We start from the raw sequence: 72,089 nt of genomic DNA, 5'->3' as shown, positions 1-72,089 counted from the left end.
CAACAATTAAAATTTGATTAATATAGGGTCGCAGAACTCAAATTTGACGCTAAAAACAAAAAAAAGAAACTTTTTTTTTCGAATATTCGAAGTCCCATGCATAAGTCCCATAACAAAAACCAAAAAAAAACTCCGTGCATTATTTTTACTATGAAAGAGGTTTCAATCTTGTCGTGCTATCTTGACACACCCTGAAAATTGTTGTAAGCGCGACAACTGGTCAAAGGGGTCGAAATGCTAATTAACCTCAAATAAAAAGTTAAATAGAGAACTGTTCTGCATAATAATGTACATTTTTTAATCAAACGCAGCGAAAGGTCGTTCAAGCAACACACAATTTGAAACAGATACCTCAAAATGTTTAACCATCTTTTGTTTCAGATTGGCATGGCCGGATTCGGTGGGTTTTCCCGGCTTAATTGTATAATTTATCGGGTCGTCTCTCTTGTGATAATTTGTAAATTACAAGTGCACAGGTGATACGCCCCATCAGTCGCGGTGTATCGCGATTCGAAGACCTCGATATTGAAAAGAAAGAAAGAAGCAAAAAAAAAACTTCAAAGAGACAGAGAAAATGTAGTAATGACAACATTATACCAATACAAGAAGCAAAAAATCCCACAAAAGGTGTTGCAATCGGGGAGATTTACCCATGTGTTAACAAATTTCGTTCGAGATTGATCACCAACCCAGACAGATCAAATATTTCCCCTTCGCGTATGGAGCACACACACACACGTGACAGCAACACAACCACTAATGAGACGATTGTCTGCCAGAGATGTATGGCTGTGAGCGGCTTTGTGTGATTTGATCGATCATTGATCTTTGGGGCCGGCCGGCCGACAAGTGCAACTGGAAAATCTCCTGTCTAACCACCGAAAATTGGTTCGTTTCACTGACAATTACTGCTCATGTAGGCTATTTGAAGCAATTCCGAGGTAAAACTGGCTTAGTTTGTGTTTCAATTATTATTTTACAACTGTAGAAAGACTAATCAAAATATTTATTGACAATTTCGCTTGCAAATAGAAAAGTAAAATTATATCGAGTTATAATTACAAATGTTTACCGTAGTCTGGTTAACTAAAAAAATGCACGTGTGACAAGTTAGCATGACAGCAACAAAAAGAGCTTCAAACTTAAATTTAAAGGAAAAAATTCAAAATAATATTTTCCAAATTCAAATGAATTATTATTAATGTAAAAAACACTTTAAAAACAAAAGTGGAGAAGTTGCAAATATTTTTCAACAGTGTTGGTATTATCGCGCTCTCGCGAGAAAAATTTCTCTCTCTCGAGTTCTCGCCGCGAGTCTCGAGCTGCCGAGAAAAACTCACCGATTGCCCGTGCTCTCCTCCGCTCGCGAACGGGCTTTCTCGCGAGCCAGAATTGCCCGTTCGCGAGAAGTTGAACGAACAAAAAACAACACAGCGATTGAAGTTACACCTTTATACCATCGCCTGGTCCGTATTCATAAGCCTGATAAACAAATTGCTAGCTTGGGACGAACGGATAGCCAGAGGCGCTCGCGAGCGCTCGCGTCGAGAGCGAGAACGCGAACGAAAATGCGAGCGCGAGCGAGAAGAGAAAAGTACTACAAGTTCTCTCCCTCGTTCGCGAGCGAGAAATGCTTTCCTTCTTCTCGCTCGAATTCCAACACTGTTTTTCAAAGTTTATTTGCCACATATTCAACTCGGAAAATCAGATGGCCATTAAAAGATGTTTAAAAAAAAAAAAAAATACAGCGATTCCCCACGAAAACAGCATGATTCGAAAAAAAAGTTCTCCGATCGGGCTCAAAAATTTTCTGGGGGTTTCTTGGCCAAAATAAATAAACCCGTATTTTTGTGTTTGCCCATTAGGGTAGCCATGTAATGTGGTTGATAAATTGTCACAAAAGTGTTCCGAATTTGTGGGTGTTTCGAATATGTGGGATGACTGTAAGTACAGTACCGCAAAATGTTTTTTTTTTGCGAAAACAAATATTTTGTCAATGCATTCCAGACTCGATTATCCGAAGTTTCGATTATCCGAAGGTTTGTATGGGACTTCGGATATTCAAATCTCGAACAAATTTGTATTTTTCTTTTTCTTGTTTTGCCTTCCTCACTGAGGTAAGGCTATAATCCTGCTCTAAAAATGAACTTTTTGTTAAAAGCTCGAAGACCCACCTTCATATATACATATCGACTCAGAATCGAAAACTGAACAAATGTCTGTGTGTGTGTATGTGTGTGTGTGTGTATGTATGTATGTGTTCAAAAATCTTGCCAAGTTTTCTCAGCACTGGCTGAACCGATTTTGATCGAACCAGATGCATTCGACTTGGTTTAGGGTCCCATACATCGCTATTGAATTGTTTGAAGTTTCGATAAGTAGTTCAAAAGTTATGTATAAAAATGTGTTTTCACATATATCCGGATCTCAATTATATGCATGTAAACGATGTCCGGATCCATCATCCGACCCATCGTTGGTTAGGTAATCAAGAGACCTTTCCAACGAGTCCACAATATTGAAGATCTGGCAACCCTGTCTCGAGTTATGACCACTTAAGAGATATTTATGTACTTTTTTGAAGCCGGATCTCACTTAAATGTATGTAAACGATGTCCGGATCCATCATCCGACCCATCGTTGGTTAGGTAATCAAGAGACCTTTCCAACGAGTCCACAATATTGAAGATCTGGCAACCCTGTCTCGAGTTATGACCACTTAAGTGATATTTATGTACTTTTTTGAAGCCGGATCTCACTTAAATGTATGTAAACGATGTCCGGAACCATCATCAGACCCATCGTTGGTTAGGTAATCAAGATATCTTTCCAACGAGTCCACAACATCGAAGATTTGGCAACCCTGTCTCGAGTTATGACCACTTAAGTGATATTTATGTACTTTTTTGAAGCCAGATCTCACTTAAATGTATGTAAACGATGTTCGGAACCATCATCCGACCCATCGTTGGTTAGGTAATCAAGATACCTTTCCAACGAGTCCACAACATCGAAGATCTGGCAACCCTGTCTCGAGTTATGACCACTTAAGTGATATTTATGTACTTTTTTGAAGCCGGATCTCACTTAAATGCATGTAAACGATGTCCGGAACCATCATCCGACCCATCGTTGGTTAGGTAATCAAGAGACCTTTCCAACGAGTCCACAATATTGAAGATCTGGCAACCCTGTCTCGAGTTATGACCACTTAAGAGATATTTATGTACTTTTTTGAAGCCGGATCTCACTTAAATGCATGTAAACGATGTCCGGATCCATCATCCGACCCATCGTTGGTTAGGTAATCAAGAGACCTTTCCAACGAGTCCACAATATTGAAGATCTGGCAACCCTGTCTCGAGTTATGACCACTTAAGTGATATTTATGTACTTTTTTGAAGCCGGATCTCACTTAAATGTATGTAAACGATGTCCGGAACCATCATCAGACCCATCGTTGGTTAGGTAATCAAGATACCTTTCCAACGAGTCCACAACATCGAAGATCTGGCAACCCTGTCTCGAGTTATGACCACTTAAGTGATATTTATGTACTTTTTTGAAGCCGGATCTCACTTAAATGTATGTAAACGATGTTCGGAACCATCATCCGACCCATCGTTGGTTAGGTAATCAAGATACCTTTCCAACGAGTCCACAACATCGAAGATCTGGCAACCCTGTCTCGAGTTATGACCACTTAAGTGATATTTATGTACTTTTTTGAAGCCGGATCTCACTTAAATGCATGTAAACGATGTCCGGAACCATCATCCGACCCATCGTTGGTTAGGTAATCAAGAGACCTTTCCAACGAGTCCACAATATCGAAGATCTGGCAACCCTGTCTCGAGTTATGACCACTTAAGTGATATTTATGTACTTTTTTGAAGCTGGATCTCACTTAAATGTATGTAAACGATGTCCGGATCCATCATCCGACCCATCGTTGGTTAGGTAATCAAGAGACCTTTCCAACGAGTCCACAATATTGAAGATCTGGCAACCCTGTCTCGAGTTATGACCACTTAAGTGATATTTATGTACTTTTTTGAAGCCGGATCTCACTTAAATGTATGTAAACGATGTCCGGAACCATCATCAGACCCATCGTTGGTTAGGTAATAAAGATACCTTTCCAACGAGTCTACAACATCGAAGATCTGGCAACCCTGTCTCGAGTTATGACCACTTAAGTGATATTTATGTACTTTTTTGAAGCCGGATCTCACTTAAATGCATGTAAACGATGTCCGGATCCATCATCCGACCCATCTTTGGTTAGGTAATCAAGATACCTTTCCAACGAGTCCACAACATCGAAGATCTGGCAACCCTGTCTCGAGTTAGGACCACTTAAGTGATATTTATGTACTTTTTTGAAGCCGGATCTCACTTAAATGCATGTAAACGATGTCCGGAACCATCATCCGACCCATCGTTGGTTAGGTAATCAAGAGACCTTTCCAACGAGTCCACAATATTGAAGATCTGGCAACCCTGTCTCGAGTTATGACCACTTAAGTGATATTTATGTACTTTTTTGAAGCCGGATCTCACTAAAATGTATGTAAACGATGTCTGGAACCATCATCCGACCCATCGTTGGTTAGATAATCAAGAGACCTTTCCAACGAGTCCACATAATTGAAAATCTGGCAACCCTGTCTCGATGACAACTTAAGTTATATCTGTGTACTTATTTTTCTGGACCTAAAAACATAGCTGAAATATGTGTCCAAACCAATATTACCCATTGTTGGTATAAAGTGAGGAAGGTATCAACCACATAGGTGGATTAGGTTAGTTTTTAATATTAAATTCGAGTTTTGCGACCTAAATCACTTCAGTGTAGTTAGGGGTCATACTTAAGCTGGACAATAAAAAATAAGACGAAGAATTTTTTTTTCGTGATTCGATTATCCGAAGTTAAATTTTTCTGAGGCCTTCGGATAATCGAGTCTGGACTATCGAGAAATTAAAAGTGAGAGTGTGTGCAACATGGAGTTAAACTTTCTGTGCAGTTGCTGTGAAGGTTCCCATGGCACTTTGAAAAATTTAACTCCATGTTGCACGCACACACTCTCACTTTTAATTTCTCGATACGATACGATACGATGGACGATTTACCAAACCTAACTCCAAATTCAAATTGCTGCTGTTCGCTCTTGTTCCGACCAAACCTCATGAAATTTTCAGCATAAGTATTGCGGAATGTCTACTTTTAGATGCTTTTTGAAAAATCTTAGCTACCTATACGGGAGCGAATGACCCATAGGGTTAAAGTTCCCCCAATAAAATCAACAACAACAACTTAGCTACCTATTATCATTTCTAAGTTATTGACATTTTCGTAAAACATACGATTTTGGCCGACACTCACTATTTTAACACTATCTCCAAAAATATTGATCGGACCAACTTCATATTTTCGGAACTTAATCTTGAGATAGTTTCTTAATATTACCCAAATTTCAAGTTTCAGTGGTTTCAATTTTGGAGAAGTGGCGCCAAAAGCGCGATGTCATATACTTTTGGCCAAAAAAAACGAACGAACTGGCCAAAAGTATATGACATTCGAGAATTTACGAGCAATGTCTCGGATGTCATATACTTTTGGCCAGTTCGTTCGGATTTTTCTGACCAAAAGTATATGACATCGCGCATTTGGCAATATTAAGAAACTATCTCAAGATTAAGTGCTCAAAATAAGTTGGTCCGATCAATATTTTTGGCGATATCGTTAAAATAGTGAGTGTCGGTCAATAACGCATTTTTACGAAAATTCAAATATATTTGAACTGATAATGGGTAGCTAGAAGAACAGCATCTAATTCCAGCGTACCTTTAATGATGGCAGGTCAGAACTTTGACATTCAATTTAAGCTAATTAAACGCGTTTTCAGCTAAAATCTAGTGATACATAGCTCAATAAGAAGTGAGCAACCAAGTGTCTATCAAAAGTTTTGCAAAATTAGATGTTTATATAGTGAAAATCAGCAAATTGGATGGAGTTAGGAGCGAGTGCTTAACGTGCCAAACATACGAGAATTTTCCCTAAGTTTTCATAAAGCAACTGAGAGTAGACATTCCGCAATACTTATGCTGAAAATTTCATGAGGTTTGGTCAAAACACGAGCGAACACCAGCAATTTGGAGTTAGATTCGACAAATCGTCCAATATCATGTACTTTTGACCAGTACTGTAGATTTATTGGAAACACAATTGCCGTTCAAGAGCCAAACGACATGCGACACCTAGTGTTGAGTAGCAGAACAGAGCGAAGAATGTCGATTGAAATTTCCGCCCTTTGAGGTTATGTATGCGAATTCTGTTTTGTTAAATTCCAGCGTTGAAAACAACTTTTGAGCAAAAATTCGAGCTGATACTTTGTTAACTTTTGATGCTCTATCATTTTAAACAATATTATTTTTTCAAAATTATTTTTTTTTCAATTTTTTTTATTGCGTTAATTTATAGAGGGCAAAGAGTTAACAATCGTACTACTTGAATTTTTTCTCAAAAGTTGTTCTATGAGCTGTAAATTCAATTTTAAGTTTGCATTCCTATGTAACCGAACAGCGAAAATTTGAATCGTCATTCTTCGATGCTTTGCGCCATCTGTCGGAATTTTTGAGCTTTTGATCGCGAATAGAGAATTTGCAGCAAAGCTAAAAGACACGTGTCGCCACCTATGAACAAATAGCGTAAACCTATGATTGTTTGAAAAAAAAATATTTTTCCTTCATAATCAACATTTTGCCTTCCTCACTGAGGTAAGGCTATAATCCTGCTCTAAAAATGAACTTCGTATAAAAACGTCGTAGACCCACCTTCATGTATACATATCGACTCAGAATCGAAAACTGAACAAATGTATGTGTGTATGTGTGTGTGTATGTGTGTGTGTATGTGTGTGTGTGTGTGTGTGTGTGTGTGTGTGTATGTATGTATGTGACCAACAAACTAGCTCATGTTTCTCGGCACTGGCTGAACCGATTTGACCCGAACTTGTTGCATTCGACTTGGTTTAGGGTCCCATAGATCGAGTTTTATACAGATTGAAGTTTCGATAAGTAGTTCAAAAGTTATGTATAAAAATGTGTTTTCACATATATTTGGATTTCACTTAACTGTATGTAAACTATGTCCGGGTCCATCATCCGACCCATCGTTGGTTAGGTTAGCAAAAGACCTTTCCAACGAGTCCAAAACATTGAAAATCTGGCAACCCTGTCTCGAGATATGGCCACTTAAGTGATATTGATGTACTTTTTTGAAGCCGGATCTCACTTAAATGTATGTGTACTATGTCCGGATCCACCATCCGACCCATTGTTGGTTAGGTTATCAAAAGACCTTTCCAACGAGTGCAAAACATTGAAGATCTGGCAACCCTGTCTCGAGATATGGCCACTTAAGTGATATTGATGTACTTTTTTGAAGCCGGATCTCACTTAAATGTATGTAAACTATGTCCAGGTCCATCATCCGACCCAACGTTGGTTAGGTTAGCAAAAGACTTTTCCAACGAGTCCAAAACATTGAAGATCTGGCAACCCTGTCTCGAGATATGGCCACTTAAGTGATATTGATGTACTTTTTTGAAGCCGGATCTCACTTAAATGTATGTGTACTATGTCCGGATCCACCATCCGACCCATTGTTGGTTAGGTTATCAAAAGACCTTTCCAACGAGTGCAAAACATTGAAGATCTGGCAACCCTGTCTCGAGATATGGCCACTTAAGTGATATTGATGTACTTTTTTGAAGCCGGATCTCACTTAAATGTATGTAAACTATGTCCGGATCCATCATCCGACCCATCGTTGGTTAGGTTATCAAAAGACCTTTCCAATGAGTCCAAAACATTTAAGATCTGGCAACCCTGTCTCGAGATATGGTCACTTAAGTGATATTGATGTACTTTTTTGAAGCCGGATCTCTCTTAAATGTATGTAAACTATGTCTGGATCCACCATCCGACCCATTGTTGGTTAGGTTATCAAAAGACCTTTCCAACGAGTGCAAAACATTGAAGATCTGGCAACCCTGTCTCGAGATATGGCCACGTAAGTGATATTGATGTACTTTTTTGAAGCCGGATCTCACTTAAATGTATGTAAACTATGTCCGGATCCATCATCCGACCCATCGTTGGTTAGGTTATCAAAAGACCTTTCCAATGAGTCCAAAACATTGAAGATCTGGCAACCCTGTCTCGAGATATGGCCACTTAAGTGATATTGATGTACTTTTTTGAAGCCGGATCTCACTTAAATGTATGTAAACTATGTCCGGATCCACCATCCGACCCATCGTTGGTTAGGTTATCAAAAGACCTTTCCAACGAGTGCAAAACATTGAAGATCTGGCAACCCTGTCTCCAGATATGGCCACTTAAGTGATATTGATGTACTTTTTTGAAGCCGGATCTCACTTAAATGTATGTAAACTATGTCCGGATCCATCATCCGACCCATCGTTGGTTAGGTTATCAAAAAACCTTTCCAATGAGTCCAAAACATTGAAGATCTGGCAACCCTGTCTCGAGATATGGTCACTTAAGTGATATTGATATACTTTTTTGAATCCGGATCTCACTTAAATGTATGTAAACTATGTCCGGGTCCATCATCCGACCCATTGTTGGTAAGATTATCAAAAGACCTTTCCAACGAGTCTAAAACATTGAAGATCCGGCAACCCTGTCTCGAGATATGGCCACTTAAGTGATATCGATGTACTTTTTGGAAGCCGGATCTAAAAAATAGATGAAACTTGTGTACAGCCATTGTTGTGAGGAAGGCTCCAACCACATAGGTGGATTAAGTTAGTTTTTATAAAACCTATGCCGGATTCGGATGAGAAAAATTATTTCCAACAATTTGGTGTGGGACCATCCATAAACCACGTGGACACTTTAGGGGGGGGGGGGTATGGCGATTGTCCACGCTCCATACAAAAAAGATTTTTTTTTGTATGGACAATTGTCCACGAGGGGGGGGGGGTTGAGATTTCCAAAAATGTGTCCACGTGGTTTGTGGATGTTCCCTGTATAACTTTCTAATATTTGTTTGATTTTTCTATGAGAAAACTTTAAATTTAGAAAGAGATAGTAATTTGGACTATTAGGCAAGAAAGTCTGTCAAAAATCAATAAAAATTATTGAATATACGTTAACACATCTGTTATCAACTATATAACTGTTTATTTCCTTGATATATACAGGGAAACTCATTTTATCGTGTTCCAAAACATGTTTTTTAAAGAAAAAGGTTACAAATTTTTGCGCGCCCAAAAGTTGATGTTCATTATTTTAAAGCAAAAAATTTTTCTCGTCTTTTGCAACCAGTTTCATTAATATTGGTGCAGGGAATCATGAGAAATAAGCGATTTTGTTCTTCAATCTAGCAGAAAGGAATACGATTTTTGGCAAGTAACCTCATTTTGGCGCCACCTACATTTGAAACACAGTCGCGCTGCAAAACCTCAATTCCAAGATTTTCAAGACTAAATTCAAAATAATCATTAAAGTGAATAACATAGAGAATTTGCAGCAAAGCTAAAAGACACATGTCGCCACCTATGAACAAATAGCGTAAACCTATGATTTTTCGAAAAAATGTGTTTTTACCTTCAAAATCAACATTTTTATTAAACTTATGCCGGATTCGGATGAGAAAAATTATTTCCAACAATTTGGTGTACAACTTTCCAATATTTGTTTGATTTTTCTATGAGAAAATTGTAAATTTAGTAAAAGATAGTAATTTGAACTATTTGGCAACAAAGTCTGTCAAAAATCAATAAAAATTGTTGAATATACGTTAACACATCTGTTATAACCTATATCACTATTTATTTCATTGATATATATGGGGAAACTAATTTTTTCGTGTTCTTAAAACATATTTTTTAAAGAAAAAGTTCACAAATTTTTGCGCGCCCAAAAATTGATGTTCATTATTCTAAAGCAAAAAAATTTTCTCGTCTTTTGCAACCAGTTTCATTAAGATTGATGCAGGGAATCATGAGAAATAAGCGATTTTGTTCTTCAATCCAGCAGAAAGGAATACGATTTTTGGCAAGTAACCTCATTTTGGCGCCACCTACATTTGAAACACAGTCGCGCTGCAAAACCTCAATACCTCAGTCAATGACAAAACTCTTTCAACGTCGGTGTATTTGGCAATAGTTGAGTTATGTTAAGTATGTATTTTTAAATATTAAATTTTAATTTTTTCAAATATTTGTGTGCAAAACTTTTTTTAAGTCAGCCGACATTTTTTTATCTTTGTTTTAAAATAAAAGTAAATAACCCCGAGTCTACTTTTATAAGACAACACTGGGGTTAAAACAAAATATTTTTCCTACGAGTTCTTGCAAGCCGTTGAGTATGCACTCCGAAATTGTCAATTTCATATCAAATTTAATGCTTTTTCGTCGTGATATATTTTTTGCGATGTCATTTCACCCACGATGTTGGGTTCAACCGTTTAAATGAAAATCGCCTAAATCAAACATTCACATTCTGCCTACGTTTTCACAGTGCTTCCAATAGAAAAAAACTGCTCCAAACTTTAAGCAAAACTATTCACTTGAAAAAATAGTCCCAAAGCATACAATTTACTCCAATTAGTTTGTTGAATATTCATTTGAAAGGCTTGGAAAAGGAATGTTAATGTTAGGCTGGTGCAAATTTCATTTAAATATTTTCCTAAAAAACTTCAAAATTTCTATGGAAATTAAAGTAAAACCCTGCGTAAAACATCTTTTTTTTTGCATTTTGGGTTGATTTTACAATTATTTTAATTTTAGAAAATGTTGTACATCGCAAAACGTTTTATTTCACTAAAATTTTTGTATTCGTCAAATCTAACATTTTTTGAAAACCACAATGATTGCAAAACAACTGAACTAATGTAAAATGCATTTTAAAACACTTTTTGCATTCGAATGTTGAAATGCCACCTCCCCCCCCCCCCATCGACCCCGGCCAGAGCCAGGACTTATTTAAAAAAAATAGCTAAATAAAAAAATGTGTTCAAAAAAGCTGTTCTAATTTTCGTGTTTACATTTAAAGACTCTAATTTGCATATTAGTTTGATGTAGTAGAACTTCTAAATTTTAATAAACACAAGTTGAATTAAATTGCAGATAAAACTTTAAAAAAAACTTGAAAATACATAAAAATCGTAAACCATTTTGCAGATTGCTGATTTTCTATAGCATTGATCTTCTCTTCGTAATGGCGAGACATCACCAAAAAGCCAGCACCCACGATACCAGGCCGTTTGATGGTCACCGGAAAATGTTCATCAAAAAAAATGTGAGGCCAGATTGTCATAACAATGTGGCGTACTTTTTGATCGTTTTGTTTGAGTCAGTCAAAAACATAGCAAGAGACAAGGCTAAATTCTTCATAAATGATCGCTCGTGAACATGGCCGGATGCGGAAGTGAAAATTTTCACACTCGGAAGAAGACTCCATTAAGGCTAAAGTTTCGTCTTAAGCATGCAAGTTTTGAAAGTAATTGTAGATACTAATTACATTTCACGAAACAAAAACTTAAAAATTATCATAATTTACACCACAATACTGAAACAATCCAATTGTTCAATCAATTTGGAAATGTTGATTCAACTTCAACACCCTTCAATTTGAGTTCGACACGCGCGTCCGAGAGTACACTGTAAATTGCCCCTAAAGCGATGATGTCCTTCGATTTTGGCCGGCTTGCAATCACGTTGAAGGGGCACCAAAAATCGTTGTTATTGCAGATAAGTGGCGGATGAAGCAAAAGCAAAAGCCAAAACAAAATAAAGGGGCAGCAGCTGATGTTCATCAATCTCGTGTGTTGCTTGCCGTTTATGTTGCGCCAGCATGAACTTTTAACCCCCTCGAGGAGGAGACGTGCAACATCCATATTGAAGCGAAGGGGAAATTGGGATGGTCAGGAGAAAATGCTTTCTAACGGAGGGGAAATATGTAGCAAGGGGAAGCGCTGTGCGATATGAGTGAATTTTTGTTGCGCAACAAAAGTGGTTCAATCGAGGGTGCAATTAATTTATCGTGAAATGTCTCCATACAATTTTGCGGACCGGTCATTCAAGGTGGGTAAGTAAATTTATGATTGATTGACTGAAAGTTTTCGGAAAAATGGGTACAAGGATTTTTTTAAATTTTTTTTTGACTTTTTCTTCAATGTTGAATTCCTAAAATGAATCATTTCTCGACTTTTTTTGATGAGGTCCTATAAACAAATGTAAACATTGTGTGTATCCATATCACACGTTATGTCAATGTAAGCGGGATACACTCAATGTTAACATTTTGTCAGCTGTGTGCTATCTTGTGACATAGACCATTTTGGTCGAAAATTAGTTAATGATGACGTTTTGCTATACTTAACAAACTCTACAAGATGCTGTAACCCGATTTTGGAAACTCGCTTCCGTTTCCCGGATATCGCAATACACACTTGTGACATAGACCAATTTATCATCAAAATGATCGTGCACACTTGTGACACGTCTTACATGTTGTTGGAAAATGTGAAAAAAATTCTTGTTTTTCACAAATTTATGTACACACATACTTTCTAAAGGCAATGCAACCTTTTGTTTATAAAAATATACTGATTAAGTCGATTAAACCATTGATTTGAGCTTATTTTAGTTTGTATGGGAATTCTGTGCACACTTGTGACACGTAGTACAATTTTACTATCGAAACACTTTTGTGACACGTGCTTTTCATTTTTTTACATTATTTACTGTATCTTTTAACTGGTGTAACCAAATTAGTTGAAACTTGGAGCGTTTGTTAAGTGATAGTATACGAACCGATTGCTTCAAAAAGTTTGATTCTACCATTCATAGTTTTGAAAATATTTATCATCAAACTTTAAAAATCGATTTTCTCGAAAAGTACTAAATGGTCGTTGTCACAAGATAGCACACAGCAGCCGATTTGTTTATAGGACCTAATAAAAATGTCTAGATTTGTAGTTTTCGAAAATCATTGATAAGAGCCTAAAAAAAAAGGAAATATTGCGATAGAGTTAGGCTGGTACAAATATTTTTAAAAGTTTTTGTCACCCCCCGCCCCTTCAAAATTGGCCTGAAAAATCAGGGGGCAAAAAAAAAATTACAGTAAACTTCAAAATTTCAATGAAAATTCAAGTGCAACCAGCTGAAATCAAATTAAAATACATTCTTCTGCGTTTAAAATTATTTTTAGCATGTTTGGGCTTATTAAAAAATCTTAAATTTTTTTGAAAATTTTCGATGCAAAATCTTTTTTTTCGATACAATTTTTAGTTTTGTCAGATCTTAGATTTTTTGAAAACAAGAGATTGCAAAACAACTGACTAGTGTAAAATGCATTTTAAAACACTTTTTTCATTTAAATGTGAAGACTATGGCTTGTTATTTAAATTTTTATATTTTTTTATTTTTTTGCCCCCCCCCCCCCCCTTGACCTCGGCCAGGGCCGAGGGACAAAAACTTTTTTAAATATTTGCATCGGCCTTAAGGATAAAACAAAATCTAGTACCAGAGTAACACATTTCTGATTTTGATAATGTTCATCGTCTTCAAGTTAGAAGCGTATTATGGTGAAATTTGCCAATAAGTTTGGTTTTTTGCATTTAAAATAAGCATCCCTGCAAAATAAAAATTAAAAAAAAAACAAAGAGCTGAGAAAATTTCCTAAATTTTTTCCTTCTTTGACTTTGTTGATCGGACTGCAGCCTCTTGAAATTTAAATTATTTTTGCTTTGTGTTTAATCATTCCTCTTTTTTAACACGTGATATCTCGGAAACAAATGGTCAAAAACTTGAAATGAAATTTTGCATTGGAGCAATTCTCTACGGTATCGGTCTTTTTTTTAATTTTAATTTTTTGTATTTTTAATCCGGCTGGAACGTTTTTGGTGCTTTCGGTACACGGCGTCTTTTTCAGGGGGGTAGTTTTTTTTGAGAAATAGCAAGAAAACTGTCATATAGATATGAAAGTGTGGAACATCCCCGTTCATTTGCGGGGCGAACGAAAATCTTTGGTCGGGAAAAATCAAAGTTATCCTCATTTTAAGTTTTTGAACTTTTTTCCTATGGGGCCAAATTTCGTCTATTTCAATTTAGTATTGTTATAAGTCTACATGGGCATGATTTATGGTTCAGATCATATGATTTCTTATGGGAAATGATGCAAGGAACATTTTTCCTGAAGCACGCAAAGTGATTGAAAATAAGGGAAAAAAGTTATAAAGGTTTTATTGAAAATTTGGAAGATTTTCTGATAAAATTGCACACCCCTTTCCCAAAAACCACAATGTTTTTGATATTCAGATCATTATTTCAATGAATTCTTTTTTTGAGAAATGTTTCTGGACCCATTGAGTATATAAATCACTACAGAAAAGTGTAATTGGTTGGGTTTAAGCTCAACTGTATGTCACAGTTATGAATTTTGGATTTCACCGAATCAACATATTTTTGTGTGTTTTGGTTATAAAATGTACCGTTTACATTAAATTTTCACTTTTTTTTGTGAGTACATGGTGCACATGATATGTTTTGTATCTTATTGAGTAATGCAGTGTAAATACAATCACAGAGTTTCTATTTCTATGCCTTTTGTTAATTTGTATTTCCATTTGGGCTATATTATTTGTATTGAAACTACAGAGTTGAACTTGCAATTATTGGTAATAACATAAATATTGCGTAAAAATCATTAAAATGTTTAAATGTATGTAAATCTATTAATTTAATCTCAAATAATTGAGCTTAACATACTAAACAAGTCTGGCATCCAAATTTGAAACAACGAACAATACAACAATTAAATTGTTTTGCTATAAAACACACAAATAATTGATCACAGTGGCAGTACGTGGCCGAATGGTTACGCTGTCCGCTTTGTAAGCGGATGATCCTGGGTTCGATTCCCATCTGCTCCAACCTTCCATCGGATGAGGAAGTAAAACGTCGGTCCCGGCCTTGGTTGTTGTTAGGCCGTTAAGTTATTCCAGGTGTAGGAGTCGTCTCCATGCCATAAGTAAAAACAACACACCAAACCAAGCCTACTCGGGTGAAATCGCTGGCGGCGGTTGGACTCGCAATCCAAAGGTCGTCAGTTCAAACACTGGGGTGGAAGGTTCTTTGGAGTAGAAAGAGGTTTGGGTGCTCTCTCTATTCAAGCCTTCGGATGGGGTCGTTAATGTGGATGGTTTGATTTGATTTTGATTTACAATATAATCACCTGACCTCAAAATAAGTACGAGATCTCTTGTGAGGTTTAACAAGACTAATACAAATGTGAAAATCTAATGGAAACGGTACATTTTATAACAAAAACATACAAAAATATGTTGATTCGGTTGAAATCCAAAATTCATAAAAGTGGCTTACAGTTGAGCATAAACCCAACCAATTACACTTTTCTGTAGTGATTTAAATACTCAATGGGCCCAGAAGTTTCTCAAAAAAGAATTAATCAAAATAATGATCTGAATATCAAAAACATTGCGGTTTTTGGGAAAGAGGTGTGCAATTTTATCAGAAAATCTCCCAAATTTCCAACAAAACCATTAAAACTTTTTTCCCTTATTTTCAATCACTTTGCGTGCTTCAGGAAAAATGTTCCTTGCATCATTTCCCATAAGAAATCATATGATCTGAACCATAAATCATGCCCATGTAGACTTATAACAATACTAAATTGAAATAGACGAAATTTGGCCCCATAGGAAAAAAGTTCAAAAACTTCAAATGAGGATAACTTTGATTTTTCCCGACCAAAGATTTTCGTTCGCCCCGCAAATGAACGGGGAAGTTTCACACTTTCATATGTATATGACAGTTTTCTTGCTATTTCTCAAAAAATACTACCCCCCTGAAAAAGACGCCGTGGGTATCTATACAAATTTGGCAGCTGTCTACAAAAATGATTTATCAAAATTCAAAAATCTGTATCTTTTAATTATACTTCTTGATCGATTTGGTGTCTTCGGCAAAGTTGTAGGTATAGATAAGGACTACAGTGAAAAAAATGATACATGGTAAAAAAAAATGGTGATTTTTAATTTAACTTTTTGTCGCTAAAACTTGATTTACAAAAAAACACTATTTTTTTTATTTTTTGATATGTTTTAGGGGACATTAAATGACAACTTTTCAGAAATTTCCTAAATGTGCAAAAATCCTTTGACCGAGTTATGAATTTTTGAATCAATACTGATTTAAAAAAAAAATCAAAATACTTTTTTGCATTTCCGTGAAACTGTCAACTTTTCCTGTCCTTCTGGAGAAACGAAACGGCCTACTTTTCCCTACCTATAATAACTGAATGGAAATTCAATACCTTTCAATACCAGTGCTGAAAAGGTCTACTTTCCAGCACTGAAATGGGTGCTGAAAAGATGAACTTTTCAACACTAGAATCGAAAAGAAACATTTTTCAATATTTTTTTTGGTATTGAACGGTGAATTTACTCAACACATGAATGTTGACATAAAATTTCATTCAAGATGCGTTTTTCGGAATTGCAAAAAAATTTGTAAGCAACTCGTTGCAAAACTTGATTTTTTCAGCAAAATGATGCACTTTATCAAAATTTCACTAAAGTACTTTTTGATTGCAAAAACGATTTTACATCGAAAAATGAAGTTGAAAAATGTTTGCGACCAATATTTTGATTTTTTGAAAAAAGTTACTTAATCCACCCTAAGGTGGTTGGTGCCTTCCTCACATTTAGATCTGGACAACGTTCTCATCAAAATATGTGAGATCCGGCCTCCAAAAAGTGCATAAATAAAACCTAAGTGCTTCTAACATTTGATAGGGTTATCAGATCTGCAATCTATTGAACTCGTTGGATTGGTCTTTGGATTACCTATCCAACTACAGGTCGCATTATAGATCCAAACAACGTTTTCATCCAAATATATTAGATCCGGCCTCTGAAAAGTTCATAAATAACACTTAAGTGCTTATAACTTTTGATAGGTTCAACAGATCTTCAATCGTTTGAACTCGTTAGAAAGGTCTTTTGAATACATGAATAACATGACGAGATTTCTTACAAAAACCACCCTTTTTACAATCTTCCGGACTTTTGTTAAAATCGCTTTTTTAGCATAACTTTTGAAGTACTTTACTAAATTTTATAATTTTCAATAGCGACTTATGGGACCCCAAGACGGATCAAATGAGACTAAAACGGTCCAAATCGGTTCAGCCAGTGCTGAGATAACCCAGTGCAAATTTTTTGATCAACATCCCACCACACACACAGACATTTGCTCAGAATTTGATTCTGAGTCGATATGTATACATGGAGGTGGGTCAAGGAGGTCAAATTAAGAATTTCGTATTTTGAGTGATTTTATAGCCTTTCCTCAGTAAGGTGAGGAAGGTAAAAACAGTATTAATTCAAAAATTCATAACTCGGCCAATGTTTTTTGCACAATCTGGAAAATCCTGGAAAATTGGCATTTGATGTCCCCTAAACCATATAAAAAAATAAAAAAACAGGGTTTTTTTGTTTTAATGACAAAAAGTGAAATTAATCACCATGTATAATTTTTTTTCAGTGTAGTCCTTATACATACTCTGACCTCCCCTAACTGCGTTACGTTATAATATAACGAACACACCCTTAACAACCACACTCAAACCCCGGTGGTTTGGCACCAACTGTTGTCAAACGAACGGGGTCACTTTTTAGTTTGACACCCCTTTTACACGGAGTTCACACACACTATCAAACGTTTGTTTTGATAGTGTGCGTGAGCGCCGTGTAAAAAGCGTAAAAAGTGACAGTTCGACACTTTTTAGTTTGACTTTGATCAACCAACGGGGTACAAACTAAAAAAGTGTCAAACGAAAAAGTGACCAACCACCGGGGATTGTGTGTATACCAAATGTGAGCTTGATCAGAACATTTTCCAAATTTTTGGATACGATTGAGGACGAATAGCCAAAATTTGAACGATCGTAGAAGTAGACGAATTCTAGAGTTCTTTTTTAAGAAAGGACCTATAAGCTATTGTCTTTCATATGTTTATAGGACCTATTCAAAAAGAGCTCTAGAATTTATCAAACTAAGTTTTAAAATTCTACAATGTTATAGATATTACCTAGGTTGGTTTGGTTGATTTATGATCGATAACTGTAGCGAGCTGAAATTGCCGTTCAAACTGATGTGGGGTTTAAGGTTTTAAAGTGTTAATTGTTAACGACCATATTTTGAGCAAAACTTAATGATTTTTCTTAGTTCAAAAACATTGAACTTAAACAGAATAACAATATTATTCTTGAGACTCATCAACTGACCCAACCCAATTAATTAACTTAAGCAAAGTTTATTGAAATTTCATACCGCACCATCTCACCCACCCAACCTTGCACTGCAAGTGAGCTCGCATTCTCTCACGATCTTGGGCAAACATCAACGCCAAAAAAGATCTCTCCACTTCTCATATCCTCCAACCTCACCTTACCTTTTCTCGATATTTCCATCTTTCTTTTGTTTTGATCACCATCTTTGTACGGGGCGGTGGTGAGGTGGAAAAGCGCCGAAATAAAAAAAAATCTACTGCCCGGAAAACAAGTGGCCATATAAAATGCACGGTTGAATGTGGCCGGACCATCATTTGCTTGCGGATCGATTGACCGATCGGGGGTTGTGCAGCGCTCTCTCTCTCTGTCTCAGTGTTTTCCAAGTGGTGGGATTTCTACCATGAAGGTGTGTGTTTGTTTGATTGTGTGTATGTGACTATTGTGTATTCGTTTGGACATGATTCTAATGAAAAGTGATTGTGAATAAGGACTGTTTGACCAAACGAATACACCAGATTGTGAATAGTGGCTAATTGTTTCTTTGTCTAGTTATTCTTAGTACTGTCGATGGCTTTGGCCATAGCCGTTGGAGCGGCCATCGAAAAGCCTGCTGAGAAGGTGGAAGCGGACAAGGATTCGGAAAAGACGGAGTCCAAAGTGGAAGAAAGTGACGCCAAAGTGCAGGAGAAGCGTGGCCTGTTTGATTTCGGATATGGAGCCGAACCGGAGTTGCACGGTGGGTTCAAGCCGTCGTTTGGAGTTGATTCCGGCAGTGTGGCGTCGAGTCGCCATTATGATGACTATATCCACGAGGATCACCAAACGGTGATCCACAAGGAGGTGAAAGTGCCGTATCCGGTTGAGGTGGAAAAGCACGTGTACGTCGAGAAGAAGGTCCCAGTTCATATCGACCGACCCGTGCCTTACCCGGTGACCGTGGAGAAGAAGGTTCCAGTTTACATCGAAAAGCATGTTCCATATCCGGTGGATCGCCCCGTGCCATATCCAGTGAAGGTTCCATATCCGGTCCATGTTGAGAAGAAGGTCCCAGTGTACGTTGAGAAGGAGGTTCACGTTGACCGCCCGGTCCCGTATCCGGTCCACGTGGAGAAAGAAGTCCCAGTTTACATCGAGAAGAAGGTCCCCGTGATAGTCGAGAAGAAAGTTCCGGTCCGCGTTGAGGTTCCCGTTCCGGTAGTTCATAGAGTCGAGGTTCCCGTTGACAAGCCGTACCCCGTCCACGTTCCGAAGCCATACCCCGTGTACATCGAGAAGGAGGTCATCAAGCACGTCGATCGCCCAGTGCCAGTAGAAGTTGAGAAACCGGTTCATGTCCCGGTGTACCACAAGGTCGAAGTCCAGAAGCCGTACCCAGTGTACGTCGAAAAACCAGTTTATGAGGACAAGGAGAGTGAAGAGTATCAGCACCGTTACGAGCAGTACAAGCATCACCAACATCAGCAGGAAGAGCAGTACCAGCATCACCAACATCAACAGGACGAACAGCACCACGTGGGTCCCAGCTATATCCGCGATCCGATCCACGTGGTCGATGAACGGTCTCATCAGGCAAGCCACGAAAGCCAGGAGCATCATCCCGACCAGCAGGAGTACGCTGAATCGTCCAAGAAGGAGGTGAAAAGCGTGGTGCCAGCTGCCAAACCGGCCGACGACAAGCCAAAACACCAGGAGCAGCACCATCACATCCCGTCCCATCGTGCCAACAACGATCAGTAATCGGGACATGAACCGCAAAAAGCGCCGACTTGTCAGGCGTGAAAGCACTAAATCAGCACTTGCCAAATTGCCTTCGTTTGAAGGTTAGTTTCGCACAAGTACCGCACACAGTGTTGTCAAAATGTAAGGCCAACTTCAAAAAAACACAACCGGAGTTTTTTTTTGAAAAGGTCCAATAAACCAAATTTTCAGTTTTTGCTTTTTGGGTGTTCTTCAATAACCCTGACTCAAGGAGGTTTCAAGAACACCCAAAAAGCAACAACTGAAAATTTGGTTTATTGGACCTTTAAAAAAAAAAACAAAAAAAAAACTCCAGACAAGCACTCGTGCGAAACCAGGCTCCAAACGAAAACGTTACAAGAGTTTAACCCAATTTTGAGTAGTCACGCTGTCAGTTTTCAAAATGACCGTTAAATTTCCTACTGCTGAAAGCACATTCACGTCCGACAAGTCCGTTCCCGCAACGAATCCTCTCTAGTCTGTCTGGTAACAGTGCAATTGTTCCGATTGGGTAACGTCCCAACACACAAAGTAGCGAATAAATCCCCCCAAAAAATGTAAACAAATAACCTTTCTCCACGTGTTAGTTTCACTTTCCGCGCGCCAGATTCGATTATGCAACCCCCCGCCGACAATTATCCACTTCATTTGTGCTGTAGTTGTTCCCCTCGTTTTTGGCCGCCGTTGATAATCACCTCTTTCGCGAGCGAGCAATCGGAGTATTGGCCTCCGGTGGCCACCCCGGCGACTGGGTCTCTCAACCTCGAATAGCTTACTTTTTCTGTGTAGCGCAGTGTGCCATTTTTCCAATTTCTATTTCTTTCCACTTCATCAACCGCCGATCGTGGATGAGATCGATGGAGCAAGATTCGCCGGCGGCCTGGCGGCCAGGTTGATGATGATGAATAATGGTCATTATTGGGTAAATGTCTCGATCGCGAGAGGCGCAAAAATTGCCACTTTGTGTGGGGCACTCGAGAGCGTTGGGAAAGAGTCATTGAGGAGGAGGACGAGCGGGGGAAGTTAAGGACAGTGATTGTTTCGAAATTGTTTTCCGGTCCTCGGCGATGAGTGGTGTTGAACCAAGTAATGGAAATTGATCTCGCTGAGATCAATGTAGAGCGATTGTGACAACGGGTAATTGAGTTTGATATCAAGTCAACAATTTTTTTTCACAGCGAAAAAAAAAATGTTTCCGTAGCGTGTAAAAAGCCTGCGTGTAAAATAAATTTTGCAAATTGATTTAATATTACAGTCATCCCACATATTCGGAACGGTTTCCAGATCGGCCAATGTTCAAAAAATCATAGCAAATCGATAATTTAACTTAATGATTCGCTTTTACCTTCATTTGAAAGCTTTTCTTGCGATCTTTCGAATGCTGTATCGAACATCTGCAAATTTTAACTTTTATATGAAGTTTTTGAAGAATTACTTTGACCTTTGAAATCCACAAATTCGGAACACTTTTTTCTTACGAATGTAAACAAACTTTGGATCTCTCCAGGAGTACATATTTATTACCAAATAATGACTTCACACACTGAAACCAATGAAACTCAAGCTTAGTGATGTTTTATACATGGTTTGATAACTTTTTTTGTGAAAATATCAGTTAAATTCAGGTGTTCCACAATTGTGGGATGCACAATAACATCCCACAATTATGAAACAGGCCATTTTGAGGCAGTGTTTTGCTACTCTGGACAAAATATTCTTGGAATGAAGTTTTTTGTTCAAAAAGTACTACTTTTACTAGTGAAATAGCAAGATAATGTCCAAATGAAGGTTCTAAAAATAGTAAGGTCGACAGAAAAGCTACTTTTGGCATGCTATTGACAAATTATCATAAAATTGTTCCGAATTTGTGGGTGTTCCGAATATGTGGGATGACTGTACAAGCAGAAATTATGTAGGTCTACTGTTTGAGAAACCTATTTTACCAATGCACAGTGGTCGGAAACGCAAATTTAGCAGGAATAATTTATTTCCGCTTCAGGAATGCATTTTCGAGCTTCGGTGTCTAAGAAGCATTTGTTAAAAATAAAATTCTACATCTTTTGGTCAAAACGATATTAGGGTGGTCCAACAATTACTAATATTTTCAAAAACTATCTTCGCTTCTAGATGAGATAGAGGTATACTTTCTTCAACAGTATTGTAGTACTAGCCATTTCAAACAACTTTGTCGAAGACACCAAATCTCTATCTCTTAATCTGATCAATCTACAGCATTTTATATGAAAAGCAGTAGGGTGGCCCATCAAAAAAGTGTTTTTATTGCGTATCTTTTTTGTATTATTTTTGGCAATTTTGCTGTCTTCTGGACATATTTAGAGCATAAAAATACGCGTCTTTTGAAATGTCAACGAAGTCGCTAGGTCATTTTGGTAAAAAGTTACAGCGTTTTTAAAGTTTTTAATAGGCCTTTTTCAAATGTTTGTATCTTTTCGAGGGGACACAAAAAAATACGCTCCGCAGTGCATCTGAAAGCTCAAAATTTCTTCTTTAATATGAATATAAAATCTTAAAAGGGTTTTTCTTGAACTCAAGTTACAGCGATTTAAAAATGGTCATTTTATGAGATTTTGTACCATGCTCTATGAGAAAATTTACATGAATATCGCATTAATCAATATCAAAACTGCTCTCAGTGAGCTCAAATGCAGGTAAAATTGATTTGTGGATAAACGTGGTCGAACCTGGTTTTTATGGCAACTAGGGTGGTCTTAGATGAACTAGGGTGTTTCATATTCGTTCACTCTTATGAAATATGTTTTTTTTTTAAATTCGCATAGAAAGAAAAATTAAAAAAAAACATTTGAAATTTAAATACATAACCTGTTTTAAATAGTAAAGCAGCTGAGGATATGATATGTGAACCCTAATCACAAATTGATTAGCAAATAAAAAGATTAAAGATTTTTTTACGTTAGAAAATCTATTTTAACATATTATTATTTCTCTACGTTTTCGTAAATCGACTTTTATTTGTGTTTTTAATAGGATAAAACTTTCCATGCATTTACTGTGTGTAAGGGTGCCATTTTGCATCATTAGTTGTTCCATACAAAGCTTCATACAATTTTGCCCATACAAAATGGGAATGTGAATATTCGTAATCATGATACATTTTCTTATCGATTTAGCGTCTTAAAAAAGTGGTAGGTTATGATTTAAATGCACCGAAAATAATGGATTTGCATTTTTAGGTAAAAAGATATAAATTGGAAAAGGATCCTCGTATTGGCATACAAATTATACAAAATGACTCCTTTTGTCAAAGAAAATGCATGGAAAGCTTTATCCTATTAAAAAATAAAAATAAAAGTCGATTTATGAAAACTTAGAGAAATAATAAAATCTTTAATCTTTTTATTTTGTAATTGATTTGAGCCACCCTAATGAGATATCATATCCTCAGCTGCTTTTCTATTTAAAACAGGTTTAATTTTAATTTTAAATGTTTTTTTTTATTTTTCTTTCTATGCGAATTTAAAACAAACATATCTTATAAGAGTGAACGAATATGAACCACCCTAGTTCATCTAAGACCACCCTAGTTGCCATAAAAACCAGGTTCGACCACGTTTGTCCACAAATCAATTTTACCTGCATTTGAGCTCACTAAGAGAAGTTTTGATACTGATTAATGCGATATTCATGTAAATTTCCTCATAGGGCATGGTACAAAATCTCATAAAATGACCATTTTTAAATCGCTGTAACTTGGGTTTAAGAAAAACCCTTTTGAGATTTTATATTCATATTAAAGAAGAAGTTTTGAGCTTTCAGATGCACTGCGGAGCGTATTTTTTTGTGTCCCCCTCGAAAAGATACAAACATTTGAAAAAGGCCTATTAAAAACTTTAAAAACGCTGTAACTTTTTACCAAAATGACCTAGCGACTTCGTTGACATTTCAAAAGACGCGTATTTTTATGCTCTAAATATGTCCAGAAGACAGCAAAATTGCCAAAAATAATACAAAAAAGATACGCAATAAAAACCCTTTTTTGATGGGCCACCCTACTGCTTTTCATATAAAATGCTGTAGATTGATCAGATTAAGAGATAGAGATTTGGTGTCTTCGACAAAGTTGTTTGAAATAGCTAGTACTACAATACTGTGGAAGAAAGTATACATCTATCTCATCTAGAAGCGAAGATAGTTTTTGAAAATATTAGTAATTGTTGGACCACCCTAATATCGTTTTGACCAAAAGATGTAGAATTTTATTTTTAACAAATGTTTCTTAGACACCAAAGCTCGAAAATGCATTCCTGAAGCGGAAATAAATTATTCCTGCTAAATTTGCGTTTCCGACCACTGTGCAATGCAGTCCAGACTCAATTATCCGAAGGCTTCGGATAAATTTCACATTGGATAACCAACTCAAAAAATATCCTTTTTCTAATTTTTGACTGTCGAGATTAGATTTGAATAATAATCTACTCTAAAGAGGTTTAGAATTTGTAGTTACAAGATGGCGGCCAAAATGGCAGAGACAAAATATTGAGAAAATGCATTTGGTTAATTTTTAATGCAATCAACAATTCAAGTTTAAATTAAATGTGGTTGTAGAAACGAATTTGATGTTAAAGATAAGATGATGAAAAAATATTTTAAAAAATGTCTTCGTGATTTGATTCTCCGAAGTCGCCTCATACAAACCTTCGGATAATTGAACTTCGTACCAACAATAACAGAATCGAAAAGTTGAACTTTTCATCACTTGTTTGGAAAAGTAATACTTTTCAACATTTTTTTTATTGAAACGATTCGTTGATTAAATATATGGACATTTGACTAATAATTCTGTTCATATGGTGTTTTTCGGAATTGCAAAAAATGTTGTATAGAACTTAATGCAACACTTGATTTTTTCATTACTCGTCGGTGAACCTCGTTGGATAAATGTACGACTCGCGCTGAAAAAATATTCTTTTTGCAACTTGTTGCCTAAACTACTATTTTAATTCAACTTTGTATCACTAAAAGTTTAATTACCAAAATACTTTTTTTTCTATTTTTCGATTTATTTTAGAGACATCTGCTGAGCCATAGTGCGTGATGGTGCAAAATCTGGTTAATGAGATAAAATTATTTAAAAAAATCTTTTCTTCAAAATATTGAAAACACGGCTAAAACAATATTCAAACTATTTTTTAAAGAAATATTTAATTTCAATTCGAAAAGTACTTTACCATTTCTAAGTTACAGTTACCTTTAGGTGTAAATTTTCGATTTTATTTCGTTTTTGCATTTAAAAAATACATGACAAAAAAGCGCCCTTGCAAAACATATTTCTGAAAAAAAATATTATGAAATTACCTACTACTTCCTTTCTGGAACATTGAAAATCGGGCAATAGCTTCTGAGAGAATCAGCCTCACAAAGAATTCGAAAAGATGAAAATGAGTTTTTCTAAGAGTCACCTTATTAGTCTGTTATTTTCTATGGACGAAAACTCGGTAATTTATTTTATCAATTTCATAGTTAAGACTAAGGCTACCAACTGTATGGATTTTTTCCTTACCATACGGATTTTCGACCCTCTTGATAAGTGCAGTGCTTCTGGGGACGCGCAGTCCTGTTTTTTCGTGATAATTTTTGTCTCTTTTGTGTCGCTATTTGTGTGCATGGAGTGATTGGTCATAATAATTGAATAATGCCATCATAAGTGCGGTGCTTCTGGGGACGTGCAGTCCTGTTTTTTCGCGATAATTTTCGTCGTAAAGCGTCATTTATTTATTTTTTTGAAATATGCTCGCGTTATCTAAATTGTTAAAATCAGTAAAAATATACTGATAAGTCCAGCCCATAGCACTACTGCTCGGCTGGCACGCGTGCGATAAAAAAAACTTTTTAAATAATCGATTATCGATCTTTCCGCAGCTGGCTGCCTAAGATTTAAAATTTTCAACCGATAAACAAAATGCTCAAGGTCACATCACTGCCACTCGTGAATCCTGACCTCATACCCATCTACTAACCCCCTCAAAACTCATGTGATACTTTGTCGGAGATGCAGTCGATTGGGCGGTCTCTATCACTCAAGTATCGGACTAATATTCCCATCCACTTCCCCGTGACTCTACCACTGGTCGTGGCCGGCGCCGGTATTGGTCAGCATGATAGGGGCCTTTGAGAAGTTGCGAAGCGAGGAAAGATAGCTCCCACTCATCTTCCACGGCTCGTGGATGTAACTTCTGGAGGTCCTGGTCAATAACGGAGTAGCAACTGCGGGTGGGCACCTATGCTTATGCTTATGCATATGCTTATGCTTATGCTTATACGGATTTTCGACCCTCCTCGCGGATTTTTAACAGGCCGGAATTTTTGTGGGGAATTTCACCCATAATACGGATTTGTATGGAATTTTAGCAATTTTTGAATATTGAATTTCTTTTTTGATTTGGTCAAAGCTTTTGTTAATTAGACATTTTAATTTAACTTTGAATTTGATATAAAGGGAGAGTTTTCCTTGATTATTTTTTTTTATTTTTTTTCTTTCATATGTTAAGAGGACCTTTTAAAAAAAAGGTGGATTTAGGTGGTTGGTGCCTTCCTCTCATTTACAGTGATTTCGAACCCCCTAAAGCAGCGATTCTCAACCTTCTTCTAGGCTGGTACCCCCTACCATGCAAATCAAGTAGGCCCGGTACCCCCGTTGAGAATCGCTGTCCTAAAGTGTCCACATGTTTATGGATCTCCCCAAACGTTCGCAGCACCTAAGAGGTCCTAATAAAAATAAGTGATGAGTAAAAAAACAGACTACCTACAGACTTTTGGTCAAGATTATACAAACACGTCCTTTGAGGAAAATGGCATCCCTCTACACGGCTTTTTCGTGGCTATCAGACCCGACCAGTTGCGGTTATGTGAATTCAGACCATTTTTCAAACTGCTTGTAATTTAAGATAGGTAAGTCAGATCTTGAAAATTCTTACTCCACCTAAAAGGTCTTCTCATATGCTTTCTAAAAATATGTAACATGTGAGGGTTCCATGAAAAACCACCCTTTTTACCATAATTTTAGTTTAATATGAAACAGTTTTTTTAACATAACTTTATAAATACATGATAAAACTGCATGAATTTAAATAGCAACTTAGGGGACGTTAATACGGATCGATTGAAACCATTCCGGCCAAAATCGGTTGAGCCTGTGAAGAGATATTCCAGTGACAATGATTTGGTACACATGTCTACATACAGCCAAACACACAGACATTTGCTCAGCTGGTGATTCTGAGTCGATATGTACAAATGAAGGTAGGTCTAGGAGGTCTAATTAAAAAGTTCATTTTCCGAGTGATTTTATAGCCTTTCCTCAGTAAGGTGAGGAAGGCAAAACACTCTAGAATTGTTCTTTTAGACATTCCTTACTAAATATATTTATCCATTAAAAGATCCAAATGCTTTTTAAAACTTGTGAAAACCTTTGAACATTTGAATTAAAATCTAGAGTTTCCTATAAACTGATGTGTTTCACATGTTATAAGACCTTTAATAAAAAAAAAAACTCTGGAAAAGTGTTCGTGAAAACACTGAGAACGATATCATTCGTAAAAGCAAACTTGACATTTCGTAAACTTTAAAACGTTTTACAAAAAAAATTGAAGACCATAATGATTTGATTCAAATCACGGTTTATTTTATGAATACTTTTAAACGTGCAAGTCATAAGCACTCTGATAGCATTTTGTGAAATATTTTAGCTGTAAAAACGACTTAATTTTATATTTTTAATTCTCAAATATATTTAGTTTAATTTATCTTAATCATTCATTGACAGTTTTTGTTATACCATGGTGTCATATCGGCAAAGTGTACGGATTTTTGCTCAGCAAGAGTTGGTAGCCTTATTCAAGACCAATTTTTTTTTAAAAAAATTGGTTTAAAATGGATAAATGACCAGTTCCTTAAGCATTACTTTTGTGAAGTTACTTGTATTCGCATTTATTTCTAATTGACAGTTTCCTTATTTTTTAAAGAGTTTTCTTTGAATCAAAGTTTAAACAACTTACGCGCTTCTTTAATGTTCTTTTGTGCAACTGTCTCCAAGTGCGGGACATTTCGTCAATAGTTGAGTCGCCGAATGAATGAATGTTATCGGTAAAATGAGCGCATAAGAAGTGATGACTATTAGATTGTGCGTCCAACTGCCGACAAGCGACTCTATCCAGGCAGGTTTTTTACCCAGAGACACGAAATGATCAATTATCACATCAAAATTGCATGATCTATTCCATTACTGCTTACAACTGCTTCCGATGCGCCTCAGGTAACATCCATAAAAGGTTCAACTCCCCAATTCACACATGCACAACACACACACGTGTGACAATCATCGCGCCCCAAACGAACGGTGACACTCGCGAATAATTGAAAACGTTGGCGATAATTTATGAAGATCATAAAACACCGTCCAGATCCAGATGTACTGCCATGCATTCACGAGACTTGTCCACCCAAAGAAGGTAGAGGTGGTGGAAAAGAAGCACGACTTTTCGCCCCAAGCCAACCGTCGTCGTCGTCGTTGCTGCTTGTCGATGGCATTTTCCGGGACCGTGTGTCACACAAAAGCGAAGGTGTCGTGGACTCACCTGTGGGAATTCTCGCATCCCGGGCGCACAACACCACCCACAACCCCATTCCCAGAATGCGAAGGGTGGGTGAAAGTGTTGTGTGCACATTGCATTACAGAATTCCGCGCTGGTGGCCACGTGGCGTCGCCCAAACGAGAGTTGCTGAGCTGCGAAAAATGGCCAAATAGAACCACCTGAACAACTCTGAAAGGACGCGATTTCTCAAAAAGGGAGGTGAAAAAACTGTTGAGGAATGTTTTACACGAAATCGTACCCTGATTTGGCGAAGGTAAATTGCATCTCCTGTTATTGTATTCCGTGTTGTATCTGCGCTCAAAAGGGGCGCCGGCGAGTGAACTTCCAATCATCGGCCAGGCAGCGTCGTGTTTGGTGCGAACTGCTCCAGGTGTGAAAGGGTGCATTTCCTGAAGACTGTTGATGGAAAAAAAGAGTAGGGTTCTTATTTTGGTGTAAATTTAAATGCAGCATGCTCGGACAATCTGCACATTTCGAGCAGAAATTTACGTGCTTGGAATTAGATTCTTCTTTTCTTTTATAAAATCTTCAGAAGGAAGTGCGCTAAATAAATTTAAAGGCTAAGGAATATTAATCGTTTCCTATTTTAGTTACTACAAAAAAAGGAATTGAAAAAAAATGGCAATGTTTTATATATGGAGAAAAATTGTAGGAAATCAGACGAGCTTTCTAAAAACATACAATGAAATAAAAATAATCGCTACTTCTATTAGGTAATTCTCCGCCAACATACACGAAATCGTAAAAAGTTGCCCCGACTCCTCTGCGATTTGCGTGAAACTGTGTCCTAAGGGGTAATTTTTGTAGCCTGAGAATGATAAGGAAATTTGTTTTCAAAATGACTTTTATGTAAAGTTTTACGCCTGATTTGATTTGATCCGTATTCTTCATCGACAAAAAAAAATACAAAAATATCTTTAAAACCCTGCCATTTGTCAAAAATTGTTCCAATTTTAATAACCCGGAAGGGTTATTTTTTCATCTTGAAAATATTGCTATTTTCATTTTAAAATTTCGTGTTTTTAAAGAGTGTAACAATGTTGTACCGAGTTGTAGGGCATACAATTACAAACAACTATAATAGTAGTTTATGCAACAAGTTGCAAAAAGAGGATTTTTTCAGCACGAGTCGTACATTTATCCAACGAGGTTCACCGAGTTGGATAAATACGAAAAGTGCTGAAAAAATCAAGTTTTGCAACGAGTTTTATACAACATTTTTTGCAATTCCAAAAAACACACACTGAGTAAAATTTTATGTCAAATTTTCATGTATTTTGTCAATAAATCGTTTAAATCAAAAAAATGTTGAAAAGTGTTACTTTTCGAAACAAGTGCTGAAAAGTTCAACTTTTCAGCACCCATTTGAGTGCTGAAAAGTGTTACTTTTCAGCATTTATTTTGAAAAGTGTTCATCATAAACAAATATGTTTTGTTAACAAATTTGGCTTTGAACAACAAAAACAGATATTCATAAGCATAAGCATAAGTCAGTTGATACTCCGTTATTGACCAGGACCTCCAGAAGTTACATCCACGAGCCGTGGAAGATGAGTGAGTAGGAGCTATCTTTCCTCGCTTCGCAACTTCTCAAAGGCCCCTATCATGCTGATCAATACCGGCGCCGGCCACGACCAGTGGTAGAGTCACGGGGAAGTGGATGGGAATCTTAGTCCGATACTTGAGTGATAGAGACCGCCCAATCGACTGCATCTCCGACAAAGTATCACATGAGTTTTGAGGGGGTTAGTAGATGGGTATGAGGTCAGGATTCACGAGTGGCAGTGATGTGACCATGAGCATTTTGTTTATCGGTTGAAAATTTTAAATCTCAGGCAGCCGGCTGCGAAAAGATAAATAATTGATTATTTAAAAAGTTTTTAATCCAACGCATGCCAACCGAGCAGTAGTGCTATGGGCTGGACTTATCAGTATATTTTTACTGTTTGTACAATTTAGATAACGCGAGCAAATTTCAAAAACAGTTAATAAAATACGCTTTATTCTTCATAAAATCGATAGTTTGACGAGTTAATACTAAAACTGCCAGTTGCAATAAATTATTAAGATCAACGAATATATACGAAAAGAAAACAGGACACCACGAAACCGATTGTAATGCAATTGAATCAATAACTTGAACGAACTAAACCGGCGGCGTGCCTTCCAATCAACGATGATAAAAGAAGGAATTATGAAAAATAAAAGGCTCCGAAAAACACGTTGCAGAGTAACTACGAGGTCCCGCTACTCACAATCGAATCAAAAAATTAAAAAACGCGTGCTCATGGTCTATCCTAAATTTCAGCGTGTCTTTCGATAAACGATTCAATAGAAATAAGTTTTTCACCTTGAAAATTTATCACATTATTTGAAAAATAAATTGAGGAACATAATGATTTGATTCAAATCACGGCATATTTGATGAATACTTAAACGTGCAAGTCATAAGCACTCTGATAGCATTTTGTGAAATTTGTTAGCTGTAAAAACGACACAGTTTCATGTTTTTAATTCTCAAATTTATTAAATTTAATTTATCTAAATAATTCATTGACAGTTTTTGTTATACCGTGGAGTCATATCGGCAAAGTGTACGGATTTTTGCTCAGCAAGAGTTGATAGCCTTAGTTATGATGTATTATAAATTCTTACGGCATTAGCATTTTTGGTACTTTTAGCTTGAAAACAGCTATATTTATACTCATAATTGAAAAAAATATACGTTTAGGTGGATTACAACAAGCATTTATTGTATGTTTAAGCGAAACTTTTGCTTAACTACACAGTTTTCTTCATTTTTGAAGGTTAAATTAACAGGGGTCAACTTTTGGAAAAGTTTGGATTTTCGTTGTCCTATATTGGACCCCCCTAATTTTTGCTCGAAAATGAGCAGTTCTTCGCTTTATTTTAGTAAAGTTCCTTAAACTTACATTATTTCGACTTACTGAAGTTAAATAATCAGTCAAAAAATGATTGGATAGTTAATTCAATCATAAAATATAAAAGCAGTTTTGTTGTGAAAATGCTAGTGGCCATGGCGGATTTCAAATGTCGAACTCAAAACACTTATTTTGGTGAAAAGGATAATTCAATGTCAGTCAACATTGTTTTAAATGATGCTGAACATCCCCAATAAAAGATATGTAGACAACAACACGCTTGAAATTATGATTTTTCTGATTTTTTGATAAAAAACCCCTCCAGAAGGTCCACTATAGGAAAGGGGTCCACAAATGGATAACGTACCCTACACACATAAACTATTTGGTTACGAGTTATTGCGATTCTACGAAAAAAAGTTGTTTCTCTTTGTTTTGTTGTTCGTTCCATCGCGGGTGACCTTGAACGGCCATGATTAACGACGACCAACTCTTGCATAACTTTTTTTTCTTAAAATCCCTTATGTTTATACATCATTTTTAATTGTAATTGTCTGCAGAACATTGTTACACTCTAAAAAAAAATCCTGCAATGTTAGAAAATTACAAAGTTTACAATGTAAAATTTATTTTTAAATGAAAAAAAAAAAACATTTTTGGTTTATTTGTTAGATTCGAAAAGTACACTAAATTTCCCAGTTAAGTAATGAAAAATGACAAATTGTTTATTATACTTCAAATCTTTTTTAATAAATCAGTTCAATCTGAAACATGAATGTTCTGTTTATTTATGTCTTTTCTAATAAATATTCCAATATTATCACATTAACAGAGAGCGAGTTGTGGCGCTATAACCATGGCAAATAGTGTCCAGGGCATTTGTGGATATACTATGTCCCATTCTAGAGGGTCCCGGAGCACCAAAACTTCTAAGCATGGTGCTCCTAACGATAAATTGCCAAAACAAACAGGAACGTGAGCGGGGGATCCCCACGTTTCTTCCTCCCCTGTAGATTTAGAAAAGAATTCGTGCTCAAACTCAATCCAATTCAACGAATCATCTTTGCGGTAAACTTTACTCAGTTGGCCTGGCCGCTTTAACGTTTGTGATGTTTCAATGCATTCTCATGCAATGTCGCACTGCAAATGTTGATAATGACAAGAAGATGCTAGGCGTTAATTCTCCAGGGTGCCCTCGAAAGACTGGCTGCGATAGGGTTAGATTAGATTAGATTAGAAGTAATGAAAAATAACAGAGTTTTTGGATCTATTTCTATATTTTATTCAATGAAAAAAAAAATGTTTTTTTGGAATTCTGAATTCGCTATCAAATCAGTTATCCAATTTTATATAAAAATCCTTTTGATATTAAATTTTCTAACCATCACCGTTTCAGTCTACAAATAATTCAAAATCACGTTTTTGAACGCTCGAAAATGAAAAGGGTCGTACGCCCTCCGTCACGGGATATCGAAAAATTGCCTATTGATTCGTGATCAGGGACAAAAATTATCCCTTCCATTTGGCGCTGTCTTAATATTTTTGAAAAATTCCCTTGAGTTGAGCTTGCCCAGGATTTTTGTTGGACTGTGCAATACAGCATGTTCTTCAATTGATCCGTATTTTTTGTTTGGCCATTACATTGATCTATGCCGTGCTAGGGTGGTCCAAAAAATTGCCATTTTCGTTGATTTTTGCAAACAAAAAAACGTCGTCCCATAGATGACGAAACACGAAAAGAAATTATCGTGTGTCAACTATGTGGGACATTCTCCGACACCTTCTGTTTCGGTTAATGGAAGACCCCTAAAAAGCTAGTTCAACCAAATATTACACTTAGAATGAATGGCCCTTAGCTTCTTCACCTCCTTTCCCCTTATAACTGCCAGTGCCCTGTCTGGATCTATCCACCATGTGACAAAAGGTTTGAAAAAACTGTTGTCGCGATCTTCAATTCTGTCTCTCCTCTTTCTGTCCTAGGTTAGCTTAATATTTATCGCCGCAAATTGCCAATATAAGCAAATAATTATAAACAAAAAAACATAACTCCACTCCATTTTAATCGACGCAATTCTACATGATTTTCTTAAAATAAATACTGTGTTCAAACGAGCTTTTCAAATGTCAGGTTAGATTTTTGAAACTTTTAATTATTTTCAAATTATGAGTTTCTAATAAACTTTCATTTGCGTCTAAAACAACTAAAATCGGTTGAAATGGCGCGGAGTTATGAATTTGTCGAATAATGTGGTTTTTGTGAAAATCAACAATAATGGAATTTTTTGGAACATTCTAAAACGGCGTAGGTCACCCTAATGGCCAAAAAATAAAATACGGGCTCCATCAGAGACCTTCTCTTGAATCATGCTGTTTTGCGTGGGGAATTGCTGCATAACCATGAAGTTAGGACCCCAATTTAGGAATATTCCCCTTTTCGGAACATATTCAGAAGCCTAAAATAGCTAAAACAAATATTCCATTTTAAGAAATGAGAATATACCTTGTTCATTGAAAATATTTATGATAATAATTATGCTTATTTTGAAATAAAAATAGACAGAATGATGTCGTATGGTTTGTTATTTATATTTGCATTTCTATTATTTTTTGTTGCAATACATTACAAAAAAAAATAAAACAAAACAAAATATTACTGATGGAAAAATCATTATCTGAGATTCACAGTTATTGATAGCATGGAAAAAGTAAGGTATTTTGATTTTATGATTCCCATCGACATTATAGAATAATCCGTAAAGCATAAAACGCTCATTGGATAATTGTGGCTTAAATAGAGCATTAAAATTACATCGCTAAAATCATAAATCATCCCAACATTAAATTATTTAGCTGAATTGCACATATCGCTCGCTCAGATTGGCTTTAACTCCCATGTCATCAATTTCTGCGAAATGGTCAACGCGCACTTTTTTTTTCCTCCTCTATATTGATGAAAATGCTCACTTTAGCCGGCAAACTGAGCATTTGATGGCCCATTTCATACCTGTTTGAAAATAGTGGGCCACCACCACCACTGAAGTACACAGCAAACAAAAAAAGCCCTGCTAATCGCCACACTTTTGTACTTTCCATTTCAATAAATCTCGTTTTTGAAATCGAACTCCGCACACAGCATCTGCCAGTTTCATGCGGCAAAATGGGCAAAATACGCGGCGGCGGTGTGAAGTCATGAAAAATGAATGTGAATCAAGTTGGGACAAAAAAGTGGGTATATTTTCCGCCGGTTTTAATTTGCGTTTACAGTTTAGTGGTTTGGGGTTTTAAAAAATGGCCATGATAAAGCGCATAATTTCTGTATTGGGAGCCCCTCTTTTTTTTATTTTTTGCTCGTCTGGAGACTGTGCAGGGTTGTTGGGCACATAAATTACGATGGCAAAATTTTGTGCAATCAATGGCGCATTAAAAAAAATAATTCACATACACTGCCGACTAGTCGTTGATTTTGGTCGATTCACGCAAGACACAAATCTCTAATGCATCGCAAATTTTGCCACGACCCTAATTTGATGATTTTAGCAAACGAAAATTTCCAACATTACTTATAGTACCAACAATACCCTCAGCGTCACAAATTTCAATTTCCAGGTGAGCAAACAAATGAATTAATTTCCTCAAACAAATTTGCACCTCCCAGAGCAAGTGGCCAAGAGTGCGAATCAACTCAAGTAGTTGAACGAATAGATGAAGTGTCGCCTTCTCACATTTGACTTCGTTTTTTCTTCTTCCGTGGAGTGAAGTTTACACAGTCAAATACTTGACGTGCTTCTACTTTTTTCGTTCCGCGTGTAGAACTTGAGAACTCGTGCAATGTGAGAGTGGGTGGCGTTGGTGGATGGTTCTTTGACCGGGAGAGCTTTAGAGAGACGCATTTCCATGCCCTTTGTCTTTGATGAAGTACGGGGAAATTCTTTTTTTATCCATTCTAGTGAAATCCTGAAGGGATGTCAAGTGAAGAGTAAGCGAGTCTTGTGGTCAAAAACAATTCGGCAGTTTTTCCGCGTTTTGAGCTCTGCGTTATCCAAAAAGTTGTGAAACCTGACCGCGAGTATCGGCTAAATCGGATCAACATCGAGTTTGCCTCCAGCCTGTGTTTTAAAGCCAGCTAAGTAAGAAAAAAACTAAGTGGGTCTTCCACGTTGTCACAAAGTCAACCTCCGACACCCTTCAGTATCGTCTTATCGGTCGCTGCTTTCTCTCCGTTCTTCACCGTCTTTTGACAACTCTCGCCGTCAAAGTGGTGTGTACAATGTCGAACAAAACAAAGACTCGTTCTGCAGCTGGCGGCACCACAACAACGGTTGACGAAGATGGACAAGCCTTGAAACGCTCCAGGGAGGATTTGAACAATCTTGAGTATCCAGACGAGGTGGAGAATATGAACGATCTATGGCGCAACATGAAAAAGCTGCTGTTCCACTCAAATTCGCGTTTGGAATCCAAAATCGATGCGTGCAAAACGAGTATCGACGATCTTGAGGATGAGTTTGTCGCTCTGAGAAAGGAATGCGGAGAACAAATGGACACCATGAATCGCCAGGTGATTGCCGTCGAGTTCGGGCTGCAACAAACTGCCGAGGAAGTCGCTAGGCTGGAACGGGCGTCGGAGTTGATCATTTCCGGGATACCTTATCAACTGACTGAGGATCTTGTTCACTTCTTTCGGAACATCGCCACGGTGCTCGGTTACGCCCATGCTCCGATTGTTGACGTGCAGCGTCTGGCTAAGCTGCCGATCGTAGCTGGATCAGCACCACCAATTCTTTGTCAGTTTGCCCTCCGTAACGTGCGAAACGACTTTTACCGGCGCTATTTGACGAATCGGAGCCTGTCGCTGCGGCATATCGGTTTCGATGCTGACAAAAGAATTTTCATCAACGAAAACCTTACGAAACTGGCCAGGGAAATTCGTAGTGAAGCACTGAAGATGAAGAAAGCTGGAGTTTTCACCCAGGTGTTCACCAGGAATGGCGCGGTCTACGTGAAGCGCCAAGGCCAGTCTTCGCCAGTATTGGTGCAGTGTGCTGAACAACTGGCGCGACAAAAGTGAACCCTTTCCCCGAAGTTGCTCTTTTCCTTCCCACGTTCATCCTATGATTCCAACTCCTTTTTTCCTTTGATTCCAACCCCTCCTAAAAGTCAAAATTTACCCTTCCAACAAGTTTTTCTTTCTTCCTTCCACGTTCATCCTTTGACTCCGTTCCTTATCAATCCTGTGACTCCTTCCTTCCTAAAAGTAATGCTGCTGATGAATTATGCTGTAAAGTCAACATATACCTTTCCAACAAGTTTTTCTTTCTTCCTTCCACGTTCATCCTTTGACTCCTTTCCTTATCAATCCTATGACTCCTTCCTTCCTAAAAGTTTTGCTGCTGATGGACTATGCTGGACATTTTACCACCAACATGGGTGCTTCGACAGCGGGGTTGCTGCTTTGTTGCTGTTACAAGAACGATGTTGTTGCTGTTGCTGGAAGCTGTGGACCGTCTTCCACGTATGATTTTTGTTTTTTTTTGTGTGTTCAAATTGAACTTTTTTTTTCGCCAGCCGATATTAGTTTTTGATCAGTAATCTATTTTTTATTAATATGCCTCGATCTATATCTTTTTCAAATGATTTTTTGGTTAGTTTTAAGTCATGGTTCTCTTTTATTAATAATGGTCTAGTAAATGATGGTTTGGTATGCGGATTTCGCTTGAAACTAAGTGCTCACTTTATTTACTATGTTTGATTCTGATAATAATGATGTCTCTGCAAATTTTCTGATACCTAGAGCTGTAATGAATGCCTGTTTAATTGATGATAAATTGAATATATGCCATATTAATGTTCAAAGTCTTTGCGCCCGTCGTTTATCTAAATTTGAAGAACTTAAACAAAATTTCATTAATAGTAAAGTGGATATTATCTGCTTCACTGAAACTTGGTTAGATGATTCTGTAACTGACTCAACTATCGCTATTCAAGGTTATAACTTAATGCGTCAAAACCGTAATAGACATGGTGGGGGCGTTTGTGTTTATCTAAGGCAAAATATTAGCTGTAAAATTCTTAAGAAATCTCTTAGTGGTGTTTCCACAAATGGACGGTTTGAATCCGATTATCTGATACTAGAATTGCATTGTAATGGAAATCGTATATTGTTGGCTATTTACTACAACCCTCCGCCAAACGATTGTTCCTACTTGTTACGGACACATATCGAAGAATTTTGTTTAAAATATGACCATTCTTTTTTCATTGGTGATTTTAATACCGACTTAAGAAAACAATCTAGGAAATCAATTGAATTTATGGATACAATCTCAAGTATGTCTTTTACTTGCATTAATTCTGAGCCAACTTTTTTCTATAATAATGGTTGCTCGCTTTTAGATTTATTTTTAACTAATTCACCTGATCTAGTATTGAGATGTAATCAAGTTTCTATGCCTGGAATATCTTCTCATGATTTATTATTTGCTACTTTAAACCTCGAGAGGTGCACTGACCCAGACGGTTATTGGTATCGTGATTACAATCACTATGATAATCATGCACTCGTAGAAGCAATTTCGCGTGTTAATGTCAATGATTTTTTGTGTATTAATGATTCCGACATGCTTCTCAATATTTTAGATAATCATTTATTCATAATACACGAACAGGTTTTTCCTTTACAATTTAAAAAAACGAGATTAGCACGAAATTGGTTCAATTCCGACATCGAACGAGCTATTATTAATAGGAATTTGGCTTACAATACTTGGAAAAGTTCAAAAAATACTTTTGATCATAGTAATTATAAAAGATTAAGAAACATTGTGAATTCCTTAATTAAAACAGCAAAGTGTAAATATGATAAACAACGCCTTAACTTAAATCTTCCGGGCAAACAGCTGTGGAAAAATATAAAAAATCTAGGTGTTTCAAAAAGTAAAAACAATAATATCTGCAGTCCTAATTCAGCTGAGGAGGTTAACAATTATTTTGCTTCTAATTACAGCGAACGTGTTCCATGTAATATTCAATATTCTCATTTACCAAATTGCTTTCAATTTCAACAAATTAATGCTTATGAAATAGTCACTGCTATCAACTCAATCAAATCTAACGCTGCTGGACTTGACAATCTCCCAATTACCTTTATTAAAATTATTTTTCCTTTTCTTATGCCATTCTTTGTACATCTTTTCAATACTATCATAACAACTTCTAAGTTCCCAATGAACTGGAAACGTGTGAAAGTGATTCCAATCACTAAAAAGAGTGGATCATCTGAAATTTCAAATCTTAGACCAATAAGCCTCTTGTGTACGCTTTCTAAAGTTTTCGAAAGGATAATCAAAGATCAAATTTCTCAATATATTTCTGACATGAACTTTTTACACCCTTTTCAATCCGGTTTTAGAAAAAATCACAGCACTGAAACCGCACTTATGAAAGTTCACGATGATATAGCGCTTACTGTTGACAAAAAGGGAATTGCAATTCTATTACTTATTGATTTCGCTAAAGCGTTCGACCGGGTCTCTCATGTAAAACTTGTGAATAAACTTATTTCTGCTTACAATTTTTCTAATCCTGCAGCTAAATTATTAAACAGTTACTTATCTGATCGTTATCAAGCAGTTTTCTTAAACGGAATCATGTCATCCTTTATTTTATGCGAGTCTGGAGTTCCACAAGGATCTATTCTTGGACCGTTACTGTTTTCCTTGTTTATCAATGATTTGCCTGGTGTCTTAAAATACTGTTCAGTACATTTATTTGCTGATGACGTACAAATATATTTCTGCTCAAGTGAAAACTTCAGCATACCTGATATAAGCTATAAAATTAATTTTGATTTAAATCAGATTAATTCTTGGTCCGAAACTAATTTATTATCTATAAATCCTACTAAAACAAAAGCATTATTAATCAGTAAATTAAAAATACCACCTGATTTTCCGAACTTGAATATGAATGGTTCACAAATTTCTTTTGTTACAGAAGCAAATAATCTGGGACTTATTTTTAAAAATAATTTAGAATGGGATCTTCAAATTAAATCTCAGTGCAAGAAAATTTACATTGCTTTAAAACAGCTTACTTTGACAACTAAACACCTTGATATTGAAACTAAGCTTAGTTTATTTAAATCACTTATTTTTCCACACTTCATTTATACTGATTTTATATATTCTAATGCTTCTGGTATGCACGTGGATAGATTACGTATTGCATTAAACGCATGCGTAAGATATGTTTTCAATTTAAATCGATATTCTCATGTTTCACATTTACAGAAAAGACTAATTGGATGTAATTTTTCTAATTTTTATAAATTTCGTTCATGTATGGTATTGCATAGGATCATCAACTCCAAGAAACCCACTTACCTATTTGGAAAGTTATTACCTTTTCGAAACACCAGAACATTTAGCTTTCTTATACCTAATCATAGCTCATTTTATTATAGTCAATCGTTTTTTGCAAGAGGCATCGTAAATTGGAATAGTCTACCTGTAACGTTAAAACAAACTCCTTCCAAATATATTTTCAAGCGTGATCTGCTTATCAACCTCAATCTAAACCATTAGTTAATTAAGAGAACCAAAGTTAGTTTTAGTTTATTAAAGTTAATTGAATTCAAGCAGAACACACAATGTAACATTAAAAAAGACAATGTCTTAAGTTACGATACGGAATAAATAAATAAATAAAATAAATAAATAAATAAAATAGCAAATCTTAATTGGATTTTTTTGTTCTATCAGATTAAGAACGGGTGTTTTTCATCCAATATTTTTATTGCTATGGAATGGGAACTCTCTATTTTTTGTTTATCGACGAAGATATTTCTTCGTATCATTATTAGCCATAATTTACATTTATTATAACAAAATATATGTTATTGTTATTAATTTGTATTATCATAAATCATTTATTACAATTAAAGATAAATTTTATAAGTTTATAACTACCATTACCTAAACAAACATGGATACCGTATTTCAGAGTGACTTTGATAGCTGGGGTGACATTTACAGGTTGATGTATTTTTGTTAATGAAAAATACGAATTAAATACAAACAGAATACTAAGAAATCATATTGAGTTTGATAGGAAACTGTTTAAAGTACATCAACCCGAGTAGGGTTAAATAACCCGGGAATACCACATTTTGGTATTACTTGGGCAAATAACAGGGACCAAAATAAAATCATACCAAAGTCTTGTATGTGAAAAGGCACAACAATACCAAACCATGTTATTCCAAGGGTAAAATAATACCTCAAAATAACACCATTTCAATACCAAGTTAAGGTCTTTAGGATTTTTGAACATTGCTGGAATACCAAAACTTGGTATTGCCATGGTTTTATTTTTAGTTATATCCGTGCCCTTGGAAAATCAGATTTTGGTATTCCTGTGGTCTTCCACATACATGATTTTGGTATGATTTCATAGTATTTTACCATCTATTACTGGGCAACCAAGAGCACATTTCGGTCGCTGGTATTTGCACAAGTAATACCAAAATTTGGCATTTTCATACCATTTTTAGTGCAGCAGTTGCAGTTAGTGAAAAAACGGTAATGATCCATATGCAACAGCCAAATCTACTCACCTGATGATTCCATGTTGTTCTTAGTGATATTCTTCACCACACCGAATGCATTTGTCATTGATGAACGGCCTGTGCTTGAAGTTCTTGAAGCTTCTGAAAAATAACAAGATTGAAAATTAAGTGTTATTAAAATGAAACTGGATTGAAATCCACCAAAATTCAATAATCTTTCGATTTACTCTGTTTTCAAAGTATTTGGTTATCCCGACTAAGAGAAATTTCAACGATCTAAAAAAAATTAGCGGGTATACAAAAAAATTGAAAATAAGCTTTGACATTTTTGGGTTTCAAGTCATTTTAGCGCAAAATTAAATATCTCCTCAAAATTTATAAAAAAATTCCCATAGTTTCAGAGGAATTTGATGAAACACTACAAACAATAATAATACCAAAATGTGCCATCCTGACTTAGAAAATTTTCCACAATTTCAAGTCATTTCTTTAGGGAGCATATCAAAAATGTTTAAAATCTAGTTTGAAATTTCCGGTTTTCAATTAAAGCATTCGCTTTGAGACATCATTTTAGCGCAAAATTAATTATTTTGTCAAAATTGGTCATAATTTTCCCATAGTTTCAGAGGAATTTGATAAAATACTGTTATACCAAAAGAATACCAATATTTGGTGTTCGACCATTGACAAAACAATACCTTTAATTGGTATGATACCACATTTTGCTCTTGCATAATCCTCAAGACAAATTTTAAAGGGTCCAGGAATACCAAAATTTGGTATTGATACCAGAGAAAGGTATTATTACGCAATTCCCTCGTTATTTACCCATGCTCGGGAACAAGTAGTTGAGTTACTATAATCAAACATTGATATAAAGGATTGATCGAATTATCGTACTCTGTGTTGCGACCATCCATAAACCATGTGTACACTTTTTTGGAAATCTGTTACCCCCCCCCCCCTCTCGTGGACAATTGTCCATACAAAAAATGGTATGGATCGTGGACAATCGCCATAACGACCCCCCTCCTCCCCCCTAAAGTGTCCACATGGTTTATGGATGATCCCGTTATTTCATTTGTTTTTGGCAGTCCTAATTTTATACTCTGAACAGCTAAAAGTTTCATAGCTGCAAAGTTTATTTTTCATTAAATTAGGTATATAACTTTAGATTTATAGCCCCATGGCCCATGGGGAATGGGAACAGTTACGTAAAATCAAACTTTGATCACAGGAGGCTGAATAAGTAAACAAGCTAAAAAATATTTTGAAATTTTTAAGTCGTTTAGTGTTTTACATCGTCCCCAATATTCAATAATTATTTTATTAAAAACTTTGGTATACTTCGTAGAGTTTAGGTTCACCAATATCAAATAGCCTGTAATGTTTCTTTGGAATTGCAAATATTAGACTTAATATAAACAGATGACATATAGAAGGAAGAAAGCAATTTTCAGTTGTTGTGATCTTAGAAAATAATATTAATTTAAAGATATTTTTTTTAAATTTTGGACTCAAATCTGATACCTTATACAACCAACAACGAAACGACAGACTCATTGAAAATAGGAAAAATCGTGAATTCTGAATGGCAAAAAATATACAGAACAGTGTTAAGGCCCAATAAGAAAGAACTTCCATTTGTAGGCTCGGAATGCTTTTGTAAAGAATGAGGAACTTTTTCAACGAAACTTATTTCAAATAAGGGTGTCACACAAAGATTTGAAAAAGACTGATTCTGTATGTAGAAGGCCTTATTCACCATAGTTCTCTCCTAAAACTTTCCTAAAATTTATTCTCAACATTTTGTTTAGCAAAGCTTATTAACCACAAAAGGCAACGCCATGATATATTACCCACTGAAAAATGTTTTATGAATCCAAAATCTTTTCATTTTTATTAGATAATTGTAAAACTCCACAGTTTATTTTTAAAAGGACTTATAAGCTTTCATATGGACCTAAAAAAATCGAGAAATATGATTTTTTTTTGCAGGAACTACATTAGAGTTGGTTATTTTTTATGCTTTTCTTTTTAATAGGCAGTCAAAATTATTTGAAGTTTATGTGGATCAAATATTTAAAACCCAAATTTACTTAATTATTATTGATAAATGCAATGTTTTAAAGTAATAGCCATTTAAAAATCAATTAAAACATTTTTTTTATGTATTTTTCTATAATGTACAGAAATTGACAGTTCTGTAATATCTCTTTTTTAAGAGCTGAACTATTTTCCAAATATTTCTGAAACAAATGTTTCAATGTTTAAAACCAAACTCAGTGAAATTAGAATTGACTCATATTCAGATGGCGAAATTAAATCCAATGTAAATGACAAATTACACACTATCCGTATTTTTGGTAACGGATTTTTTTTTATATGCTTGAGGAAAAAAAAAACAAATGAAATAATGGCAGTGAAATAATCAGTTTTCATGAATAGCCGCAGCAAATATTTTTCAAAGTTTATGTTTGGCTTGAAAATCAGGAGGCCTTTTTTCAAACTTAAATATTTCAATGGCATTTGACTTGCCATTAACCGACCAAGTTTCACCCTCTAGTGGGAGGAAATTTTTAATGTGTTAAGGGTGCACAGAAACCAAGGAAGTTGTTGTCTTCTTATTCAAAAAATTTCAAACTTACGGACCCAATCCTGCAACAATATGACTGTAAAATGAGGCAAATTTGGTTGTAAATCTCCTTGTAGACAGTACATTAGGGGATGAATTAAAAAATATAACGCTAGTTTCCGTAGTTTTGAAAATACTTAAATATCTGTAACAAAAATCTTAGTGCAAAAGCTATCATTTTTTTTCACTGTAGTCCATATCCATACCTACAACTTTGCCCAAGACACCAAATCGATCAAAAAATTCCTTCAAAAGATAAAGATTTTTGAATTTTTATATATCATTTTTGTATGGCCATTAAAGAAAAAATACCAATTCCGTAGGAAACTGCTCATAATTAATTTGGAGGCCAAGAACAATCAAGCATCCGATTTGCTTTAATGGGAAGAAAAGTGTTTAGCGTTATCACAAGGTCATCAATCGTATTAATGTATTAATAAAAAGTGGCGTTGAAAAAAACTATAAACAAAAACACTTACACGTTGCCCCCCCTGCTTTGAACATCTACCCAAAAGTTCATAGGCAACAGTTTGGTTCACCGATCTTGGCACCCCAGCGTAGCGGTAACTTGGGAAATTCGTTTTTCCCTCGCTTGGACGAATTTTGCGACGATCGGTCACGTGACGTGACTCGCAGTGTCGACCTCCTGCGGTCAGCAGCGCAGAGATGTTTGGTAATGTTTGACACTGTGAGCATGTTGGGCGTGGTCGCAGAGCTGCGCGCTGTTTCTGTCGCAGATGTCGCAAAAATAGACGCTCAGAAAAGCCTAATTGGAAGCTTTAGTTTTTTAAAAACATTCATGAACATTCGGGCCTGAGTGCGCACACGAGTGATGAAATTGTTGGACTGGTACATGTGGAGAAACATTAACTATAAAGGTTCGAGGTGATGTCCAGCTGGTCAACAGTCAGTTGAGGTTCGTTTCTTAGTTCACTTGGGGGGTACTGCATCGGTGTTTGTAAGGTGTGATCAATCATGAAGGTAAGTTTTAGGGCTTTTTGATTGTTCCTTGAGGATTATAAAATGCTTTGCCTATTTTCCAGGTTTTCGTCGTTCTGTCTGTGGCGGTGGCCCTCGTTGCCGGTGCGGCTATTGACTCCGAAAGTAAAAAGATCGAGAAGCGTGGCCTGTACGAGCTGGAGGACCATGATGACATTGTTGACTTTGATGACCACCACGTGGGCAAGGAGGTGACCATCACCAAGAAAGTGCCCGTTTACATCGAGAAGAAGGTTCCCGTGTATGTCGAGAAGAAGGTCCACGTGCCGGTTGATCGGCCAGTGTACGTGCCGTACAAGGTTCCAGTGGAAGTTCCCGTAGTGCACAAGGAGTACGTTGAAGTCCCGAAGCCATACGCGGTGCACGTAGCCAAGCCGTACCCGGTCGTCGTGAAGAAACATATCTACGTCGAGAAACCAGTAGGATTGTCGGTGCACATTAAGCATCGCAAGCATTAACGTGTGATTTAGTAAATTTAATTAATATAAATGTGATTCTAGTGATGTGACTGAGCCTTTGAGAGACTATGAATTATGAGAGTTTGACTGTTGTATGAATCGAATAAAGTATATCATGTGGAATGTCTGTATTATGTAAAGTGTGTTCAATACCGTCAGCTAAGGTGAATTGAGACACATGCATAATAATTTGAATTTTCGATTAATTTTGGCTTGGAAGGGATCTGAACATTATTTTTAACATTGTGTTTCCAACTTTAACGCTTTGAAATACTGATTTTATTTAAATATAAACCCTTAGAAAACTTTGGTTCATAGATCTGCAAACTCCTTGTAGTTTTCCCTAAAATTTTAAATTCAATAATTGATTATTACGATTGCGTGGTTATATTTTTAAAACAAAACTAACATTCACCTCCCTTAACCGCGCTTGTGTTGTTTTGAAGAATATTTGTTTGCCTTAAACCAAGAATTGTGTTGTGAGGGAAATTCCAATGCCTTATAATTTCTAATTGAAAAAGACAGTAAAAGCTACTTTTACATAACCCAGGGATATTTTCAAAGTTCCTTTTATTGCAAACTTAAATTTCATAATATGTTTAAAATGATTTAACAAATATATCCTAATCAACCCTTCTTAATCCGGATATCGTGGTCATCTATCTGGATTTGTAATGTAAAGGGTGACATTCAAGATGGCTTCCAATATGGCGGCTGTATTGAATGTTCACAATGCTCAATCATCCCTAGAAATTCGTAATAACTGTTCAGGAAAATTATTACGAAATATTGTATTGAAAAATTATTACGGAAATGTTCATAGTGAGTTGGAAATTTGAAATTCAAGATGGCGTCCAAAATGACGGAGAAAGAATATTATTGAAATTTGAAACAACTTGTAATAGCCTAGGCTTGAACCCATTCTCGCATTTACAATCATCCCCCTTGAATAGAGCGTAGCCACAAATGCCACCACAGAACAAAATTTTTCAAAGCAGCTTAATGGGACGATAAGCGTGGTCGATTCCCAATTCCCCTTCTTGCGATTTTCTGAGAAAAAAAAGAAAATTTGGTTAATTTCCGTGAGCGAGGAAAAGAGAAAGAGAGATATAAAGATGATGCTCCTGTTGGCAATCACGAGACAAAAGAAGAGAACGCACAAGTGCAGGAATCATCAATTGATAGTTTTTTCTATCACTCATTTACAAAACTGCATATGACTCATAAATTTTGACTAATATGGGATCGTTGCATTAGGATGTACTAAAAATCAAGCCTTTCATTTCAAAAAGGCGTAATATTGAATGTTTTGCCCTTTTGAAATGTTAGTCTTGATTTGAAAATTTCAAAAATATTGTTTTCAGAAAGATCGGAAAATTTCACGAATGCTTCATATTTTAACATTGAAAATCGCACCATTTGTTGCTGAGATATCAACGTAAGAAAATGGTGGGTTGTTTGGGTGAAACTTAGAAAACATCAATTTTCCTGCTTTTTAAACCTTTGCATGACAATATCTCAGCAACTAAAGGTCGTATAAAAAAAGTTCAAAAAAGCAAAACATGGAAAATTTTTTCAACCCTTCAAAAATATTTTTTCAGATGTGGGCAAACATGTGCACTCATTTAAAAAATAGAAAACTGCGACTATTTTCAAAAAAATACCTAAAAATGGCTATAACTTGAAAACGGTGCACTTTATGAAAATTTCACTAAAGTAATTTTTGATTGCAAATTTGATTTTACATCGAAAAATGAAGTTGAAAATCTTTTGCGACCAATATTTCAATTTTTTGAAAAAAAATCAATATTGACTCGAAAATTTATAACTCGGTCAAAGATTTTTTGCACAACCTGGAAATTTCTGAAAAGTTGGCATTTTATGTCCCCTAAAACATATATAAAAAAATATAGTGTAAATCAAGTTTTAGTGACAAAAAGTTAAATTAAAAATCACCAATTTTTTTACCGTGTATCATTTTTTTTTCAGTGTAGTCCTTATCCATACCTACAACTTTGCCGAAGACACCAAATCGATCAAAAATTCCTTCAAAAGATACAGATTTTTGAATTTTCCTGTATCATTTTTGTATGGACAGCTGCCAAATTTGTATGGAAATTTATATGGACAAACTAATGATGCAAAATGGCTTCTTTGGGCATACCGAAGGCACAAAAAAGTTTCAGTCGGATTAAAAAATACAAAAATTCTAAATAAAAGATCGATTTTGTAGAGAACTGCTCAAATATTGAATTTACAATTTTCGATTGTTTGATTTGTCTTACTATCCACATATCCCAGGTCCCACTTTTTATGGGCACTGGCATGTTCTGATCTGAACCAAAAGTTTGTCAGCTCAGCTGGTTTTTCGTATTTGTACCCTTAATGCGTTGATTGGAAAATTTGTTTTTCTAGCAGGGCGATTTAAGCGGCTATGACCACTCCATGACTTGGCAGTCCCTATACAGTTGGCAGAGCTGTTTGGTAATTTCTGATACAGACCACCAGTTTGATGATCAGCAGCAGCAGCTGCTTCTTCTGATACAGATTTCAATAAAAAAATAGACGCTCATAAAGCCCGGCACAGATAAACAGACACAACATTTGGCAAATTCATTTCTGTTTTTTTTTAACTTCTTCAAACTTTTAATTTCTGATGCAAACTAGTTCGATCTGTTCAATTTTTAGCTTGATTGGATTTTGATTGAAATGCATTTTGTGCCAGTGAGATTGTGTAAAATTACCATCAAAATGTGTTTATTTAGAAAGTTCACACCCTTGATCGCAAAAATGTCCCATGTGCATTTTCATCGCTTTTTAGTTATTGATGCTGTTTGGTTCAAAATCGTGTGATCTTTCAGAAAAATCTACAACATACAACATTTTATTCTAGAAATCAGGAGGAAATCCAGTTTTTTCGCGAAACCTTAACACGTAACCTTATGTGTGGGACAAAATTGTCTTGCGTTTTTCTCAGCTTGCTTTTTTCCATATGGGACATTCATGCGAACATGGGAAGTAAAGTAATTGTAAGTTATTTAAATATGAGATACATCATTTTTTTCAAGCAAGCATCATTCGCAGCAGTTATCAAGAAAACCAACCAAACCAAAACACTCTCTGCTTATCTGTGGATCAAACGCACGCTCCGCGGTGTCTAATTGGAAATTTGGTTTATACATTCATGAACTCGTCTTGATGCGATGCGATGCGTGTGTGATGAAATTTGGCCTGAAAAACGCAAAATCATATACTTTAAAAGCGATGCGCCGTCCAGCTGATCAACCAGTCAGCTGGAGTTCGCTTCTTAGTTCGGTCGGTTTGTATACAAAGTAAAACGGGCAGCTCGCAAGGTGTGATCAATCATGAAGGTGAGTCGCAGTGAGTTGGGATAGTTTGAGGAGATTAAGACGAGACATCAAGATTGATGAATGATGCATAATTACAATTAATTCAAAAGTGTAGGCATATCATGATGATAATATTTTGTTTAGGAGAAATCATTGTTTGAAATTTTTGCCGCCAAATGAAGATTAGGAATTAAACTGTTGATTCGTGTTTTGATTTTAGTTTAAAATTTAATATAAATTGATATTTGTATTAAAAAAACTAGTTTCAACAAATTTCAAGCAAATTTACAAATTTAATAATTTTTCCTAAAATTTACATGTATTTTGTTAAATTAGTTGAAATGGGATTCGTATGGGACTTCGGTTAATCAAATCAATATTTTTTTCCTTTTTTTGCTTTTTACGTCAATTTCGAGTTGTGCGACCATTTTTGTCAAATTTGAATAGTTGATTTCCTAATGAAAAGCTCGACAATCGATAATAAGACAACGAAAAAAAAATTGTTGGTGGTTCGATTATCCGATGTGAATTTTTTCCAAGGCCTTTGGACAATCGAGTCTGGACTGTATGGCATAACTAGAAGGGTGGGAAAGTTTTCTTAAATTATATCGAAAATGTGCAAGAATGACAGGCTTACAAACCGCAAATATTTTAATTAGGCTTAGCATAAAATTGTGATCAATGGAGCTGCTCATGATTTTATTAGGTTAGGTTCTACCAGATCCCGGGCGGAAAGTGAGTTGGTTGCGACAACTTCGAACTATCTTGGCTTGTTTATTTGCATCTTGTTGTAAACTCCTCGAGTTATGACGACTTTTGAAACCGACTGCGTATCATGGAAAGTATATTCCATGATCATACTGCATTATCTACAGTTGATATTGAGCTGTTAGTGGTAGTTTTTTTAGACTTAGCAAAAATTTCGAAAATTAAATTTTTTTCAAAAATTTTACCCGAACATCATGAAATGATTATTTTGACTTTGTTTCAAATTTATGCTGGACTTAGCAAAATTTGCAGTCACTGACCGAAGTTTCAGTTTCCGATACTTAGAATAATTTTCATGAGCTGATATTTTAAAGTTTGATTTTATTTATGCTGGACTTTGAAATTTTTGCGTATATTTTTTAATTCTTTACTTTTTACAGAAAAAGCATTTTTTTGAGACTTAGAAAATTTTCGGGAGTTTGGAAACATGATAAATTATTTTGATATTTATTTTTGCTTTGAACCAAAATTTCGGAAAAATCGACGAAATTACAGGAAATTTTTGTCCGATTTTTACAAAAACATCAGTTTGTTCCTAAAATAATGTCCCTAACAAAACTTCTTCATTGAAATTTTGAAATTCGAAAGTTGGTTTTTAATAATTATTGATATACCCCCTACAAAAATCGTTCCGGCACTTAGAAAATTTACGGGATCCGTATCACGACAAGATTTTCGGTAGAATTTATTTAATTTTTTGGACTTAGCAAAATTTTGGCTTTTAGCCAGTAAAATTTCGGAAAAATCGTCGAAATTACAGGAAATTTTCGTCCGATTTTCACAAAAACATCAGTTTGTTCCTAAAATAATGTCCCTAAAAAAACGTCTTCGTTGATATTTTGAAATTCGAAAGTTGGTTTTTAATAATTATTGATATTCCCCCTACAAAAATCGTTCCGACACTTAGAAAATTTACGGGATCCGTATCACGACAAGATTTTCGGTAGAATTTATTTGATTTTTTGGACTTAGCAAAATTTTGGCTTTTAGCCAGTAAAATTTCGGAAAAATTGTCGAAATTACAGGAAATTTTCGTCCGATTTTTATAAAAACATCAGTTTGTTCCTAAAATAATGTCCCTAACAAAACGTCTTCATTGAAATTTTGAAATTCGAAAGTTGGTTTTTAATAATTATTGATATACCCCCTACAAAAATCGTTCCGGCACTTAGAAAATTTACGGGATCCGTATCACGACAAGATTTTCGGTAGAATTTATTTAATTTTTTGGACTTAGCAAAATTTTGACTTTTAGCCAGTAAAATTTCGGAAAAATCGTCGAAATTACAGGAAATTTTCGTCCGATTTTTACAAAAACATCAGTTTGTTCCTAAAATAATGTCCCTAACAAAACGTCTTCATTGAAATTTTGAAATTCGTAAGTTGGTTTTTAATAATTATTGATATACCCCCTACAAAAATCGTTCCGGCACTTAGAAAATTTACGGGATCCGTATCACGACAAGATTTTCGGTAGAATTTATTTAATTTTTTGGACTTAGCAAAATTTTGACTTTTAGCCAGTAAAATTTCGGAAAAATCGTCGAAATTACAGGAAATTTTCGTCCGATTTTTACAAAAACATCAGTTTGTTCCTAAAATAATGTCCCTAACAAAACGTCTTCATTGAAATTTTGAAATTCGTAAGTTGGTTTTTAATAATTATTGATATACCCCCTACAAAAATCGTTTCGACACTTAGAAAATTTACGGGATCCGTATCACGACAAGATTTTCGGTAGAATTTATTTGATTTTTTGGACTTAGCAAAATTTTGGCTTTTAGCCAGTAAAATTTCGGAAAAATCGTTGAAATTACAGGAAATTTTCGTCCGATTTTTATAAAAACATCAGTTTGTTCCTAAAATAATGTCCCTAACAAAACGTCTTCATTGAAATTTTGAAATTCGTAAGTTGGTTTTTAATAATTATTGATATACCCCCTACAAAAATCGTTCCGACACTTAGAAAATTTACGGGATCCGTATCACGACAAGATTTTCGGTAGAATTTATTTGATTTTTTGGACTTAGCAAAATTTTGGCTTTTAGCCAGTAAAATTTCGGAAAAATTGTCGAAATTACAGGAAATTTTCGTCCGATTTTTATAAAAACATCAGTTTGTTCCTAAAATAATGTCCCTAACAAAACGTCTTCATTGAAATTTTGAAATTCGAAAGTTGGTTTTTAATAATTATTGATATACCCCCTACAAAAATCGTTCCGGCACTTAGAAAATTTACGGGATCCGTATCACGACAAGATTTTCGGTAGAATTTATTTAATTTTTTGGACTTAGCAAAATTTTGACTTTTAGCCAGTAAAATTTCGGAAAAATCGTCGAAATTACAGGAAATTTTCGTCCGATTTTACAAAAACATCAGTTTGTTCCTAAAATAATGTCCCTAACAAAACGTCTTCATTGAAATTTTGAAATTCGTAAGTTGGTTTTTAATAATTATTGATATACCCCCTACAAAAATCGTTTCGACACTTAGAAAATTTACGGGATCCGTATCACGACAAGATTTTCGGTAGAATTTATTTGATTTTTTGGACTTAGCAAAATTTTGGCTTTTAGCCAGTAAAATTTCGGAAAAATCGTTGAAATTACAGGAAATTTTCGTCCGATTTTCACAAAAACATCAGTTTGTTCCTAAAATAATGTCCCTAACAAAACGTCTTCGTTGAAATTTTGAAATTCGAAAGTTGGTTTTTAATAATTATTGATATACCCCCTACAAAAATCGTTCCAGCACTTAGAAAATTTACGGGATCAGTATCACGATAAGATTTTTGGTAGATTTTTTTAGATTTTCAGGACATTGCGAAATTTTTGCTCTCAGCCAGTTGAATATTTTTCAACATTTTGAAAAATTATTTTGATAAGAAACATTACCAGGCTTTTTGGAATTTTACTGTTGATTTTCGGACTTATGCAATTTTAGGAATATTTTCATAAACTAAAAAAAATTGAATATAGAGACTTTGGATTTTTTGTGATTTGGAAAATTATTATAACATTTTGGCAATTCAACGCTTTCTCCACAATTTTTTAATGAGTTTTTAAAGTAAAATAATTTTTCAACTATGAAAAATCTTGTTTTGATGTAAGCGCGTATATTCCTGCAATATTACTCATATTTGTGAAGAGGAAGAAGGGGGGAGGGGGGGGGGGGTGTCTGAATTGTGGCGGGGTGCATTAAAAACCAATAAAATTATTTTTGGGATCAAAATCTACTTTATGAACTTGATATGATTTTTGGAAGATTTCAGTTGTTTGCTACTATAAACTCAACTTGATGTGGCATTGTTGGTCAAATAAACTCAACAAGATTTTTCGCAGATACGCCTCGAACAATTTATGTTCGTGGCCATGTTCGGTTATCTCTTAACCATACCCTGGGGTGAACTTGACTTGTTCGTGTTTTTACGAACATGGGTAGATTTTTCCAAGATGCAACTTTCTGCCCGGGATGGCAAGGTTCAATCTTGATTGAGTCTAATTTGAGAGAAAATTAAAACTTTGACAAAATATAGGAGAAAAACTATGAAAAAAACAAATTAATGGACTTCTCAGCTTCGTAGGTTCACCTTCATGAATTAGACTGGCTTAAGATTAATAATATTGCTAATGAACTGCTGGTTACGATATTCGATAAACCGGAATGATAAATTAAGTGTTTTAAGAGTACACAGCAACCAAGGAAGTTTTTGTTTTCTTTTTCCAAAATTGTCAAACTTACGGACCAAATCCTGCAACAATCTAATTGTAAAAATAACCAAACTTTGTTGTCAATTGTTTTGTAAACAGTACTTTAGGGGATGAATCAAAAATCATTTCGATAGTTCCCGTAGTTTTGGAAATACTTAAATATATGTAACAAATATCTTGGTGCAAAAGCTCTGCTTGATGTGTACCGTTTTAATACTAGATGCATTTTAAAAATAGTAGTCATACTAACTTTCTTCTCCTTGTTCTCTAAGAACTTATTAAAATAGATTGTCCTAGGAAATAAGTTCGAATTTAAAGGAGTATCAAGAGAGTTCTTCATGTAATAGTGAGAGTTTAAATAAAGCTATTTTTGTCGTAGTTGTGCACTTACAAAATTTAATATTTCTTAATAATTAATTGAAAACATAACATGTACGAAATATTATAGGGGTAATTCTCTGCCAAAAAATCAAACCATCCACATTAACGACCCCCGGGTCTTTTGTGGTCTCTATTGCAAGTTTCTGCTCGAACCTAGGAGTCCGAAACCTCTTTCTACTCCAAGGAACCTTCCACCCCAGTGTTTGAACTGACGACCTTTGGATTGCGAGTCCAATCGCCGCCAGCGATTCCACCGGAGTAGGCTTGGTTTGGTGTGTTGTTTGTACTTATGGCATGGAGACGACTCCTACACCTGGAATGACTTAACGGCCTAACAACCAAGGCCGGGACCGACATTTTACTTCCTCATCCGATGGAAGGTTGCAGCAGATGGGAATCGAACCCAGAATCATCCGCTTACAAAGCGAACAGCGTAACCATTCGGCCACGCACTGCCATTCTCTGCCAACGCTCACGAAATCGGGATAAGTTGCCCCGACCCCTCTTCGATTTGCGTGAAACTTTGTACTAAGGGGTAACTTTTGTTCCTGATCACGAATCCGAGGTCCGTTTTTTGATATTTCGTGACGGAGGGGCAGTACGACCACTTCCATTTTTGGACATGCGAAAAAAGAGGTGTTTTTCAATAATTTGCAACCTGAAACGGTGATGAGATAGACATTTGATGACAGAGGGCTTTAAATGTACAATTTTTTTTTTAAATTTATATTTATTCAAATTTCTTTTCTATGTACATTCATTCAGTTAAAATATTATTGAGTGTCCAATCACAAACGATGACTTTTCACCTCAATTTTAAATACTAGCAACTTTCATTTATTCATGAAATATTGTAGCTTTCGCTATTCAGTGAATTTAAATGTACAATTAGACGCCCGAATTGATGGCGTACTCAGAATTCCGAAAAAAAGTATATTTCATCGAGAAAAACACTAAAAAAGTTTTAAAAACTCTGCCATTTTCCGTTACTCGACTGTAAAATTTTTTGGAACATGTCTTTTCAAGGGAAATTTAATGTACTTTTTGAATCTACATTGGCCCGGAATGGTCATTCTTTCATTCAGAACAAAAATTTTCATTTTAAAATTTTGTGTTTTTTCTAATTTTGCAGGGATTGTTTTTTAGAGTGTAATAATGTTCTACAAAAATGTAGAACAGACAATTACAAAAAAAATTAAATGTATACATAAGGTGTTTGCTTGTAACCATCACGAGTTATCGCGATTTAACGAAAAAAAGTTTTGAAAAAGTTGGTCGTCGTCGATCATGGCCGTTCATCGTTACCCGCGACAGACATGGACGACGAAACAAAGAGAAACGCAAAAAGTAACTTTTACAAAACTTTTTTTCCTAAAATCGCGATAAATCGTGATGTCTATAAGCAAACCCCTTATGTTTCTATATTAAAATTTTTGTAATTGTCTGTTCTACAACTTTGTAGAACATTATTACACTCTTAAAAAATAACCCTGCAAAGTTAAAAAAACACGAAAATTTAAAATGAAAAATTTTGTTTCTAAATGAAAAAAATGACCTTTCTGGGTCAATGTGGATTTGAAAAGTAAATTAAATTTCCCTTAAAATGACATGTTCCAAAAAAATTTCAAACGATGTAACGGAAAATGGGAGAATTAGTAGTAACGGAAAATGGGAGAATTTTTAAAACATTTTTAGTGTCTTTTTTCGATGAAAAATACTTTTTTTCGGAATTCTGAGTACGCCAACAAATTGGGCGTCCAATTTAACATAAAAGTCTCTTTGACACCAAGTTTCTATCTCATCACCGTTTCAGGTTGCAAATTATTGAAAAACACCTCTTTTTTCGCATGCTCAAAAATGAAAGGGGTCGTACCGCCCCTCCGTTACGAGATATCAAAAAACGGACCTCGGATTTGTGATTGTGGAAAAAAAATTACCTCTTAGGACGAAGTTTCACGCAAATCGAAGGGGGGTCGGGGCAACTGCAGTGCGAGTTGGCGGAGAATTACCCAAATAATTTTCTAAGGAGTTCAGGAGTTGTCCCGTCCGTGTGGATCAATCGGACCGCGCATCGGACTCACAATCCAGAGGTCGCCGGTTTGAGTCCTGCGGCGGGCGCTCTAAAATTCTTTGTGTAAATATGGGTATTCGGCGCCGTCACTCCGCGCCATACTTTCATACACTTAGGAGCCCAGGGTGGCGAAGTCCTTGTAGATAAACGGAAGACACTAGTGGTTGGTTCTAGCACTGGTGGCCGACAGCTATAAAGTCAACTTCGTTTTCATAAAACATAAGATTATAAAATTTTAAAGTAGAAAACGGAAGGTATAAAGTGTTTATTTTATACAAGTAAAATTTTAAATTTGAACAGTTAATTTTTATTCATGTACCGTAAACTGGGGTCAATCGGGACACATGGGGCGAATTGGGACAGCAGTTTTAACCATGTTTGTGGCAAAATATTTTGATTTTTCTGGTTGGTTTCGGTTAAAACAGACTCAGACCAACAAAATGTGTACATCCATTTCCAAATTTAAAAGATTTAAGTGCTCTAAAAACTGCTGTCCCTATTCAGACTGAAGTCCCGATTCGCCCCAGATTACGGTACCATTGCCTCATAATCTATCACAAGTCATCAGCAGAAGGAAATTCACTACTGATTGTGAGACTTACTGAATGAAAATTGAAAACACCTTCCTAATGGAAAAAATCAGATGTAACAACAGGCCTGCAAAATGTTTCCAACCCAGCGTACACATGAAGCAAACCAAAATGTCAGTTCACTGCTAGCATCTGACTGTAAGCCTACTGTGTCCGTTCAACCACTGCCGCCTGACTCGTGCCGGTCGGCTGCTGGAGAATGAGAGACGTGAAAAATGAGCTACACTCACTCAATTCGTGTCGTATGACTGACTCGTAAAATCCTCTCTAAACACTATTTTGACTTTTTTTAAACAATTAAACCTATATTGAAAATTACATTTCCACGCATAAATACCAACTTTGTAAAAACTGTAACTGTGTAAAAACTTGTTTCTTTATGTGTGTGCGTGCAACGTCGAATGAGCGTTGGTCGACTACTGCTTCGCATCGCAGCTGCTCAGTGAGCTAGGGCACTCACGACTGAGTCGGGTTTGTTTATGTCACGGTTTTGCGATTCAGTGAATGGATCTGAAAAAATCGTGTATGCGTCGCCGATTTTCGCGTCAGGAACCCTGACATTTTCAGCTCCTGTATCAAATCTCTCTAATGCCATACATTTTGAACTTTTTTGAACTTATTATGAAAAGAGATTAATAAGAGATTTATAAGAGATATAATAAATGTTTTTTTTTTTCCAAAATGTCCAACTTTGCAGGATTTCATCATCCTGTCCGTACTTATTGCCGTCGTGGCCGGTGCTGCCATTGACTCGCAGGAAAAAACCGTCGAAAAGCGTGACCTGTTTGACGAGCTGGAAGACTACGCCCAAGAGTCCAAGCCGGTGACCATCACCAAGAAGGTCCCGGTGCCGTACCCGGTCAAGGTTGAGAAGAAGGTGCCCGTCTACATCGAAAAGAAGGTCCCGGTGTACATCACGAAGAAGATTCCGGTGCCCGTGGACCGACCAGTGCCCGTGCCGGTGAAGGTTCCAGTCAAAATTCCCGTCGTGCACAAGCAGGTCGTCCGAGTTCCCAAGCCGTACCCGGTCATTGTGAAGAAGCCGTATCCGGTGTTTGTGAAGAAGCCCGTTTACGTCGAGAAACCGGTGGAACTGACGCTCCACATTAAGAAGAAGCAGAAGCATTAGGGTTTAAGAAGAGATTTTTGGTTAATTTAATATATTTGTAGCTCTAATTTTGTGACTGTGATTTTGCGAGAGAGCAATTCCAGCTCAAATCAGGATTTTTTCTGGTACTTTTGTACCCGACCCTCTCCGATTTCAATGAAACTTTGTAGACATGTTATCCTGGGCCTATATAAGCCATTTTTGTGTATATGGAGCCAATAGTACTCGAAAATAACATTTGAGAAGGGCGTTATGTATTTAAATATTTTTGTATTTTGTAATTTAAAAATTACTGTATCTCGAAGCCGTTGCGTCGTATCAAAAAGTGGTCAAAGACAAACTTGTAGGAAATTGGACGGGCTTTCTGAAAAAATACACTGAAACAAAAATACACGCCACATCAATGAGATTTTTTGATTTTTAAGTCTAAAACTTAAATTTAAAGGTGATGTCACGATTTTTTTTCGTTCAAAATTTTTGAGGAAATGGCCTAAAATGTAACCAAAAGACTGACGAAAAATGCAGGATGGTATGTCTCTTCTAAAAAAATACAAAAATCATTTACTAAAAAAGTTTTTTTGAAAAATGGTCTAAACGTCAAAATTTTTAAAAACCGGTAGTGGCAATCGATTCTCCAGACAATTTTACATAAAAGTCTCCATATTGACCATTGTCCTATGTCCAATCCTTGGGAAGATACAGCGGTTTTAAAAATAAAAATGTTGAAAAAACGGGTTTTTTGGTGGTTTTTGGCAATTTCTATATGACAGACTTGGTTTTTCAGCCTCGTAAATATTTTTACAAGAAAGCTCGTCCGATTTTTCATAAGTTTGCCTTTGACAGCATTTCAATTGGGCTTACAGATATAAGCTTAATTACATTGCTTATAACTGAAAATAGAATATTTTTTTCAGTGTGGTAGAAACCAGGATAGTAAATACCAGTAAAACCAGTAAAACCAGGATATAAATCAAAAAGCTGTCATAGGCAAACTTATGGGAAATTGGACGAGCTTTCCGGTAAAAATATTAACGAGACTGAAAAACCAAGTCTTTCATATAGAAATTGCCTAAAATCACCAAAAACTCGTTTTTTCAATATTTTTATTTTTAAAGCCGCTGTATCTTCCTAAGGATTGGACATAGGACAATGGTCAATATGGAGACATTTATGTAAAATTGTCTGGAGAATCTATCCCCACTACTTGTTATTGAAAATGTTGACGTTTAGACCACTTTTCAAAAAAAACGTTTTAGTAAATGTTTTTGTATTTTTGAGGAGAGACATACCATCCTGCAGTTTTCGTCAGTCTTTTGGTAACATTTTAGGCTATTTCCTCAAAAATTTTGAAAGAAAAAAAAATCGTGACATCACCTTTAAATTTAAGTTTTAGATTTAAAAATCAAAAAATCTCATAGATGTGGTGTGTATTTTTGTTTCAGTGTATGTTTTTCAGAAAGCCCGTCCAATTTCCTACAAGTATTTCTTTGACCACTTTTTGATACGATGCAACGGCTTCGAGATACAGTAATTTTTAAATTACAAAATACAAAAATATTTAAATACCTTACGCCCTCCTCAAATGTTATTTTCGAGTACTATTGGCTCCATATACACAAAAATGGCTTATATAAGCGTAGGATAACATGTCTACAAAGTTTCATTGAAATCGAAGAGGATCGGGTACAAAAGTACCAGAAAAATTCCTGATTTGAGCTGGAATTGCTCGAGATGATTTATGAGTGTATGATGTGTGTATATTGTTGACAATTTAATAAAATATTTTACGAAAAATTTGTGTAAATTGGTCCATGCGTTTAAAGGTGGAATGTGTCAACATTCCCCACCATTCTATCACACCTTGCTGGATTCGATTAACGCCATGTCCCACAAATTTCCACACCTTTAATCGCTTTGTTTACAAACACAAGTCCCCAGTGTCCCTTCATATCCACCCAGAAGTGCACTGGCCTTTTGTCCGTTATCAGTAAATCAGCAATTTTAAAACGTCTCGATTGCTGACTTTGAGAGGGAGGGTCTCTGAGAAATAAATAACCACCCTTCTCACACCCACCCACTGCAAGTTTCCCACCGCGTTTTCGCAAGTGTTTTTCTTTGTTTTCCACCTCCCAGCCTTTTTTTTGCTCGCTAGGGTTGGAAAGCTTTGATTCATCCTCGACTATAAGGATGAAATATCCTCTAAATACTATTCCCCAGCAAACAATGAATTCATAATTTATAAAGGCGAAACCGAGAATCTAATAAAACCAGAGCGCGCAAAATGGTCGCCCTGGAGTTTTGAAAGTGAAAAATAGAAGTGAAGGCCAGCAAGCAAAAAAAGGAGGGGAAAATACTGAAAATCTCGACAAAGAACGAAACCATCCGATTCGCTGTCGGAATGTGCGCTGAAAAATCTTGGCCCACGCCAGGATGGACCAAACGGGCTACTAAAGTGGTGGCACTATGGTGGAATTTAGGGTAACCGCACCTACTCTTGATTACAAAAAATAATCAAATTTTGACTCTTCAATCAAGTTTGATAAAAAAATGCAGAAAATTTTGTATTTTTTTTTTATTTTTGAAGCAGTTTTGAAATGATTTTCATAAAGAAAATTTAAAAAAAAATCAAATATTTTTCGAATTTCCATTTCGTCAACAAAAACCATCCCCCTACCGAAAAAGAAAGGCATTCCTCGTGGCCACAAATCCTGTCCGTGAATGTGAGCTTCCCGTGCACTTCTTTTGAAAATATGCAAAAATGCTTTACTACTCGGAACGTCATCGGGACGTTGGGAAAGCGGTGAAAATTGCAAAAAAAAAACCGTTGCCCAGAATGGTTCATTGCTGTGCGGAATGCATTCCACCAGTCAGCGGCAGAGCTGCCGAAAATAAAAACAACGTCGATTGTAAAGATTGCAGGATGGTGATAGAGGCTCAAAACACAGAAGTTTACGTTTTGATTTAATTGTAATTTTAATTTTTAGAAACTTTCAATAAATGTGCAATACTGAGTGTTTTGCACAGCTTTTTTTAATAAAAAAAAGAATTTTACATTGAGAAAATAAAAAAAAAACTTAAATTCAAAATAAAAAAAAGCAAAGCAATCCACTTTAACGACCCCCGGGTCTTTTGTGGGCTCTGTTGCAAGTTTCTGCTCATTTCTAGGCGTCCGAAGGTTATGTGTGGTGAGTCACCCAAAACCTCTTTTACGCAAATGGACCGACGTTTTACTTCCCCATCCGATAGAAGGCCAGGAGGATAAGGCGGGAATCGAACCCGCGCCCCATAGCAACTTAGGGATCGGCAGCCGAAGCCGCTAACCACCGCGCCACGAGGCCCCCCAAAATAAACTGTTTCTTAAAAAAAATAAAAAAATGATACAAATATTTTTTACTTTTCCTCATCGTACCAAAAGTGCAAAAGTGGGTCACGAGCCTACGATCGTGTCTGTTCTGAAAGGGTTGTGAAGGTGGCTGTCCAATAAAAGTTGATTCATTGCGCTGGGTTTTATTACTTTCGCGAGTAGTTGTGACCGTCCTTGGGCCTATTCAAAAAATAGCTGGCCTTTGAAGAATAGGGGAAAATTTTACCTAATATCGTTACACAATGAATTGAATGAAAATTACAATAAATTTTACAAGATTAATTTGGATGCATATTTATATTGTAAATCTGCAAGAATTTTATAAATTATGTTAACAAAAATGTATGATTTACCTTATTATTCCTAAAAAATCTAAAATTTAGGAAAACCTCAACAATTTCCAAGTTGAGCCAACTCATACAGCAGTTGCCCAACCCTTTGATTTCAGTTAAACTTTGCTCAAATAGATAACTTTGGTCCCTGATCACGAATTTGAGGTCCATTCCTCGATATCTCGTGATGGTGGGGTCCTTTCATTTTTCTTATTTCGTCGCCATCGTGCTAACTTGTCGTACGTGCATTTTGGGCCAAATTGGGTTAAGAACGCCATTTTGTGCACCTCACAATGCCTCACCTTTTGACCTTCACAGATCCCCAAAATTCGATTTCAATCCTGAGATATTCAATAAAAACCGAAAAAACTCCGTGCATTTTTGTCACTTTACATATGATAGTAGTTTCAATCTTGTCGTGCTATCTTGTCACTCCATGAAAATTGATGTAAGTGCGACAAAAGGCCAAAGAGATTTCAGGCCAGGAAAGTCAGGATGCGTTTGTCGCACGTACAAGCTAGACTACCGTAAACATTTGTAATTATAACTCGGGACTCCAGCAACCAACTTCAACCAAACTTTGGGACAATGCACAGAATGGTGAGCCAAACAAAACGTGTTTGTTATTGTTTACATTGCGTGCTCTCGTTTTTGAATATTCAAGGTCAAACATTAAAACGCGTTTTTCTCGGAACGTCAAAATGGCGGGTGCGACAAGATAGCACGACGACGTCGATTTACTAAGATACGCTTTTCAGTGATTACTCGAAATCTTGAAGAGATAGAAATTTGGTGTCAGGATTTTTTTTATAATAAAGAAACAACCCAGATACTGCCCCTCACAATGAAAATATTTTTTAAAGAAAAAAAAATCCATTTATTCTAGCACTAAAAAGCCACAACCAACGTACAAAAGGGTTATTATCATAATGCAAAATTTGCTGAAATTAAAAACTTTCAAAAACTTACCAAACTAGTCAAAGTCTTCATTTTTACAAAAAAAAAATCGTTAAATTTTGATAATTCTTCAATAATACAAGCAAACCCCTTATACATTTTTTTTTTAAATTGTTTGCTCTCAATTTTCTTAAGGAATTTACAGCAAAAAATCGCGGTTTAACAAAATCGGCCACTCTTAACTAGGCTTAGTGATTTTTCACGCTCGAAAACAACAAATTTCACGGGGACCTCAATTTCAAAACACCAAATTTCACGCGAATTTCGCGTTTCACGTGATAAAATGTTAAAATAACTCTGAAAATCTTATGTTTAAATCACATAAACTATTTTTTAATGCTTCATTGTACATAATTTTCAATAAACATTAAAAAACCTTCACTAAATTTGAACGTGACACAACAAAAATCTCCTAAATTTGAAAAAAAAATCCACCTGCTTTGTGGTTGGGCCCTATTTGTATTTTGAATCAAAATTGAAGGCATTCTCATTTATTGAATTGCTTTTTTAATATTCGACCAACAAAGCTTAAAAGTTTTCGCTGATTTACTTCTGTTTTATCAGTTTATATTTTATTTTATAGTTTGAATTTTCTGCGATATTTAGCACATTCAAAATATTTTTAAACTACAGCGATTGAAAATGTTACTAACTTTTGTTAGTTTCTTAAAAAAAATGCTTTTTAATTGAAAACTAATAGAATATCACAGTCCCTATATTAGTTTTTGATCAACAGTAACTCTTAAGGTTATTTTTATTCCTATTTAATTTCGCAGATTTCACGCTGTCCGCGAAATCGTGAAACCTCTTTTTCCTATATATTTCCTCAGCATATTTTTATGATCTTTTTGTTGCATTTTCTTTCTTTTAATGTGTTCTAATATTGACCAAAATATGTGATCGATCTGACGTCTACAGCCAGAGTTATTCAAAGTTCTGTCTCATTGTAGACGCACTTGGCAGGAACAATGAGACAGCTGGGGAACAATGTGACACTCTACAAAAATCAATACTTTTTTATTAAAACATCATGTTTTTATATTGTTCCATTGCAGGAGACTTGCTTATGTCAACATGAAACTTCAATTAACAAAAGTTATACTAAAAAGTATTCAAATTTTTAATATCCATATATTTTACGAAATACCTTTATATTGCTGGTTAAATGAAGTTCAAACTCAATAAATATGCCCAAAATTACTTCCAATTCATGTTTTGCAAGATTTCCATGGATTTTGAAAAGATTATTGAAGAAAAATCAAAGTGTCTCATTGTTACCCATGGGCCGAAATGAGTGGGGAACAATGAGACAGCCCTGGATTCTGGGTATATTCTTAATTTTGGTCAAACCTAATGAAAGGACATTGTAGCCCAACTCATGCCCTGTGAAATGACGAAAGAAATATGGAGAAATATTAGATTTTGTTTTAATGGTAGCCTATGAGCGAAAATGTAATTTTTTTGTCAAAGTTTACTTTGACACCCCAGAATCAAACATGTATGAATAACTTTGCAAGGGAGCGTCCATAAACAAAGTCACTATTATGGCAGACGTGTATCTAGTAGACACACCATTCCCCCAGATATGAGCCTGATTGGTTGAAACTACGTCTTGTGAGAGCCATTTTATCATTGTTTCCCGTGTCTCATTGATGACTACTCTACCCTACTACCCGAGTGTAGTGAGAGGGAGAGCTAAGGGAGTGTTCAGTAGCGATTGGTGTGGAAGTGACAAACGATAGGAATCGGTTAGAGCAGTTTTTCGTCGCGCTAGATTTGTGCTCGCGAGTGACTGAGTCTATTTGGAGCAATCATGACCCTTGCTTTTGTGTTTTGTTTGAGTCTTGACTAATCAGACTTGAAAGGGTTAAACCCTAAAATCGAAAAATATAGAATCAGCGTCTATTTTTTCAAGAAAGCCCAATTTACTGCCTGCTCGCAGATGTATTACACTCTTTTATTATTCAAATGTACACGATTGACCGAAACTGTGAGCAGGAAAATTCCTCACTTTCAAATTTGCCAACACGCTGCCGCCGCCGCAGCTTCCGGATGGAGCCCCAAACACGGCTTTGCTATCAAACACTACTTCACGGAATCGGTGGTCAAACGCAAATTCGGACCACGTGCCTTCGACGGTGGCCCTATGAATTGACCAGCAGCTGGGTAGCTACATGCATCGGTACTTGGTTTATACCTCTGTTTCGAGGACGGTACCGTGAAACGTTTTCTCTCCAAATTCATAAAAATTATTCCACGCCGGTTGTTTTCACACCAGAGAGGACCAGTTTGGGGTTTTTTTTTCCTGCCGTCACAGCCAGGGTTTGTGGGTTCTATGTCCGCGTCCGCGGGTAGTTATTACAGTGGAAGGATTTTTTTTTTGGCGCGGAACTGGTCGAGATTTTCGCCTGGAAGGGAAGTTTTTTTGTTGGGGGTGGGACACTTTCCAGCACTGCACGAGGGGTGCGTACTTAGGTTGATTGCCTTGAAATGCTTTTCGTGAAATTAGAATATGTTTTCAGAAAAGAAAATTTTGTTGAGGTATCAATTTTTTCATGAATGATCAATTGGGACCTAAAATTGAGTTTTAAATTCACATTTAATTACACAGACTGATACAGCTTATTTTTCTTAGTACAGCATGGCCCATGAAAAAATGCGACATTGTTAATAGGTGTAAATCGGGACTATTTTTACTATTTATGATGTATGTAGCATGCGTACATGTTAAATAGGTTCAAAACAAACAATCAATGTCTTTAAAACCATTCCCTTAGCATAACATAAGTTACAGCTCATTGAAATTTATAATTTCCAATTTGCTCTACGCCCAGGCCATATAAAGAAAAACATACTTTTTTTCATGTTGGTCGATCTGGATAGCCTATTATGGTATTTTTATGGACTAAAAAGTATACAGCCTTCAAGGTTACTGTTTTTGAGAGTTGTAAGAGTTAGTTCCACCGAATTTTACGCATTCTATTTACCAGTTATAGTAAAATAGTGAACTTTTCAAAAATATCCCGATTCTGAAAATGCATCAATTTTTGGTATTTTTTGGAGCCTGCAATGTTTCAACGAAAAAAACAAATGCTACTAATGATGGTAATTGATACTAACAGATGCTCTGATGTGACTTTTATCAATAGGGGAGAGTGGGGAGACTTGATCCCCGGGGACACTTGATCCCAAGCCTGTATCTCGTCAGCATGTGGGTAAAACAATTAGCTTTGTTCTAGAAAGTTGTGCGAAATTGACTAAAACTCATTGTAGAAAACAAAGAAAAAAATTAAAAAATGTTTAGATTGAGTTACACACATTTTTCTATGACGTGCTGCAAAAAACTTCGAAGAGATCTTTTTTCTTTGTTTTGATAAGTATAGAAAACACTCAGAAATTATTCCAAAAAAAATTTTATACATGAATTGTTTGATAAACGTATCAACTCCAAAACCCTTACGAATTTGACGTTAAATTTATCGTCATACTATTTTTACAATCAATTGTTTAAAAAAGTGCGTTTAGGGAGACTTGATCCCTGCATTTTTACAGTCACTGGAATCAGCCTCAAGATTAAATAATTGGGCTGGGGTTTTGTACATAGTTTCCTTTAGTATAGTTGTACATAACTTACTGCAGTTTGAACCATTTTTCAATAGTTTTGTAAACAAAAATTAGCAGCTTTTGTAAACATGCTCAATTTTGGTCTAAAAAAATGAAAATTTTAGGTTTTTAAATTTTTTGCATGCTAAACTTGTTATATTTTGAACACAAACGAACAGGTTTAATGTGAAATTGCTGTAACTTATAGAAAATTAAAAGTTTGGATGAATAAGAAACATTTTTCATACGATTTCTTCAAAATGTTGAAAGGGGGATCAAATTACCCCCAACATTTTGAAAATGTCGGTTTAAAATAATTTTTTAAAACGCTTGGCATGATTCGAAGAGTTTATCTGATGAAATACCCTTTTCAGCCAAACATAGTTGAATGTTTAAGCTTTCAATTCATGCAAAAAGATCATAGTTTTGTGAGAAATTGACAAAGTTATGTGCGATACAAAAAAAGGGGATCAAGTCTCCCCACTCTCCCCTATAGAGCCGCTGGGCACGCTTTTGAGCCATCGACAACGGTTTTAAGTTATTGATTTATTTTGACAGAAACACACAAAATAATAACCAAAATGGCATTTTTCACACAAATTACCAATTTTAAACAAAATTCAAAAACTTTCTTGATTGGGCGTATTTAAGAAGGACTTCTAATGATGCTTTCGGTACATTGTTGGATATTTTAAATTTTAGGGTAAATATTGTTCCAAAAACACATTCATAATTGTAGACCGCCTGTACACATTTTTGGTGAACTGCAAAAAATTATCATGACGATATCTTCAAAACATACTAAACTAACACCATAATACATAAAAAATCAGATTGTTAAATAAATTTAAGAATGGCACCATTTTTTCTGTGAAAAAATGCACATGTCGCATTTTTTTATGGTCCATACTGTGCAATGACACTTTAATTGACCACAAAAAGCTTGTTGCAATGGATTTTTGAACTAATTTAAAAAAAATGGATCGCAGCTATTCTCCACAAAATCGGCCGATTTCGTGACCCTTTAATTTTTCGTAAAACTTGGTGAGGGCTCTCCCGATACAAAAAGCCATACAAACTCACACTACACAATTTTTGAAAAATGCACTGCATTGAAGCCACTAGTTCAGTGGTTATTTTCAAGACCTTCCTCTCTTTCAATTTTTCAATTTAGTATCAATTCACGAAAATCATAATTTTGACTTTAATTCATGTAGAAAGATTACAATTTTCATTGCAAAATATTGTTTCTACTGTTGCAGTAAAAGAACAAATTTTTAAAGATTATTTTAACAACAATTTTTCATGATCTGCTCATGTTAAATAGAATGCTAAACCTTATTAAAAATACATTTTGAAATAATCCTTCACAAACTGTTCTTGTATTAAGAAAATTTAGTTTTATTTCAGGCAAACTTACTTTACTAAACTACTCTTGGTGAGAGCTGGGAATTCGGATCGGATATTTTCGGACTCCGGATATCCGGATATCCAAATCCGGATAATTATCCGGAGCTCCGAAAAAACGGATATTATCCGAAATTTACGAATATCCCGACATTTTTTCATGTATTGCAACAAGAAGGAAACATTTTCCCCCAATTTTTGGTACAATTGATGGTGTTTGAAACATTATCAATAGGGGCAGAATAACTCAGAAAGATGAGGGACAGGGCACCCTGAACAACCAAAATTTATTAGATTTGAATCAATACATTAGTCAACTGTTCAATTATTCTGATGATTATTTTTAAAAAAGTGTCTTATTTCAATATAAAGCAATTCCATTTGAAAAGATTAAAGATGTCTCAGACGCAAATGAAAGTGATAAGTTGGAAATATAATTTGAGAACCGAATAAAACAGAATAAAAAACACATTTAAATAGTCGTAAGAAAATTTTAAATGCCGTTTTGACCATATCTTTACCAGAGAGATGTCTGAAAATATTTATATCGGATTCCTCGGGAAATTTTACGTAACAAAATCAAAAATGGGAAAATTTTCAACAACAGGATTCCATGATATGATTATTTGAAGATAATTTGAAAATGGAAAACATCATCTTTTTTCACTATAACTGCAAAAACTTTAAAATTTAGCGAAAACCTATAATTTTTGGGCACTCAAATTTTCTTAATTGAAAGATGCCCGATCGGAGAGCTGTTTTTTTTGGTTTATGCTCTTTTCAAATGGAATTGCTGCATATTTACTGATGATGGTATCATCATTCTGAATTTAAACCATTTGGAAATGTCATTCTTGATTTTAATTTTCCTTGAAAATTTATCTAAAGTAAAGTAAATCTTTCCTAGTTCCTGAGGGGAACACCTTTGAAGAGTATCGGGGCCGGCATACCTACGGATATCAGATAATTATCCATCTGTTCGGAGCTCCAAATTTTGGATATCCGAATATATCCGAAGTCCCAGTTCTACTCTTGGTAAATATTTAATTCGATACCCAAGCCCAAGAAAATTTCAAACACGAAAACAAATTAAAGCACTGTTCATGTTTCAAAGAATGTCAATGAATTCTGAATCACAGGTTATATTCAATATCTGTTTATGTGTTTTTGTTTTAAACAATATGGATATTCAGAGCAACTGATTTCTTCAAAACATATTTATTAAATTTATTGTTTTTGCCAGTAATTTTTTATACTTTAATAATAATAAACTTTTAAAGAAATTAACGTTTTTCACAAGAAATTTTTAAATTATTTTAAGCATTAAATCGTTGAGGAAAGTCCCCCCCCCCTCTCTCACTGGTTGAGAAACACTGCACTAGTTCGATTTTGATCAAAAATCATCGATTTTTTTCAAAATAACGTCATGATTCGAAATCTGGACACTTAGTAGTATATCATTTTTGTTATAGCTGGCAAAAAATCATGTAATAAGTTGGAAATGTAGAAACATCATCAGGATGTAGTATAAACAGTCAGTTTCAAGAAAATGCATGCAAAATATGTCTTTTCTAACATTTTTTCATGAGAATTTTAAAATTAAAATGACTTGTTGTGCTTCGAATCCCGGACACTGATAAAAGCTGATTCGAAATTCGGACTCTTTTGTTTCGAATTCCGGGCACTCGATTTTCTCCGTGTATAAACTCGTCTTAGAAACATTGAAGATTGCTCTTTTCGTTTCTGAGATACAGCAGCTCAAATGTATGGAAACAATAAAATTTAGGTTTAAGTTTCATTAAAACAGCACTCAATCTTCAAAAAAGGTTATCTCGCAAACTTAGAGTCTGATTTTCAGTATTAAAATATGGATTTCTCTGATGTCCCTTAAAAAAATATTTTAAAATTTAAAACTCAAGACAAAAAATGGAATTTTCGGTCCTAATCTATACCTAAATCTTTTCTGAAGACACCAAATCGATCAGAAAATTCTATTCTTGGATTTTCAAATGTTTACATACCATTCTTGTATGGACAGCTACCAAAATTTTATGGGCAAACCAATGATGCAAAATAAATTTTTTGGTCATAGGGAAGTCTCCGACAAAGTTAAATCAAAATTGAAAAATATAAATCAAATCCATTTCCAGTTTGCGCGAAGAATCGCGCAAATTATATATTGTTCTATGTTTCTTCAAAGAATAAGTTCGTTTCAAAATACAAAAAAATAATCTTAATATCTTAATATGTCAGGTGAAAAAAATAAAAAAAAAACATTTGGAAATTTTTTTACTAACTAATTAAAACACCCCTTGGAACACGATGTAACACAGAACACCACCGCAGCCGCGCGCGCCCTCTAGTAACAGTTTTTATTTACAGCAATTATTATTGCTCTATTTTTCATCCTGTTTGGCCCATTTTCACATGAATTTATTACGCCAAAATTGGCATTCTTGCAGTCGTCCCGGCTGCGGTTTGAGGGCCGGCTTTCTGTGCGGTAGAAATGTTAGTTTATTTTTTTGTGTGCGTCCGCGTTGCTTGCGCAGATTTACACACAATGACAATGCAGATAGAGGGAGACAACGGTTAGCAGGAGAGATTGAGACGGCGTTTGTGGAATTGCATTTGAATGGCATGTTGAATGTACTTTTTTATGATTTAAAAATATACAGTGCAATTTTAGTGTCATACAAGATGCCATAAAAGATTTCACGAAACTGGCGACACGACAAGATTGGGTTTTGAATTTTTATGAAATTTGCGAAAATTTGCTCGTTGGTTTCCCCCGCAGTTGGCGCACTAGCTTCGCGCAGTCGTTGCTTGGCATAGGGAAGTTTGGATCTTTTCGGGACAGACATTGAAACTCTCAAGTGTTCATTAATTGATTAGGCTATTTATTTAACAACAGTGGATCATTCCGCGGGCATGCAAAACACAGTTCGGCTCGCGACCTGTGCACAGTTAGACTAGAGAATATAACAATAACAACAACGGGCTATCAACAGGCAGAGGTTTCAACAACAGCAGGAGGTTACCGTTTACTGCTTGGACTCGCGCTTGTGGTGCGTCGGGATGTGATGGTGCTCCTCGTGCTGTTCGTGCTGCTGGTGATGTTCATGCTGCTGGTGGTGATGCTCGTGATGCTGCTGCTGCTGGTATTGGTAGTGCTGCTGGTGATGTTCCTCGCTTTCATCGGCATGTTCATTGTTGTGCTGAACCTGGTGTTCAGCGACAGAATGATCATGCTCCTGGGCTTGATGGTGGTGCTGGTGCTGACGGGGCAGGTACTCTTCACCCTGGTACGAGTGGTGCTCGTTCGACTGGCTGTGGGGGTGCTGCTCATGCTCGTGATGCTCTTCCTCGACGAACTTGGTCACCTTGAGGGCCACTGGCTTGTGTTCCTCCTCATCATGGTGATGTTGTTCATGGTGATGCTCATGGTGGTGTTCGTGGTGATGGGCATGCTCTTGCTCGTGCTGCTCGGCCAGGATCTGCTTATTGATGTAGACGGCGTACGGTCTGGGGACCTCGACCTTGTGAATAACTGGGACTTCGACCTTCTTCTCCACTTCTACTGTGACGGGGCGATCGACGTGCTTGATGACTTCCTTCTCGATGTACACCGGATATGGCTTCGGGACCTTGACGGTGAATGGCTTGGGCACCTCGACTTCGACCTTGTGGACTACGGGAACCTTGACTTCCACTGGGTACGGGACGTACCGATCGACATGGACTGGGACTTTCTTCTCGACGACGACTGGAACCTTCTTTTCCACTTCGACGCGATACGGGACTGGACGATCAACGTGGACCTTCTTCTCAACGTACACGGGAACCTTCTTTTCGACTTCGACTGCGTATGGGACCTTGACTGGGTATGGCACTGGGCGATCTACATGAACTGGGACCTTCTTCTCGATGTACACGGGCACCTTACGTTCAACTTCAACACGGTACGGAACCGGGCGATCAATGTGCACTGGAATCTTCTTCTCGATGATCGTGTGCTTCTCGACCTCTACGCGGTACGGCACTGGAACCTTCTTGGTGCGGGTGATGACAACGTGCTTGTCATTCTTCCAGTCGTGCTGGCTGTCCTGCTGATGCTGGTGCTGCTGCTGGAAGTAATGATCCTTAAAGTGCTGGTAGTTCTCCTCCGCGACTTCATATCCAAACGAAGGCTTGAATCCACCCTGCATTTCAGGCTTCTCCTGGTGTTCATGACTGCCGTGCTGCATCTGTTGCATCTTCTGATGCTTGTACCCATGGTCGTAGTAATCAATCAGTCCTCGCTTCTCGTGCACCTTGGCGTCCGAACCGTCCTCGTTGACGTCCACTTCCTTCGTGGGCCGCTCGATGGCCGCTCCCAGCGCAATGGCCACCGCCATTGACAACACAACAAATTGCTAGTGTAAAGAACAAAGATCACCTTAATTAAACCGCTCAAAACCAATATCAAAACCACTTCACGAACCTTCATCTCGGTCCCGTCTGCACTTGAACTAGGGGCCAACTACCAAATCCGGTGAACGATCGCAAGCGAATGATGCTCTTCTGCGCCGACCGCGGACCATTTATAGTGAAGCAATTTCTTCATCCTGTGTTATGATCTCTTTGCCAAGAGCGCGCGATTTCCGCTGGCATTTTCGATGATATCGCCGACTTCGTCGTCAAGCCCAAAAACAACGGTTCAGTAGATCACGAGAAGAAGAGGAGAAGGTGTTGCCACGGTCCAAGGCCACGATCGCGCGGGGTCGGGTCTTACTTTTTCCGTCCACAATAAGCGCGTTACGGCGGAGGTCGACCCATCCGAATGCTTGCAATTTTTATCACCCGTTCAACGGATTAGATCGCCCTGCTACTGTTACCAACAGACTTTTCGTCTCATGAATTTTGGATTTCAGCGACGTAGGTGGAGGCTTTTAGTGGTTTACGAGATTTTGAAAAATGAGCACTCTCTAACTAAGTGCATCGGGCAACCTTTTTCTTTCTCTCTGCGAGTTTGTTTTGATTCCGTCTAATTGTGCCCGGTGGAACGTATCGGGAAAATAAAATCTAATAAATAACCATCACACTGTGGTCCGACGAGGTTTGGGTAACGCGCGCGCGGGGCATCATAAATGGTGAATCATCGTCGATCGCTGATGAACTGAAAAGTTTTTCGAAGATTTTGGAG

The 72,089-nt window shown here is 36.1% G+C and overlaps 3 protein-coding genes across 3 annotated transcripts; 2 read left to right on the top strand and 1 right to left on the bottom strand.

Moving 5' to 3' along the window:
- The first annotated feature begins 18,537 nt into the window (after window positions 1–18,537).
- LOC120423116 (uncharacterized) lies at window positions 18,538–45,403 on the top strand. Its single transcript, XM_039586797.2, has 4 exons — window positions 18,538–18,763; window positions 18,907–20,090; window positions 35,960–36,632; window positions 44,850–45,403. The coding sequence occupies exons 1-4, from the start codon at window positions 18,758–18,760 to the stop codon at window positions 45,261–45,263; spliced, it is 2,277 nt and encodes a 758-aa protein (XP_039442731.2). The 5' UTR covers window positions 18,538–18,757; the 3' UTR covers window positions 45,264–45,403.
- A 3,016-nt stretch (window positions 45,404–48,419) lies between these two features.
- Window positions 48,420–58,040, top strand: LOC120422350 (zinc finger protein 512B-like). The gene is made up of 2 exons (XM_039585749.2): window positions 48,420–48,634; window positions 56,834–58,040. Exons 1-2 carry the CDS (start codon window positions 48,629–48,631, stop codon window positions 57,263–57,265), a joined length of 438 nt encoding a protein of 145 aa, XP_039441683.1. The 5' UTR covers window positions 48,420–48,628; the 3' UTR covers window positions 57,266–58,040.
- An 11,743-nt stretch (window positions 58,041–69,783) lies between these two features.
- LOC120423082 (involucrin-like) lies at window positions 69,784–71,508 on the bottom strand. The gene is made up of 2 exons (XM_052708488.1): window positions 71,388–71,508; window positions 69,784–71,319 (listed from the first exon to the last, which is right to left on the bottom strand). Exons 1-2 carry the CDS (start codon window positions 71,391–71,393, stop codon window positions 69,949–69,951), a joined length of 1,377 nt encoding a protein of 458 aa, XP_052564448.1. The 5' UTR covers window positions 71,394–71,508; the 3' UTR covers window positions 69,784–69,948.
- Window positions 71,509–72,089: the final 581 nt, after the last annotated feature.

This window comes from Culex pipiens, chromosome 2 (genome assembly GCF_016801865.2).
Source record: "Culex pipiens pallens isolate TS chromosome 2, TS_CPP_V2, whole genome shotgun sequence".
Classification (NCBI taxonomy): domain Eukaryota; kingdom Metazoa; phylum Arthropoda; class Insecta; order Diptera; family Culicidae; genus Culex; species Culex pipiens.
The sequence above is the reverse complement of the archived record's forward strand: the minus strand, read 5'-3'. Positions and strand labels throughout refer to the sequence as shown.

Coding starts and splice junctions, on each gene's coding strand:
- LOC120423116 (XM_039586797.2), top strand. Junction 20,091..35,959: donor CATCGTGCCAACAACGATCA/GTAATCGGGACA, acceptor GAAACGCTCCAG/GGAGGATTTGAACAATCTTG. Junction 36,633..44,849: donor GCCAAGGCCAGTCTTCGCCA/GTATTGGTGCAG, acceptor CCTATTTTCCAG/GTTTTCGTCGTTCTGTCTGT.